The 72089-nt window shown below is 39.6% G+C and overlaps 1 protein-coding gene across 1 annotated transcript; it reads left to right on the top strand.

The window, feature by feature from the left end:
• The first annotated feature begins 21905 nt into the window (after nucleotides 1-21905).
• atp1a3a (ATPase Na+/K+ transporting subunit alpha 3a) lies at nucleotides 21906-49160 on the top strand. The gene is made up of 23 exons (XM_063899100.1): nucleotides 21906-22287; nucleotides 31691-31804; nucleotides 32491-32550; nucleotides 32885-33088; nucleotides 33916-34029; nucleotides 34206-34340; nucleotides 35170-35287; nucleotides 36148-36236; nucleotides 36543-36722; nucleotides 40586-40784; nucleotides 41099-41343; nucleotides 41438-41630; nucleotides 41739-41914; nucleotides 42173-42309; nucleotides 42482-42632; nucleotides 43056-43224; nucleotides 44071-44225; nucleotides 44913-45036; nucleotides 46068-46213; nucleotides 46394-46524; nucleotides 47131-47232; nucleotides 47482-47573; nucleotides 47938-49160. The coding sequence occupies exons 1-23, from the start codon at nucleotides 22282-22284 to the stop codon at nucleotides 47964-47966; spliced, it is 3069 nt and encodes a 1022-aa protein (XP_063755170.1). The 5' UTR covers nucleotides 21906-22281; the 3' UTR covers nucleotides 47967-49160.
• Nucleotides 49161-72089: the final 22929 nt, after the last annotated feature.

The raw sequence follows: 72089 nt of genomic DNA, 5'->3' as shown, positions 1-72089 counted from the left end.
TAGAGCTTGCGAAAATGGATGCCGATTTGGTAGCAAGGTGACAATTGTGTATGAGTCGTATAAGACCAGGTGATTCCCTACGTTTATTAGTCTCTCCTCTCACGAAATGACCCGCTTTATGGCTCTCCCAGCATATTTACATACACGCAGTTTGATTGGCTAGCGCTTGTACTGGCATATTTGCATAAACGGGATTTGATTTGCTGGCGCTTCCATCGACGCTTGAGAAGTTGAACCTTTCTCAAGTTTCACCACGAGCAACGCAGGCAAAGCGAAACAACGGAACCACAATTCAGTTCGGCAAAGCCGGACGTCACCCCATTCAAAGTGAATGGGAAGCATCTCTGTTGAAGCTTACAACGGAAGCGTGTGGACGGGCTGTAAGCCTTCATGCTGTGACGAGTTTTTAATGAGAATGTCCATACTGAAATTTTAAACGGCTGATGATATTTAATAAAGCAAATCACACAATCACTTATTAGGACTAAAAGGTCAACAGAAAAATTCATCATAATTCATAATAATCATCATAAACTCAGGATAAATAGCATTTAGGCTCTTACTGATTTTATAAGTTGGCATTTTATATTTCGTAAAAGTAAAAGCCTTTGATGACCAATGACAAGGACTGAAAGGTAATGTAAACATCTGTTAATGTGTCAGAATTGTACAGATTTTCTACTCATATCTGTAACATGGAAATTATTGTTTATTGACAAGAGTATAACTGATCTACAACCATGCAAGCAGATTTGTGTAGGCCTACCTTCAAATGCTTTAAATGTTAATTCTGACATCAGCATAATGAAGCCAATGCCTGCTAATGTGATATTTAGCACAAATCAAAGAGCCGCCCAGGCTGATGGGAAAGATAAGTATGCCTTTAGCCACAAAACAAAGCAAACCAACCAAATTGGAATTTAGGCCTTATGATTACGATAGCGGAAGAAATGGGAGAGCACAAGGATCACAAAAGTCAGTCGGGTGTACCCTCTGTGGAGCGTGAACTTCTGCACAAAATGTCATGGCATTTCAACCAATAGTTGTTGAGATAATTCAGTCCCAAAGTGGAGGACGGACCAATGCACCCCAGAGCCTTGCTGCTATCATGGCAGATTAGCCTCGCAGACAACTCTGTCATTGATGGATTTATTGTAAATTCAATTTAGGGAAGGCAGTAGACTGAGATAAGATCCGCTTTTATGCTTGTTTTCTGCATTTCTAGCTCTGGGGAGAAATCCCAGGGTGCCAACTTTTCAATTTAGTTTGGAAAGATAGTAAAATAACTTCGAATTTGACATGGTCACTTGTGAAGAGAAAAACATGTATTAATTGAATTTATTAATAAAAAAAATATAGGACATTTTCTATGTTATTTTGCTGACATTCCATGTAGTAAAATCAGTCAAACTTTTTATGGTCATTGTCAGAGACATTTTGAACAGAAACCCATTACGTACATGGTATCAATTTACCACTTCCTGGCTGAAATTATTGCTGTGTTTTTTACTTTACGTGAGAAGATTGACGTCTGGCGTGAGTGCATGAGTCAATTACAATATGTGCACAGTCAATGCAGGACAGTTGTCAGAGTTGGATCTTATTTTTGACTACTTTCAGATTTGAGTTTGAGAAGTTTTTAATCAACAAAACCAGTCAGTAGTTTCAGGTTTGTGTAAGGTGTTCTATGCAACACTATTAAGGGTTGGAGTCTTAATGGAGCATGTCTCTAGGAGGGACAAAGACTCCAAATATTTGGAGTATGGTTCTCAATTTTTTTGCATTGTTTTTTGCCTCTCAGATGCCAATTACATTGATTCAAATTGCTGATATGTATTGAACGTTCCAAATTGACCTTCCCAACACTGTACTGTTGGTCTGCAAGGCCTTGTCCTAAAAGCCTGGCAGGTCATTTGTCATTTAAAAAGATCATCATAGAAAACAGTTTATTGTGAATTCTGCCCACACAGGCTGTAGAAACTGTTAGAAATGGTATTAACGTTGACTTTTGCTGTCTCTCGACCCTGACAAGAGGAATGAAAAGTGCTGCGGTCAGAACAACAGCAGCTCCTCAGCAGTGATGCTATCGCTGCAGGCTGCAGCGGAGGAGTCCCCAGGCAGAGGAGGACGCAGGCTTTATCTGGAAGTTTAAAAGTCCTTTAAAGCTGTCGCTTTCCAACTTCACATCTTCACTTCCTGATTTAACCGGTAAAATCGACGGTGGATTGTGGACTCAGGAGTTTAGTCTCTCGATTGTGTTTGTGTGTGGGGGATTGGCAGTTAGTTCCAGTAGTTGGTGCAGTGAGTCTTTTTTTTTTTTCAAACACAGCACGTCCAACATGTACTGACGCCTCTCAGGTGTGTGTCGAATTTTTCTGTGAATGTCACTCAATTACAGCACTCTAGATACAGAGCTACCACGTCTTACATCTTCTGTGTGTGTGTGTGTGTGTGTGTGTGTGTGTGTGTGTGTGTGTGTGTGTGTGTGTGTGTGTGTGTGTGTGTGTGTGTGTGTGTGTGTGTGTGTGTGTGTGTGTGTGTGTGTGTGTGTGTGTGTGTGTGTGTGCACATAGTAATAACCACAGGAGGGGATGCTGTTGTACTCTTACAAATCCAGGTAGATTAGTCTCAGCATGAACAACTGTGAAAATGACACAGAAACTCATATTCTATTACATTCCACACACACACACACACACACACACACACACACACACACACACACACACACACACACACACACACACACACACACACACACATATACACATACACACATGCACGTTCATTTTCACACTCACACATTTGTTCACACTCTCACACACTTAAAAGCATTTACTCACACACAAGTATACTTTAACACAAACACACTACACCTACCCACACAAACAGCAGTCACATACACATAAAGCACACTTATTCACAATGTGAAAACCAATCCAGGCACATACAAACACCCACATACACCCACACGGACAATCACAGCTTTGATAATCTCTTTCTCTTCTGCAGGAGCAATTTGAGTAAAGAAAGGAGGACAAGGGTGACGCACTGTCAGGGACTATAATGGACCCACACACAACATTATCGACCGTATATGTTATAACGTGTGTGTAATTGCCATTCAATCCTCTCAGCAACCATCTGAGGTTACACTGCCTCCCTGTGTCAAAGTTTAGGAAGTGCAGTTGACAGCAGCCGCCACCCAGGGGTTTCACATCATGTAATTATGCTGTCGAATCAAATTTGTTTAAAGTTTTTATTGCACCAAAGTGTCATTATGTACTAACAGTGGGAGCAATAAAGAAAACAAACACGGAGATTAAAGAGTACAGTGATCATAAATCATTCCGGGAGAAATTAAAAATAGGATCAAAACAGTCGGCAGCAATAATAAACAGTGATGATGCTTTAAAGGTCACAACTAACAAATATAAATGATCAAAACTCTTTGTGCATAAACCTGAAAATGTAATCCAATCTACATTAGAGTGTTGAAAGTCTGGATACAGATTATTTTTTGGTTAGTTTGCTTTTGTGAACAAGTTCTACTGTTTCTATATTTCATCACTCAAGTCCCAGAAAATGGTGTCAAGACCACAGTGTGGCAGTGACAGGCCTGAATAGTGTATTTCTTAATACACTTATTTTATGATGTGGTTTATCTATCTATTTTTAGGCTTGGGTACAGTACATTCCCCATGGTTGTTTTGCTTGCTATGGTTTCACTGTAATGTGCAGTGCTCCACCTGTTTTGGAGGCTTATATAAAGGATAATTTGTGAACTATGTTCTTCACTTTCATCAGGACTAGTTCCCGTATAAGCACTGTGTCATAAAGAAAGCGAGTTTTAGCAACGTTAGTCTGCCTTTTGATCAGTCAGAACACATTTGGTCCCGACTAAACTATGTAAGCAATTGTGGATCGAAAATAAATCCTACTAACTTTCAAGATCCTTTAGAATTTTTCCTTGAGCATAACCAGAAGATTTATATTTATAGTTAAAAAATATTGCAAGGTTTGCCAATGGATTGGGTACAAACACTCATGTTCCCCATAAAATGCAAACTCTAAACTAGTGACCATTTTGCAATGAGATCCCACCAACCGAGATTCTTAATCAGGACACTGGCATAAAGTAGGGGGTCCAAACCACCCATGTCTCACTTCCTAACCCCTTTTCTGGCGCCATGCTGGTAAAAACACCCATCTTTGATCTCTGAATGAAGTTTTTTCTCAAAAACACACCTGTGTAGTTTTGTTATACATCAGGTTTCAATGTTATTTTAAGGGAAAAAACAGCAATATAAACATCCGATAAATTACCCCAAAAAATGAAATTATACTTGTTGGTGCTACATTCGAAGAGTTGATTATAAAACAGCTGGAAACAATACAGTCACTGTTGCAGCTGTTAAATATGGATCATCAAATATTTGCTATTGAAATGCTAAATAAGTAATGAGAGTTTGCTTGATGAGGCACAATTTGAGGATGTGTGTTAAAATGAGTTGTCCTCAGATTCCCAAATGTTGAAGTTTCACCAGCAAATGAATCCACATATATGATGCCCTAATTAATTCTACAAACATTTATTTCCTGAAGATCCAGTAACAATCAAATGAAAAAAACGGAAATCTGATTATCATATCAAAAACCCCCAAACATTTAGCAGTAATTCCCTCCTTAAATGAATTTTCTGGCTGGTGTGTATTAGTTTCGACAGATCAAACAGCAGGCCTTCATGCTAGCACTGACAAACAGGTTTTGAAGTTGGGGGTTTTCTGATGGCTCTCTCATCTTCGAGGCTTTACTGCGCAGTCATTTGTGCCATCTAAGAACCAGTACAGTGTCTTGATGCCTCCACGTTTGCTAATTTCCCCGGGTTAATTGCTCTCTCTGCTTCTTCTTCCTCATAGCTCAAAGTTTGAGTCATTAACATGAACACAGTAATTCACATTCTGTATGCTTCCTTGAGCAGTTGCTCAGCTGTGAACCAATCAGTAAGCTGTATTAAAATAATAAGGAAAATGATTGTAGATTTCATGAATCACATTTTCTGCCTGAAACAGTTTCTTGAATCACTCTCTTGGGTAAGAGGTTGTGAAAGGAATAACTCAAAATCTGTGTCAGGGAGGATCATTAATATTGGTTAATCCAGCCTTGAATGTAATAATTAAATTGTGAAAAAGTAATTTAAATTGCAGCTTTAATATATGCAAAAAGTTTCGTAGTAACAGCACGTAGTACGAGGAGACACACTCTGAATATACATTTTCTAATTGTCTTTGCATTAACATATCGTTGCGTTGCTAAGCTAACAGACAGGAAACTGGCTATTGTAAAAAAAAATAATAATCTTTTAACTAAACAAAGAAGCCACTTTCTCCTTTTTCAATGTAGCACATATCTATTTTTGTAGCATTACAAGACATTTAAAAGTTGAGAATGTATGAGTTTATTTCCATCTTTACTACAGTATGAACATTTATGGAAATGTTTAAAGTTGTTGTACATTCAATGATTTGTTGCTCATCCTAATGCAGAAACAAGTACAAGAAGATTGCTTCCCTGCATCAATAGCAGCATGGCTAACTCTGGTATCCTAGCTAACATTACTGTCAACAGCAAGAAACACAAATAATCATAACCATACCATAATTTCAGTGATTTGATAAAAGAAGTATGAAAAAAACGGTATTAATAAGTAGGCAGGTTTTGTTTATTTTACTGATAAAGCGTTGTAGAAAAATTGTTTGGCTTCTTAGCCTCCGTCAGCAAAGATGGTTTCCCGGGTAGAGTTTCCAAAGTGAGCATTACTCCGGTTGTGTGCAGAGCATGGCTAGCTTATTCCGGTCTTTTTGCTAAACTAAGCTATCTGGCTTCCCTTCATCTATTTATTTTACTTCCTCTATTCCTCTCACTTTTCATTTTGGCCTCTTCTTCTTTTATTCCTTTTTCAAATATAGTTCATTTTCTTTTTCTTTTTATCACATTGTCTAGTATGTCTAAATTGCTAATATGAATATGCACATAATTGTGAAACCTACATTTTGAAATATCAGACCTGTATTGGTGATCATCAAACTTTCTGCAAGAAAGCAAATAAATGTGTTTCCCACAGTTGTTGAGAACTTTTTACTCTTCATATTTGAATTTAATCTGCCCTGACCTAGTCAATATTTAGAAACCCAAAGAAATGTTAGTTACACATTATTTTTACTCAAAATGTAATCTTTTTCAAGATTTGACTCCAGTCCCTTTGTCCCTTTCACCTTACCAGCTGTTAAAGATGTTTTTCTAACATTCGTCCAGCAGAGAGAGCAGTTAGTTCCAGAGTGCATGCTGCATATCAGTCTGAAAAGACAGAGTATTGTGAAACAGACAGACAAGTGTCACACAGAGAAAGACAGAGAGAGACAGAGGGGGTGGGGTAAAGGTCAAGGGGAAGAAACGAGGGAAAGCTCGTTTACACCTGAACTGCCTCTTCCGCAATCTTGAAGGTCGCAAACAGGATTCCACCTTCTCCTCCTCTCCTGGCTGTCTATCATTTCCCAGCCGCACGCTTTTTGTGTTACCTTCACGCAGGTGAAGTCATCTCAGTCTCAGTGAGTAATGGAGCTGTGTGCAGAATGAGAAGACTTCCTGCAGCCAGACATCTTTCTGCAGAGCAGCAAATTGATGGCGAAACCTTGTGATGTAGGACCTTATGCAACACAGCTATCTCTCTTACTGTTGCAAGCAAAAGGTACATTTTGGAATTCATGTTCTCACGCTTATTTAGGCAAACTGTGAATTGCTTTTAAGTGTCTCTCAGGAGGTCTCCAAAAATGCCCATCATATTGATAAATCAGAGAATTTAATTGACGCCACTGTATGAAGAATCATTTTATTCACATGCATCCTCTGGGAAAGACATGAAAACGAGGTTAGTGTTTGAACGGCTCAGTAACACACAGCTGTGCACAGCCTTTGTTTTTTTTAGACAAAAAAAACTCAACTGAAATAGTTGAGTTTGATAGGCGAACTTGTAGTCCTAAATACAACATTTGGCCAAATCCCATTCCCCCTTTTAGCAATCAACAGACAGAAAAGAAACAACACATATTTGTATTTTGTGTGCATTATGTCGAACAAAATAATACAAGTATTCAGTTCAATGTGCGTTAGTAGGACTGAAGGCGTTTCTTTAACAATTGACCCTAAATCAGATTCCAGTATGGACACTTCCTCCTCTCTGTCACATCATCAGTGTCTCTCACCTTTCTGTAGTTTACCATCCATCAATGCCGTCTGCATTCTACGCATCCATTTATCCAAAGGTCCCGTCCTTATCCCTACCTCTTTTTTACCTTTCAAATTTATTGGAGCATCTTTGCCAGTGGACTTTATTACGTACTATTTTGGTCCTGCCAAAATAGCTGTTGCCCTCCTCAGACTGTGCCGCAGTGTGGGTTCAGATGAATCACAGCAGTCTTTCTAAAATACTTCAATACAATCACTTGGTGAGGCAGGCACTGCAAAAAGCTCTATTGAAAGCTCATTAAGGTAAAATCTACATGATGCCTTGCAAAATAAAGAGCTCAATATGAGAATTCTTCAAGATTTCTCAGTTTTAAGTACAAACTTCCCCCATTTCTTACTGAAAGAGTATCTGAGGGCACATTTTTTTTCCTATATTGAGACAGTTTTATGTTCTGGCAAATCGATGCGTGGGCTTGGCTCCTCCATCGTCTCATATTAGTAAATTCAACACCCATTCATCTGATTTATGTGTGTGTTAAAGAGATAAAGTCATGTCTTGGGGAAAATATGTATCCATGGCTGATTCAACATTTAGTTATGTTCTTGCAGAGCAGAAGTAATGGGATATAGGACACTTCGCTACAGCCTTTGAATCCTAAAGAATCTTCTTCAGTGCTCTGCTGCACACATCTGAGCACTCTGATTTCCAGGATTAAGAAATTAATATGTATCAGCAAGAGGAGAATTAGAATGCAGGGAAAGAGACATCATCTGAGAAAAGAGCGCCATCTTAACTGTTGCAATCCCAATTACTCCTCCTCATTTAATCGCTCAGTTTCCCCCTCCCCTGCTCTATCCCTAACATCCCCTTACTGCTCCACCGTCCACATTCTGACACACAAACATCACTTATATTAAGCCCTCATTCCCCGATCTAATCTTTCTCTCCAGTCGTTGTCATCATTTGTCTCTTCATTCCATCCGTCTCTCCCTTCCTGTCACTCTGAGGCGAGAAAACGTTGATAGTGATCTCCATGGAAACACCCTAGCAACAGGCTGATTCCAGGCGTCCAATCAGGGCCTGGCCTGTGTCTGCACTTCATCCAATGGCAGAGGCAGAGGCAGAGGAGGGGGGCGTTTAGGGGGCTAGTGGGCCCGTCAAGGTGAATGCTCATGGAGACGTGATCAGAAACCCTTACTTCCTGGTTGGATGAAAATCTCATACTTTTCGTGTACAAGATCCAAACTAAAACATCAAAGGAGCAGTGCGTAGGATTTAGGGGGATAGATGATGGGCAGAAATGGAATTCAATATAACTATGCCTTCATTAGTATAAAATCACCTCAAACTAAGAATAGTTTTTGAGATGAGTAATTCATATCTATATAGGGAGACAAATCAGTTGTTTGACATGTTTGTTTGATACAGGATCCAAGCAAAAATCATCCACCTTGAACATTTCAATGTCTTTCAATGTTTAAAGATCACTGCCACACTCAAATTAGGTTTTTTCAATCAGCAAAGTTTTGGGCAGATGACTTCTTCTATGCAAGGAATATGTTTTTCAATGAAAATTATATAAACTAAAATTTCGTCTTATATCACAAATCATATCACAATTACAATATCAGCCTAAATAATCTCAATAGGACATATTTTCTGCAACTCTTTCATTCCAATTTATCTTTGTCAAGAGTCCGAGTAGCTGTCACATATGCCACTGGGCGGTTGTTCATTTATCAATAATATGATTGGAAAACAACATTAATGATCAGCAGAATGACACACTACGTGAGAAAGAGTGTCATAATAATGTACAGCACTGTGACTGTATTTAAAAACCACCGTTATTAAGAATTGCTCAGAACAATTTAATAAGGAACACTCAGATTATTTTAACTGGCTCACCAAGTTACTTTATTTTTGCATCACCAAATCAAACGTATTTACTTTTTTGTATTAATTGCAAATAAATACATAGCAAAATTAAGGTACAGCTAAAAATACCGTTCAACAAAGAAGATTACTGCCCAAACATGACACTAAAACTGATTCATGCCTTTATTTTAAGGACATAGAAAAGACAAACACTTGCTTTCTAATGGTCTTTTCTAGTGTATTCCTAGAAATGGTTTAAGTCAAACATACGTTATCGAGAACAATGCTTTAGCACTTATGTGCAAGCTGTGAGTTCTCTGCTCTCATTTGAAGTTGCTACAGCTCATAAGTCATTCAGTGGTTTAAGGGGAAAACACTTTACTTCTCTGATTTTCTTGTACAATATTAAACACCCTCTGGAGGTCCCTGGAACTGTCTTGTTAAATGTTTCTGGAGTCACAGCGCAACACTATAAATAATAATTTACTCACTGAGCGACGCATTGCTGGAACTCATTGCCAAACATATATTGCTATGCATGGCTATCAGTTTATCCAGTAACAAAGCAACAAGCTTTCAGACTGTGACATTTTCCCAAAAATGTTTTAACCCATGCTTTATCTTACTTGTTTGTTCTTTTCTTCTTTGAACAAATCCCAGAGTATATCCCAATACAAATCTGAATTTTTCAAAATTCAATTCTAAATCAGAAATCATAGATAAGATTGATTATACAATTCATTTTACATAAATGCAATTCCCATGTAAAGCTTTTTTTTTTTGATAAATGTACCCCATGATATACATAATGTGTTAGTGTTGGGTTCCCATTTTCTGTCACTTTATCATTTCTGGGCTTCTTTAGTCATCAGAGAATCTGCTTTTGAATTAAATTCCTCTTAAAGTTAAGTGACGTCATCTGTTCTCTCAGTCCTCCATTTGAGAAATAACACATCCATTACCCCTCTTCAAAAAATGAATCTTGAGTCCCCCCGCCCCCCCCCCCCCCCCCCCCCCCCCCCACCTCAAATTACATAACAATGCAGTAGGCCAGACACTGGAAGCATGAGGCAGTCCCATGCAAAGGAGACTTCTCCCCAACAGTAACACGTCATTCTGATGCTGTTTCACTGAATTCTCAGTGATTAAAAACTGTGAAGCACATCTTAGTTACTTGTGTGCGTGCGTGCGTGCGTGCGTGCGTGCATTACTACCACATTCCTCGCCAGTCATCTCACGATCACATGTCTTGCCGAGTCAGGGTATGGTTGCTAAGCAACATCCTCCCTTTCCTCCCTCCCTGTTTCTGGTAGTCGCTTAAATCGTGATTGCGGGGGAGGAGGTGGGTTGAGACAGAGAGGGAAGTTTATTTATAGAAGCGACGTCAAAAGAGGGGGAAATACCGTGTTGGGTCTAAAATTAAACTTGCCAAATCCCCTTCTCTCCTATCACTCTGTTTCCCTTTGCTCATTCGCTTCCCCTGGCAGATTCATTCATAGATGCAGCGAGGAGAAGGCTGGGATAAAATGACAAGGACGCATGAGGAGCGTGGGAGTGAGAAGCAAGAAGATCCAGTTATGAGATATTATCAAATCTATACAGATGATTCCTTTTATATCAAAGATATGTAAATGTTCATTTCATCCATACAGCTTCATAGAATATGTACATTTCAGTGCTATGTGAATTAACAGTTTGCAAGTTGAACAGCAGCAGCAGAGACAAAGTTTCTAAAACACAAACTCTGAAGCAATAATTCATTCCCTTTTCCTCCTTAACTTTCCTGTCATAGCAAAAGTTATATCAGCCTGCAGCGGCCATGAAGCGGAACCATTTTAGAGGGTGCTGTGCAGGAAGTGGTGTTAAAATGGAGCACCTATCGGACTGTATCCACAGCTGTCCCTGTAATGGATGGATGGGATGACAGGATGACAGGGTGGTCACTGGAGTAAAAGATGTGCAGAGACAGCAGTGTGAATAGGTGCTGAAGAATGGGATGGAGAAAGATATTCAGATAAAACAAATTGAGGCAGACAGGCAAAGACAGCAGAAACTGTAAGTATATCCTTTATTTAGCTATCAATCCATATAATGAAAAGTAAGACATTTTTAATGACACTTACACTGTTCCTTGTAAGATTTCTATGGTGGCCGAACCTGTGCAACAGCGCTGCAAAGGCACAAATGTACCAAAACACGTGCAAATTAAGAAACATCTTCACCAATTTGAAAACACACGCTGCATAAAAGAAATGCTGGAAGAAGCTCAAGACACAACAGAAACTGGGGTCACTAAAAGGTAACCGGAGCACTTGTTGACAATCAGGGGTTATAAAGCCAACTGTCAATGAGTAAGCCTGTTTCATAATTATTAGTGTTTTGTTAGTATATTTGAAAGGATTAAAATTGTCCTTATGGAAGTATTTTTCGGCCATTGTAACGTGTTGGCTCCTGTCAGCACCGTAAAATCCTCAAAAATTGAAAAGTTTTACATTTTGGGAAATACGCTTATTTGCTGGGCATTAGATAAGATCAATACAACATATGTCATATGCCAATTAGCTATGGCATCAAGACTCAGAACTGGGGCGAAATAACTTGCATGACTCTGTCCAAAGGAGGTGAAGATATTGCTTAATAGCGCATCTGAAGCTCAAAATTGTGCATCTTATGTTGATCAGCTAAGAAAATTATTTGTGGTGTGAAATCAACACGTTGCAGTTTTGCGCTTGGTTTGTCATGGACCATTTCATTGAAGTCTTGTCAGCCAGCAAAGATTATAGAGAGGAAAATAAAAAGGCAAACTTCCAAAAAGGGATACAGTCTATATTGCTACATTAAATCAAAAAGTGTCCCCATTTTTTAAAATAAAAATATTAAAGCATTGTAAAAGAAAATATGATACATTTGTTTTTAATTTATTCTAATTCATACACTTTAAACTAAGGGGTGATGGGTAATACACTGACACTACAAAGGCTACATGTTTATAATGAATGAACTGAAGTGTGAAGAAGTTGTCGTGGTTTGAGGTGACAAACATTTGACATCACTGTTTGCATTGATTCACAGTTGACTTCATTCCAGGCTGATTACAGAAGCTTTTCAACGGGTCGGAGCGTTCGCTCTCATTTTGTAAATGAGTTTCAGCATTTGCATCAACACACAGGTTGCTTATCTCGCTTTCTGTCCTCTAATGTCAGACTCATTCAACCATTTGACAAAAAAACCCCGATATAATATGTACAGCACGGCCTGCTGTTATCAGTATTTTCTGATGGTGTTTCACTGGATTACATTATTGTTAGTGTGTCCTCTGTGTATGTATTTACAGAACGTGTCACAAAAGATAAATGTGCAGACATTACATAACACGTCCCTGTGCTGCTTCTCCTCATTACTCAGGAAGAAAGGTCCAGAAACCCCATCAGAGTGAGCTGTTGTTGAGCGGGGCCTCTCAAGGCTAAACCGAGGCTTGTCCCTCTTGTCTCTGCCTGCACAGCTGCAGCACATACTTGCTGCTGAAATGTTAAACTGCCTCTATAACCCAATCAACTGCTCCGTTTCAGACATTTAACGTACAAAAAGGTTATTATTCTTTCAGAATAGCAGAAACAAACAACTAAAACACCTATTCAGGTGTTTATTTCACTAACTTTGTCAAAGTTTTCCTCTACATTTTTCATGAATTCACCAACAGTTGGCTTGAAATATTGCCTCATATTTAAACATAACATTTCATAATTACCAATTAATGTGGGTAATCTACTGGCAAAGTAACATGGTGATGACTGCATATTTAATAAACCCTGTGTGCATTAAATTGTAAAATACCCTGCACATCCTAAAAGGCAATTTTCTCAAAATGTTTTTTTTTAATCTTCTAATATTTTGAAAATCTCCACTGAAATACTCCAAACTTTCCAGTTGCTATCCTTTTTTTATCTTTTCTGAAGGTTTTGCTGCGGGTTTGTAGCCTAACAGGATATTCTTTCTTAAAGTATGCTTAAAATAGATTTTATTATGGCCTGCTAATTTGCATAATCTAACATGTTTCAGAAAACCTACAAAAAGTGATTTTCTTGTTAGACAGCCTTTTGTGACTGTACTTACAATTTCTATCCTTTTCACTTATAGGCTCTGCCCCGTCTAAAATGCAACTTATATCAGACCAGTAAGAAATCATTGAAAAACAAATGGTGTATAGCTTTTCAACACAAAATCTAAAACACAATTCTGCATATACAATTCCAGGAGATTATACTGTATGTGAAAGCACAGCTCCATTAAAGTTCACTGAATCGCAGTAATAAATGGCAAGAAGTTTGTGGCTCAAATATAAAACCGTTACAAAATGCTGATAATCACTGACTGCAGGACCCTCATAAATCTTGAATGACTAAATCATTACTGTAAAATATGCGTGGAAATATATTATGTATTATACTGTATATAATGAGTTCTGAATACCCAATGACTGCATCCATCATATAACATTAGCAGTTTAAGTCTATATTTACATATTTGTATTGCAATCCACAAGCCGCTTTGCGACCAGTCAATCAACTGATTTCTGCACAAAGTGGGTGTTCACACTATTTTTTCCATTCAAAATGGATAGCTGTCTTTCCCTCTCTTTCCTGTATGTTAAATCCTACATTATTTAGTTTTTGCAGTGCATTTGTGTCACATCAACTGGTAGCAGTGAATAGCAAAATGCACACAGCACTAACATAATGAATGATGAGGAAATGTAATAGATACTATACTGTAACTGCTTCAGTTTTTAAGCTTGGTCTTCACTCTTTTAAGCCTTGTGACGCTCTGCAGTGGAAAATGGACTCAGTTTATCTCAAGGTCTGATCAAATCTCCTGTTACTCGCACCGCTGGAGCGGTAACATGATGAACAGTCAGTGATTTCCTCTACAAGGTCACCCTGACACCTCCTAACATCTGTGTGTGTTTGTGCCATGTGTGTGCCTGTGTTTGTTCCCAGGGAAGCAGAGATGGGTGTATGTTTGCAGGCCAAATTAAACATCAACATTATGGAAGATAAGGAGAAAGAGAGACACCATTTCTCAGGTGAGTAGCTGAACAATGCTGAAGAGCCGTTCTCCAAAAAGTACTGAAAAAAGAACATTTAAAATATGTTTCTTAACGAGATAAACGGATTTGATTTTGGCCAAGTATTTAGGCATAAAGAAAATGATTTTGTTTTTGTTTCTGTGGTATACTGTATAGCGCTAATGGTCAAGTGGCTACTTCATCCTTTAGCGTCACATTCTTTCTTGTCATTTTTCAAACAAAATAATCCACTCAAAGTCGATCCAAATCACAAAAAAAGGTCAGTTTTTTCCAGTTGGTCTTGAGTGTTATTGCAATGCTAATAATATTATTTAGAATAATCAGAAAATATCTCACCTCAAAATTACAAGAACATGCATCGGGCACATAATACTGTGTGCAACGCAGACACAGCCCCCAATGCAAAATATCAAGTTTTGAGGTTGCAAAAGCCTCATTTGTATCTCCAATCCCTAAAACAGATGCTCAAAATATGTAGGGTAAGCCCAAATTTGACATTTACATTTTTGGAGTTATTATTACATGTGATACATTCCTCTATCCATCCACTCATGTCAACCATTATGTTAACATTTTAAGATTTAAAATGATTATCCAACATCATAGATATAACTGGAATTTAAACACTTCCTTATTGTTTTGGCCCTGTAACCACAAACTTCACTTGCCTCTGAAGTTTTTAGATTAAAAGCAGTCAGTCACTCATACACTGACCTCAAGTAATGTTTGGTGCAATCATGTGAGGATAATGTGGTTTCACAGCAGACATCTCATCTCTTATTCATGATCCATGATAGCCTCATCTCTATTGAGAAAATGATCTTCACTCCTACTTAGATTTACGCCATTGACCAAACGAGCTCGCACCTCTTTAAAATTCTAGCAGAACTCAGAGCGTAATTAGTGCAAATACGTTCATACCAAATCCAAGAACCAGCAATAAAGACACAGATGATGTCATGGTTTGAAGTTGCAGGTTCGTTAATAAATCAAACATGCAGGCCTTGTGGCGATCAAGAGTTTAGATGATTGAGTGTGGATACGTGTTGCATCGTGAGTCATTCTCCCTTCTCACCTCCCCCTCCATAGTATCCTCAATCCCCCACGCTGAGAATTATGCAACACTGTGCAGGGCTGTCAGTACAGAGCAATGAAGGGAGGACTGTGTGTATATGAATATAGTGTGTTTGGATTGGATGGATGGAGTAAGAAAGAGATATCAGAGTATACTGTATGAGCAAAAGCAGGGAGAGACTTTTTAATCCTCTCCCTTCTTCCTCCTTCTTAAACAGTTTTTTCATTACTCTCCATCAAGGTCGTCGACAAGGACAATAACCACATTTTCATTTCTGTTATTGGCTGTCTAGAATAGAGCCTTTAAGAGACGACAACTTTTTTTCTTTTCAACGTTTTTTGCAACCTCCTCCAGCTCTGAGAGGCCTGACTGTGGTGGAGAACACTTATCTCACACTCACAGATTTCCCCCATTGCTTTACCCCTTCCTGAAATATTTATCGTGAGCGGTTATAATAGCGATAGGGGTTGGCACTGGATGCTGTTTCTGTGCTGTCTAGGCCTCCGAGGCAAGGTCACAGTGACGTCCCGCTCTACACTACTTATTGATCAATTCTGGTCAGCCACCCCGTATTATTAGATACAACACTTCAACACATAACCCCACACTCTCTGATGCAAGTGGGGTCCTTTTATCTGTAGGCTCGAGGTTGAAGTGTTTCAAATATAGTATTTGAGTGCAGAGTAGCTGAAGTAGTGCTTAAAATTACTTCAGACCCTCTTTTTAGAGATTCAAGTGTTTTGGTGCATGTAAATGGTCTGCAAAGGCTTAAATCTCAGAGTTCCCTCCAGAGGGAGTTTCTCTCTTCACAAATCCCCTCCCTGCCTGAAACGCCCCCATTAGAGATGGTTAACTTCTGCAAAATAGTGACATCACACGCTTTTATTGGGTAGCACTCCAACATATTGCAGCTGGCGTTCTAACCAATCAGAGCAGACTGGGCTCTGGTTTCAGACAGAGGGTGAAAAGAGGTGCTGCAGCATAGGCAGTATGAGAAAAACCTTTATGAACATTTAAGTATGCAAACATCAGAGTAGAGGCACAAAATACAAATGTGAACCTGAAAATTAGCATAATACGGCTACTTTAAAATTCCCATTTTTAACAGAGAGCATGTGAAATAGTAACATAAAAATTATACCTGACAGCTATTGGGAAGAATGATTGATATTTCATTCTACATTTTTCTGCAAATTTTTTCTTCAACTTGACATTTTGCCTATAATGCTTCTGATGTTTGTGTCTGTGTCACTCTTATTTTCTGTATAACTGCACAATTGTATCTTTAAGCATTTAAGGAAACCTTTAACAAACCTCTGCTTTGGAAATAGAACAGTATATGGTACACACCTTGTTAGTTTTACATATTTCTTTTCCAGTTTTTTAAGCTTTAAAATCTAATTTCCTGGATCACAACCAGTACTTCACACACATTTTTACCTTCCTTTCCCACTGCATATAACAAACCTCCCTGTAAGTTCACCCATTGTTGTAGCTATAGTGCATCTATTATAAGATCAGAGCCCTGACTGGAGCAGGAAGTGCTCATAGAGCGAGGCACACAAAACTACATGCACACAGAAATAGAAACGTTTAGGTGGTGTGAATTATTTATTTAGCTGTTTCATTTCCCGGAAATACTACTTGGAGATACGTGTAATTTGGTGCTGTGGCTTATCCTTTGCGGTCAAGTTTAAAATTCAAATGGAGTTAAAATATTGCTTAAATCAAATTTTATGTAATGATTTTAACTTTAATAAGAGCTTTAAAGTCATGTTGATTCTACATTAACTGTAATAGGTAGGATGGTGCCAAATATTATGACGACGAAAATTCCAGTTGCCCCTATGATGTCCTATGGCTGCTTCGCCTCAACTTATTACAAAACAAATAAAGCACGAATATGTTCCTCTGAAGAACTAAGGGCCGTTACCTGCACATTGGAAATCATTTGTCAGCTACTCATATAGTTTTCTCAGTGATTTTTATGTTTCCGATCATACTTGCTGGATTGTGTTGTCCTCACAACCAGCTTACAGTGGTAGCATCCAGGAATAACTGAACAGTTAGTTTCTTTGAGTCAAAGGTCTGCTGTTTTAATTGTTTTATATTAGGATACATATAAAACTGTTTTAGCTAACTGTTCATTTCCCAAAAGTGTGCCAGATCTTAAATTGTCCCCAGCTGATGAAGCACATTGTTTGTAGTAGCTGACAATGGTGGTTCAGAGTGAAATAACTTGATAGTGGATGCATTACATGGTAATTTGTTATGAATTTTCATGATCACAGGAGGATAAATTACATTGGTTTTTGATATTGTTATATCTCCACAGCCATTTAATGTGTTATGACATTTGGTTGGCCTACTGTACTGACATTCCTTTTCACCATTCAGAGGAGTGGACTTTGGTTTGTAGAACAAATAACATTCCCAAAATCCCAAACTTTTTGCCGAGTAATAATACTGAATTCTTACTATTTTGTGCTGTATATCTTTTAAGGATAATTATACATTTTAAGAATTCAAAGACCCGAACCTTGTATGGCAGCCCTGCCATCAGTGTATAAATGTGTGTGTTGATTGGAAAAAAGAGTTGTCTTGAACATCAGGCAACACTTACTCTTTTGTGTTATCAGTCTCATTACACCTTAACCATGTTAAACACCTGTCATATTAGTGTGTCTGTCTGTTTGCTTATTTAACAACTTTGATGTTTGTGTGTGTGTCCACGTTCATATCTGCAAGACATGTCTGTGCTCGGTGATGCAGCTATAATGTCCATCAGAGCACGCATGGCATCCTGCACATTTCAAAGTAGTTCCAGACACACACACAAACACAGAAACAGAGACACTCAGAATTCCTGGTTCTTGCTTTAGACTCAGCCCCCGAGCATTTCAGTGTACACTATTAAGTTATCTGAAGTCAAGTTAAAGAGCTAGGGTTTGTTTTTCTCTGGGTAACAAACTTCCCATAGCGCCGTTAAACTAAACTTGGTGATCCAACACAATTGCCACTGGACATATAAGTAGGACATTTACACTGTGGCATCTACGGAGACTGTGAGCTAAAGGTTAGCGCTTGTGACCTCGATCCCCAGACACACTGGGGAGGTCTTGGCAAGAGAAATGAGCCAGTAACACCCTCCACTGCATCAGTGAATAACCCAGAGGTCCTCATAGCAAGGCAGTTAACCCACAGCTTCTCTGTGGAGCTGCTCAGAGGACCGAGTATTGAGAGAGCCTTGGATCTGAGTGCTTATAACTGAATGTCAAAAAGCTACATAATGTTGTGAAAGAGCCTCTACAGCTTTAAATTATATTAATAGCAAAAAGTGACATCAGAAGAAAGCAAGTTCCTGTCTAGCCACAATGCGTGTGTGTGTGTGTGTGTGTGTGTGTGTGTGTGTGTGTGTGTGTGTGTGTGTGTGTGTGTGTGTGTGTGTGTGTGTGTGTGTGTGTGTGTGTGTGTGTGTGTGTGTGTGTGTGTGTGTGTGTGTGTGTGTGTGTGTGCGTGTGCGTGCGTGTGTGTGTGTGTGTGAGATGCTGTGTGACAGACCGGACTCAGCTCTGCTAAGTAATAAATCCCAAGATCTTCTGCAATTACAAGTGAAGCGAGCTGCCATTTGTTTCCAATAAAAAGCAGTGACAAAGCATTTTCCCATCACCACATTGTTTGAGGTCAATTTCAAAATCATTCTGTTGAAGCTAATTGAACAGTTATCAGGATTAATAAGGTTCTACAAAAACTGTAGACTACCTGACTACTTTTATTCAATACATCTTTGAATCTGCTTTTTCTCTCCCTCCAAACACGCACTTTACAATTTCCTCAATTTTCTTTTGTGTCAGCTAGATGACAAGGGAGCCACAGTTACCTGACAGCTGTTGCCATGGTGACCAGGTCTCGAAATGTGTTCCTTCTGTTCTTTGACTCTCCCATGCCTCTCTGCTTTTTCGCTCTGACCTTAAAATATACACTTTGTTGTTCAACTCTTTATGTAAAGATGTTGTTTCTTATTCCACATCGCCTGCTTAAACTCTGCTGTGCACACATAGGAGCTAACCAGACCAGCCAACTGAGGAAGAAGAAGAGAGAAGAAGAGTCACAAAACTGGAAAGATGGGTGGATGCATGCAGTACACTAAACTGGTATCTTTTTTTATCAGGAAAAATATACACTTTGAAGCAGGGAACTTAATACTTCTTTGTCAATAGGCCTCCCAGTTGCAGTGGCTCTCAACAAGTTTGAAAAAGTATGATTGCATTAAGGATCCAACCTACCTTAAACCATTCTTAAGTTTAGAAATACAGTTTTATGATTACAAAACAGAAAGACCCAACCCAAACCTTATGCATGTAATCATCGTGTAAATAAAGGTTTACAGCCACTCTAAAAGGTATTCATATAGATATATGTGTATTGTGTAGATACCAAAACATGCAATTCCTTCAGAAATGTCCAAGTTTTTGATTCCAAATCACAGCATTCATATACTGTAGGATCTCCCTCAGAGACTTGGTGGCCTAATGTTGTATTTTAGGGGTACTTTTGATATTGTTTAGCAACTGTTGGGTAGTCAAAAAGGGTTCAATTTGACTCCAAATGTGTGTTGCAAATGATATTCAACCCCAAAATTGGTTTTCCAAAATCCAACAGCAATGGATTAGAGGATGAAACCGTCTTTAATCGTACATTCAAACAGAACACACATTGGATGGCTGCATTTAACCCATCCTAGTACTAGGAGCAGTGGTCAGCTATTGTTCGGGCCGTTGTAGCGCGTTTTGCACATATTGGCCACCGTTATTAATATATGCTTGTACGTATATAATGCATATTTACGTGCTTCCTGTTTAGATGTATTTTATGCAAACACACAAGTGGTCCATGTGGTTGCTGCATCACACTGTAACATTTTGAAGCAGGATGTGTGAGTATTGATGCAAATGTTTCCAATTTGGTCAAAAACAATTGATGGTGCATGCTTGAGGGATGACAAAGCAGTGCAGAAACCAGGCCACACTCCAATTATGAGAGAGGGGAGTATTGATCCCATCTGAACACGGTGGCTGCCTCAAAGCAGAGTCATGCACTCTCACTCACACAGATGTGCCGGCACGGAGTCTCACTGGCATTCACAGACAAACATTTGCAAAGCAACACACAGACACAGACACACACAGACACACACACACACACACACACACACACACACACACACACACACACACACACACACACACACACACACACACACACACACACACACACTCCCAGACATTTACACACTTAATCACTGTCTCATTTGCTCATTTGTTATGCAGTATCGTATGCTTGCCCCTTCGCTCATTTGCTCTCTGTTTAAGGTTGAATGACCTCAGGCGGTATGCAAGTGTGTGTGCATATGGCAGCTGCACAATATTCATAGCTTCAAGCTCATTTGGGAGGCCCTAAAAACAGCAGTATAATTCTTCCACAGCAGGTGTTTTATACAGAAACAAAAGCTAGTAAAGCTGCAGCTTTGCTCTGACCAACCATAATCATTGCAATCTTTCGATGTGATGTCTGCTTTCTGTTTGTGTACCATGGCTAGGGTTTTCATTCCCCATGTTAGCACTGTGTAAGGCATCTTTATTCCAGAGTAAAGCCAGTGAAATAAGGGGCTTAGGTCTTATTTTCTGTCAGTGAATTCTCTTTTTTGGTGTCCACTGTTATCTGTTTTTACATCCTTTTCTATGTTTTGTCTTTGATTATTTTGCTTACTATAATCTGTTCTTTTGCCCTGCTTTTGTCTCTTTTTAACTCTTTAATTGTCAGCATGATCTTAAAAAAAACTCCTCTTGTTTTTCTCTCATCTGTTTGACAAATATTTCCATTCTAAAGCAGACTGTATTATGTCTCTGGGGAGAAGTTTGGATGTGCCAGTCTTTTCCCCTGATGCCATGGATGATGCAGATGTGCGCTTTGTCTGTGTATTTTTCACAGGAACAGAAATGCTGCAGTACGAACAGCTGCTGCCGACTAAATGACAATTCCAGGAGGAAGATGATTCATCTGATTGAGGAGTTATGATCTTCCAAATTCTCATATGATAGAAATACTTACAACACCCTCAAATGAAATATGAAACTGCTTTAGGCTTAGACAAAGTAACTTTTACATCCTAATAATGATAATTCCATGACCATAACTACAAGAATGTTGTGTTTCATTCAAATACCAAACACGTTATTTCTCTCTGGGCTATATGAGTATTTTGGTGCAAAAACATGGCCAAACTTTTAAAAAATGAATTCATTCATCTTACAATGTTTATGCCTTGGACTACAAATTAAAAAGGGGTTTCTTGTATTACTTTCCCTTTAGATAAGTTATTCAACTGAAGAAGGGCTTCCACACAAATCCTCCTTTTCTTTAAAGTGTGTATCATTTAAAAGCTATAATGCAGAAATGTACAAGCTTACTTTATCATTGAATTGAGTATCAGCACTATTCTGCGAGAAGATGTCGCGTTAGTTTCATCCGCGGAGTGACAAGCAGGGAACCCTGAGTGATGCGGCAGTCTGAGCACAGCCGCGAAGTGAGACAGCATCCGAAGAGCGGAGCCAGCCAGCTCTCCGGGTCTACTTTCCACGGACATCAGTAGGGAGAAGGCTGGTGAAGTATCACCAAAGGCTGGATTTTAACAATTTCTGCGAATAAAAATAAACCTTTTGAATTTAAAAGAGGTACAGCTTGCCAAACGTTGCCTTGCCACGTATGGCTGGATGCCCTTTCCTCTTTTTAAAAAAAAGAAGCTATTTTAGGATATTATGATAGCAAGTTAATTGATTCGTGTCAAAAGAGCTATCAACTGTAGGACATTTTTTTCTCATCTCGTTGTCAGACGACTGTTTTCCCGCACTGTCCCCGCCTTAAAGCCAGTTATTCTGGTCGAAATCAGCCGATTAGCGTTTCATCTTCTGAGGAGACCCGACTGACGGCACCGAAATGGGGGTAAGAGCACAAATCTCTTGACATTTTCTCCACTTAATTGTCGATTCTGTGAAAGTTAGCTGGACAGTATTTGTGAAACCGTTTACGGCCATTCAGTAAGTCAATTAAGGCGAGCGAAGTGTATGAAGTGATGTTAAATGACATTAACACGGTGGGATATATGGTTTGTTTAATCTAGCTCCATAACTGTTAACGATACGTCAAACTGCCAACTGCATTGTTGCATGAATTACACTCACCAACGGGTCTAATTGCTTTCTCCGCGTGTAATTACAGGAGGTGTCCGTCATTAACGTCATTTGTCACATCACTTCAATGCGTTGCGATTTATAACATTAACAGACATTTTCGGGACTTTTTGTTGCCTGAAAACGGTGTATTTTTCGGAGGAATATGCAGCCGCACACGGAGTCCATTTGGTGAGACAGAACCGGTGCAGGGTGGTTACCCGTTAGAATAACGTTCCTCGGTATCTGTCTAATTACAGCTCTAGACCAAGTTAGAATTATGTTACTGTTTCTACCACCATGGGTTGACATTAGAGCGAAGTTTCAATATCCATTTCCCACCTTTAAATCTAATGTCTTCCTCAGTAGAGGGGTAGAAGGGAAAGGTACTTTCCTAAGGCAGCGATACAATAACAGCTTCAATTTTAATAGAGGAGACACATTTGACATCCATATTGCATGGTTTTATGCTCGTTCACAGCAATCACCACATGATATCTTTATTTTTAAACTGGCTGTTTTGTCGCTGTAACGCCAAAGTAATGCAACAAGCAGGTGTAACAAGTCTGAAAACAGGCCCAGTACGCTGCCCAGCGTCATTTATTTCAACTAGAAATAATGTATTAATGGCTTACAAGCATGTTGTGGCGAAAAGATGTGCTGTGTAATTCATTAACCTGTTCCAAAAAGCGAGATTTGGATCACCAAGAGCTGGACCCGTTGCAGACGATTGAGGGAGGGATTCAGCTCCCGAATACACGATTAGCCAGACTGCAAAATGACACGGGCGAGTCCGTTCAGAAAGGAAATCGTTTGTGAATAATATGTAGTTGAAAAGCACAATTATGCGTCTGAATATGTAGGCCTATACATATTCAGACGCATAATTGTGCTGATATGATCCATAGGTGATCACGGAAACCCTGATTTCGGAGTAAGTAATAATGTCATTCCTCCAAGTCTGACTGCAGTAACTATTAATCCTAAAATGTGTATTGTATTGGCAGTCATTAAGGAAGGAGAGCTTTTTTTACTAACCATTAGCGGCATTTTCATAACATTCGTGTGGCTTCACTGTCATTCACCACTGGTGATGAAGTAAAGGCAATGAAGAGTGTGGGTACCAAATGGGCAGACAAGTGCGTCAAAATGGTTCCTCAGTGTTGGACCCCACCTCTCAGCCTCCTGTCCTAAAATATTTTGATGGTGGGTCCCAAAGGAGATGCTCTCCATAAAGGGGGAGACACAGCCAACATCCTCTTCTAGCCAATACATTTTTAGACTCCATGATGTCATTCCTACTAACAAGTCCCTGTTAAATCCCTGCATTGTTGGTACACAGCATTATCCCATGTATGTACACAGTAGTGAGGTACCTTGTATTGCTCTATGGGATTTCATTATCTCCTGCAGCACGCTGTGTTGTCACTTAGAGTAAATGCATTATAGTTTAAAGTTGTGTTATGGCCTGTAAAATGATGTGTATATGCACTGCAGGGCTTTAACTCCATTTCCTCAGTGTTAATGGTTGGTCCATCCCTTCTAATGAAGCATGATGGGCATTGGAGTCTACTCTGCTCCACATTCGGGTGTAGGGGAATGGGATGAGTGAGCATTCAGGCTGAGTGGTGGAAATAGTGTCACTCCATCACGTCACGGTTTGTGATGCTGTCCACTAGATCGCCGGAGGGGAAGACCCCGCACAACCCATTGAAAAGAGCACGAGGAAAGCGTGTTTGTGTGTGTGTACATAATAGTGAAGTGGAAACTACTATTTTCAGGCTGGGATTTGCCATCAACAAGGGTGGAGTGAGAGGAATAAAAAGTGTGGGGGAGACAGCTGGAAGCTTCCGTTGACTAGGCAACTGTGCCATTTGAGCCGTGCCAATCAATTGGCAGGAGGCAACAATGGGGTACAGTGGGTGAGAGAATGAATGGCAGAGGTGAAACAAAGGTCAGCCAATGTAGGGGATCAGTAGAGATAAACTCGCCAAGATCCTGTGATTGACTGGAAGGTAGACAGAGAGAGAGACAGGAAGTGACGCATAGTGGTGAGTCACCTTGAGAAGGGTGACCACTGGGAGAGTTGGAGGAGTAGAGAAGTGCCACAATGCGGTGTTGCACAGTGATGACACAGAATGAGGAGCGGTGGTGAAGGTTCAGGAAAAAAATGGAGGGATGGACACTGAGATAAAGATCCCATAATGCCCTTGGTATGGAAGTCTCAGTAAAAGAGTCAAAGAGAAGGGATATTGTGGGATATGGGTGTGTATGTGTGATATCTATAGTACTTTCTCCGTTACTGTCCCGATAATAATTGTCCTTACTACATCTTATAAGTTGGTAGACAAAATGATACGTTATTCCGTGTGTGACTTCATGCACTTGAACTACATCTAAATGTTAAAGATGTACTAGGGTTAATCATGCCTATTCTATTTTCATTATCCATAAGGAAAAACAAAGGCCATCAATAGAGTTGTAGCAACGCATCCAGTATATTAGCCAGTGAAAAATATCTGCTGTGGCCATCAACAGAAAACCAACATGAATGGATTGCATGATGTCTCATTAAGTTGTTCCATTAGTGAAACCAGTTGTTAGTTTATAAGGATGTTGTTTTTGTTTCAAATATGTAACTGGACCATGGCCACACATATCAAATCATATATCTAACTGCCTTTGCACCAACATCTAGATCCATTAGCATCTCTAGATGTATTTGTTACACTACAGGCAAGTCAGTACATAACAATTTATCAAGTTCAACAATGAATTAGAGAGCAAAAAAGACGAAGAAGATTTTTTAAAACTGAGTCACTGGGATTTTAAGTAAATGGTGCCCTCATTTAACCTGTATTAATGTGAGCGGTATTGGAGAACTGTTAGGCTTCTGGGTACCAAGGCGGTTCGATGTGTATCACAAATTAATTAACATACAATCATTAAGGCACAGTGCAATTAATCTTGATGCTATGTGATTCTAGTGAGTAGTGCTGCTTTTCGAAGATGAGGTATAGAAACAGGATTAATAGCATACTAAACTTATAGTTAAGAGTGTAGTCCACTGGCTCAGAAATGATTATCGATATCGCCTTGTAACTGCCACCGTAGTTTGAATGCATTGCATACAGTTCAATATTGTGTTTTTAGTTGTAGTAACACCATGTACAGTATGCTCTCCTGGTCATGGACTCTGTTGCATCATTGTTTCAATCAATATTTCATCAATATTGACGCTCAACCTCAGACTGGCCTTTAGTTTCCATCTGTGTGTAACAGCGTGGATCCATACTGCACATCACCCATCATGTTTTCCAATGCGTCTGATTATGTCTGATGTTCAGTACATTTGCTAGACTGAGGTCACTGACATCACTTCCTTTTGCGAGGTGATTTAAGAGTCAAGTGTAACCAGTAGTTTTTCCATTCCTTCTCCAACAGCACCCTACAGAAGGGACAGGGAGGTTGACACTGCACACTGAACATAAGAGCAGGATTACATAACACACCTTCACATTAAGAACATCATTAAAAAAAATCCAATACCCACCTCCTCCCCCTCCCCTCATGGTTGATTTCAATTATTAAGCAGATTGGATGTTGCTAGGGGACCTCACATTCCCCATCTATCAAGCCATTGGAAGTAGACACTGTCAATTTGATTCTGTCACTAACTGCCATTTTCTATCCAATCTCAGCCGCTGCGGGAGGTGACACACTGCTAACTGGTGGGGACCTGCACAAAGTCTGTTATTATTTCTTAGAAACGTACTCAGGCAGCCATCTGAGCTTTCCCCTTCCAAATATATTTGTAAAATCGAATCCAAAATCAATCAAACTGATGGCTTATCCCGCTGTGGATCTTATCAGACACTGCATACACATGCACTGAGTTAGAACAGCAGCATTTTGAGTGTCAGACTTTTTCCTCTTGATTAAACCTTGGCGCAGTAGATCAGAGTAGAGGACAGCAGAGAACAGATGGGCAGCTCGGAGGGAAGAGAATGTAAACAAAGTGAGACGGAGAAGAGAGGGATAGCTGATGGAAGACCCCCCTTACTGCAAGTGTGTATGTGCTTGCCAGTCCATCAGTATTTTCTAGGTCGGTCTGTCCACTGATCTGTGCGATAATCCATTTCTTTGTGTGTGGTTACGATGACCTACGGTGGCTCTACCAACAAAACATACACTGGCGATATTTTCTAGTCAAAAAATCAGAACTTAAATTGTGATATTCAGCTCACTGAACCATTATTAAATGTAGTTAGGAGACTGTAAATACCAGAGTCTGAACATAGCTAAGTACAGCATGATTCAGTGAGAGTGGGTCAATGAGGTCTTATGCTACGGAGCTGCTGTTTACATTTGATTGGTTGTGAATAATCATGGGCAGAAACCAGCTCTGCAAACAGGCAACAACACAGCTCTCTGCCACTCTCATGTTAAATAGCTGATAACATTACAAACTAAATTAAAATTATGGAAATCTTAGAGATACTGATCTTCGTAATTAATGCCCCTTTTTCCCTCTTATTAACGCACTTTGCCTTAACTAAGGATAGGATCACCATCAAACTTAATTAATGTCAGGTTTATGAGCCACTGTGGTTCATTTTGAAACCATTGATTTATTTATTCATGTCCAACTAGGGTGCACCGATGTCTAAGATTTAACCAGTGGTTTCAGCAGATTAAAATATGGTTTATCCAACCTTCCCAAGACATGCTGGATACAGAACACCAGTAGATAGAGCAGACTACAAATGTTCAGCTGGAACAATCTTTCCTGTAGCTCAGCACTGAACATGTGCAAGGTGATGATAACTCTTCAGGTTTACAGACTGTAACTGGACACAGGACAGGCACTATGTCTATGAGCAACAAAGGGGATATATATATAAAATAAATCCCTTAGCTAACTCAGTTTGATCAACACTGAATAACACTGAAAGTAATATACATTTATGCACGGCATATTTATATAATAGTATCCAATGCATCAACATGAACCATGAAAATGTAACAGCCTTACCCAAAAATATGGTGTAGCTTCCTTGAATTTATGTACTTGCCCTGGTTCGGTACAGTAATGACCTTAAAAGTCATACTATGTCTGTAAAATATAAATTGGTGGATAAAGACATTGCAAGTAGCTCAGATCAGTACAAACTTGTCTCTGTTGCCAACACTATAAGGAAGACAAAGAAATATCTAATATGATGCTTCTGTGACTTCCTACTCTTAGGATGCTGCTGCGCTGAAGGGTCTGATTACGTGCTCGAGTAGTTGGCTTTGTCTTGTCTCTGCAGTCATCATCCTGAATGAATTTGTGCACACTTGAGGATGAGGTCAGAGGATGAACTGAAGTAGCAAATGTACAACAAAATAAGAGCTGCAGGAAGAAGCTTTGTTAATGTGATGCCAAACTGAGTTAATGGTATTGATGTTTTGCTTTCACAAGCTTTGTATGGACATATGCTTGTAATTTTGCTTTGAGGTGCAGTCCCTGACTTTTTAATAGTCAAACTGGGCTTTTCCTTTACCTAATGTCGATTAATTGCCAGGGTTGCTATAATAACAGCAATTTGGTTTTCTTTGTCAAAGATCACAGTGAGTCTTTATGTTTGTAATCTTTTAAAGTAAACATTTATACTTAAAGAGTTCATTACATATTGTATAATTTCAGCAGTTGGAGGTATATGACAATAAGGACAGATATCAGTTTTCAGCAGCCGATGAGTCATTTAGTTAAATTGAGAGAGGAGGAACTAGATTTGATGCCAAAAAAAAACACAAATAAATAATGTATTCTAAAAGTAAGGCTTTTTGTGGGTCTCATACACGTTATGACAATAGTGATATTCTAAAAATAACTAGGAATTTATTAAATTTGGAGGTAGATTTTCTTGCTATTAGATTAAAATGAATAAATGAAGATGTTAAGAGGAAGTCTGGAAGATGGCCAACTTTATTTGGGGATCATTTCACTCGACTTGGTCAATGCCCTTTATTTAAACATAGTAAAATATATTCTGCCAAATATATGTCAAAGATGTTTCCACATTGTTATTAACTGAATGAGTCAGGCTGAAGGAGAAATTGAAAAGATGGAAGAGAGAGGGAGGGAGTCAGGGAGAGGGATTATCTTTGTTCACTGGGTTAATCTGTCGGTGTAGTAAACAGTAGTAATCTGATGGCCGACTGGACGCCACTGCCAGGGGAAACCTCCTGCACGTTCTAACAGATGGCATACACACACACACACACACACACACACACACACACACACACACACACACACACACACACACACACACACACACACACACACACACACACAGTGCACGCAGATTCACACCTGCACACAAAAAACACCACAAAGAATACGGAAGGCTAGATAAAGTGGTCGAGTAACAACATGAAAACAAGACAACAATTTTGTTTGGTGGGTCATGATATAGAAATGTTGTTATTTGGTTTTGCCCTATATGCATCTACCTAAAACCGGAACCATCCCCAAAGCAAACAGCTAATGCTAACCTGCTCTGCTCCTGCCCAATTCAATACAGATGAATTGTCAGGGTAAAAGTAGGGTTATTCCACTGGATTTATCAGTAGTGAATTACTCAGTCCCAAACACATTTACAAAACTTAAGAAGATTTTAAGTTTGACAGCAGCAACGTTGTTGACTGTTGGAGATTCTGCATAACTGTTTGGTAAACTAAAAGAGTGGACGCCCCTTATCAGCTGATAAAAAGCAGCAAGAGGAGAGAGCTGTCTCCACTCTGTTGCTCATCAGCTTTAATTTCATTTGATTACAATCCTCAATGACACAATCAATATGTATTTTCCACACAGAATAAAGTTGTGTGCTTTTTTTACGTCACCTGTCATCCATTTCAAATGAGTCAGTGGTACAATGTTGGACAAAAAAGACGGAAGGTTACAGCGTTCACTAAAATGACAAAATGCAGAGGATGCTTGGGTAGATTATTGTGTTGGAAACATTATTTGTTTGCTTTTTTTTCCTCTTTCTTATTTGATTACATCACTGAAAAGCAGTTTTTCAAAAGCTCCATGTTCTTGTTTATCAACCCATGGAGAACATTGTGTATTTCTGACTAACCCCGGGACATACAGTACCTTCGCAGTTTAGCCTCGTTGTGTGGGCAGGAAGTGTTAGTGATGTTCTGCCAATAATTAGCATTCAAAGCGAGCAAGAACAAGACAATCCTTTTGAGTAAATTCTTTTTGACTCATATCCTGGTTAGATTGGGAATGTGACAATATAAATGTTAAGTGTAAAATAGAATTTAGACAATATGATATTCAAACTTGAAATATGTATAGCTCTCTATGGTAGCTGTAGCAAAAAACTGGAGTAAATCAGGGTTCCCCACACATAGACTTTACTTGGGCGGGCCGCCCAGGTATATTAACAGCCGCCCAAAGTATATTTCGCGACCCATTTAGGTTTTTTTTGGTTCCGTCGGCGAGCACGACGCTATCCGCGATCGATTAACTAGTGGACAATGATCTCCTCGCTCTATGCCTCCTGTACCTGTTCACTCTGCTATCGTGTGTAGGGTCTACTAACAAGCAACAAAACAGAAAGGGAGACCTTACGAGAATCCATAAGGTCTCGGTTGGAATTACCTCAGAAGACGCGGACCCACAGATAAAAATAAATTGCAGTAGATTCCACTTTATTTAACATATCTGTATAACACACTAGTTCCCAATATTTTTTGTAAGGAAACTTGGCCATTTTTCAATTTTTATGATGGGTGTTCGGTGTATAGTGCAGACCCTTGCTGAGCTCCAGGTGCCAGTAACACAAAGGAAAGCCAAACAAGGCCCACACAGCACCCACAATGCAACAATCCAAAACTTTTTACAGATGATTATTTTGGACCTTACATGTGTTACACATGGCGGACTCGTTGTCTCTTCACTGCAACCATGAAACCATCATGCTTTTAAAAATGTCTGTCTGTGGCCATCAGTGGTTTAGTGGCTGAATCATGAGTGGCATACAGTGAGAATATTACATTACTTTCTATCTATTTATTCTTCAGTCTGGCTGTAAAAAATAAAAATGATTAGCACTATTTCTTTCACTAGAATTGAATCCCCAATTAGAGAAATATCAGATTCCACCGACAAATGATGCTATTTTTCTGTATTCAGTGAGAGATGCATCTTCAAGCCGAGACACTTGATGACATTTGCATTCTTTACCTGAATCCCTCAGGGTGGTCATCCTCAATGTTGCATGCTAGGTAACAGTGATTTAAGAAATAGGCACTTATCCCACAGGAGCATGTGAGCAAGGGGCTACACAAAAAACTAAATAAGTTCATGTGGAAATATTTAGGCTAGCGTGTTTTTATTCACCCATAGTGGTAATAAAGTCAAAGGATAAATCAAGCCTGTTCATGTAACCTTTACCTTCATTGTTCTATCTCAGTTCATGTTCATGAAATAGAAAGGGCTCATACACAAACGTCTTCACACGCAACTGTTGGATGCTGGGAATATCCCATGATGCACTTTGCAGACATGTAATCCGCTATTGTGAATCTACCTTCTGGCCCTGAATTTTCCCTTCATCTCTCTCTCTCTCTCTCTCTCTCTCTCTCTCTCTCTCTCTCTCTCTCTCTCTCTCTCTCTCTCTCTCTCTCTCTCTCTCTCTCTCTCTCCTGGCTGCTGTTATGTTCCTCCTCCTTTCAGACCCAGCAGCAGCCTCTGCAGTCTGAATGGTGTTAGCCTAAATAGTGATGGTGGTGTAAATTGCAGTTTAAGTGGAGCCCTTGAGAAAAGCTTGTTCTCTAATGATGGCAGAGCTAATCAGGAAGTGTCCAATTCTACATCACCCTAGAGGGATTTGAATCTAAGTTTGGACTTCAATCTAGATGTTTTGACTGAGTCTTAATGTGTAAGAAAATTAGGAGCTGGCAGTCAAGCAAAATTATTCTCAAAAAGTATTTGTTGTATAATCAGTAGGACAATCAAGGTGACCTTAAGCTGTTTGCTTGGACTTTAGATGGGTTAAAGTAGTGTTGAGTAACCGTTGAATATGCCTTCTTGCGATGCAGTGAGAATAAGGGGTGGCAGCTGATGAAATTAAACAACAGCACCAAACTTACTGATCCTCCTCTGTGTTTCACAGTATGGACGGTCGGACAGCTACCGTGTGGCCACCACGCAGGACAAGGATGAGAAGGAGTCGCCCAAAAAGAAGGGAGGCAAGGATCTGGATGATCTCAAAAAGGAAGTTCCCATAGTAAGTGCAAGGCTTCCTACTTCCTGTGACCTCACTCGCTGTAACATGCAGATTTTGGACTGTTTGTAGTGGCTCACAAACTCAAACCATGTTATTAAAAAATTAATACAGACATGGAAAAGCCTTGAAAACCCATCTGTACTGAGGAATTAAGAAAATAAATAGCATCCTGGCCTAAGTCCAGAGCGCTGCAATCAAACTGTAATTTAATCTCCCTGTTTGAAAAGGAGATAACATGACATCCTGTAGCGGCTGGTGTTACAGTAGTGCTAGTTTGAGGTAATATGCCAGGATATGTAATCCTGTTGTGGAGGGATTTTCTCTTTTATGGTGCAGGAAGCCCAACCCTCAGGATATCCCTTGTTATAAAACCTAATAAGCTGGGTCAGATACAAGTCTTTATTTATAAAACCTGAAATGTTTTGGGGAAAATGTTTATGTTTTTTTATCAGTATGTTTGTTATCTTCATTTTACATTCTGAAGTACAGTATGAATTTAGTCACGTGAACCAATTATAAACCCAATAGTTTCCAAATGACTTACTCACACAACACCAACATGATTGCCTCTAAAATATGTGTACTTTGAACATTCTTCCATTGCTTGTTAGTTTGTTGAGTGCTTTCATAATTTATATATTTGTATTTGTATTTATTCAATAACTTTCCATTTGAATTGTTTGTAGACGGAACACAAAATGTCTGTTGAGGAAGTTTGCCGGAAATACGCCACTGATATCGTCCAGGTAAGTCATCAGAAATCACGTCATTCAGCTTGATAAGGACGTTTGTGTCTTGATTTAACGGTGCTGATGAATCTGATGAAAGGTTGTTCATTTTAAACAGACATCCCTGTCTGAACACACATATAAAATTCATTTGGATTTCCTTAGTGGTTATTTTACATATGTATCTCTGTTGACACCTTTGTCCTCTTCTTCTCTACACACTCATCCTTTATCCTATTTTACCTCTGTCCACCCTTGATCCTTCGTTTCCTGCCTCCCGCCTCTGCTGATCCATATTTCCTTTAATCCATTTTCCTTCTTTTCTTTTTCTTTCCTCCTCTGCGCCTCTCAGGGTTTGACCAATGCCAAGGCAATAGAGTACCTGGCCAGGGACGGCCCCAACGCCCTGACTCCTCCCCCCACCACCCCAGAGTGGGTCAAGTTCTGTCGCCAGCTTTTTGGGGGCTTCTCCATCCTGCTGTGGATCGGGGCCCTCCTCTGCTTCCTGGCCTACGCCATCCAGGCTGCCACGGAGGACGAGCCTGCTGGGGATAACGTAAGTGGACAGTTGTGCAGCACTGTGAGAATTCAGATATCAAAAACCACCAGAGGCGGTAAACAAATAGAGAACTACTAGCTGCTGTCAGTGTGTGTGCTACTTAACCTCCAGGACATCACTCAAAAAGCGATTTGCTGACTCACTACTCTTCAGGGGGGGCTGTCTGTGTCACTGATAAAGGTTGTGTCAACCGTTGTGTCTGAATCATTTGAACCCGTCCTCCGTCTGACACACACCATCCTGTTGGCATCCATTCCTGGGCCCGCCCCAGGGAGAGTGAGACTCATGGCCACATGAGAGTAATGACAGTTCATGGGTCAGCATGTCTTATGTCGGGTCAGAGCGCAGAGTTGAGCTGGGACTGAGGCTAAGCGGCACTGACACACAGCATGAGAGGACAAAATACTTAGATCAGACCACAGGGAAGCACTGGGGGCGAAACAACAACAGTGACGAGTCAGCATCACACACCCAGGATGTAATTCACTCCATGATCAGCACATGCAGTTATGTCGGACCGGAGGACCATTTAAAGCTGGAATTTGGACCTAATGACAATTGTCATGAAATCATTGACAATTTTTTTTTTAAACTGATGATTGCGTCCAAATCAAACCACAGCATGCTGTCAGCTAAAGGATGAAACCTCTGATAAAAGACAGTTTTTTTACTAAGTCACTGTCTCTGTCTTTCCACTGGTCTGTTTTTTGTCTTCCTTTCCTTTTACTTGATACATTTTTAGGTTAAGGTGATCTAAAAATCTATTTATGTTGTATTAAATGCAATAAATGAAGCATCTTTCATGTCTTATCTTCTCTCTGAAGCTGTACCTGGGTATCGTGCTATCAGCTGTCGTCATCATCACCGGCTGCTTCTCCTACTTCCAAGAAGCCAAGAGCTCCAAGATCATGGAGTCCTTTAAGAACATGGTCCCTCAGGTACTAGACGCTCAATAGCGTTCTTATTTTTATTTTTTTTCTCCAATCTCTGATGGACCTTACAATTGTAAAACTTTTTTGCTTTTCACCTTTTCTTACATTTCTCTCTGAATCCAGATCTTTAAGGAGATTTCAGTTGGTTTTGGAATTTTATATTTACTCTCTTCTTTTTGCAGCAAGCCCTGGTGATCCGTGAGGGTGAGAAGATGCAGATTAATGCTGAGCAGGTGGTGGCAGGAGACCTGGTGGAGGTGAAAGGAGGAGACAGGATCCCTGCTGACCTCCGCATCATCTCCTCCCACGGCTGCAAGGTGGGTTACAGCCAAAGATACACTACTGTATTTATTAAGGAAATCCAACCCTTACTGTAAAGCTCAGTGAGGTGTTCCCAGAGAATCAGGCCTCAGTTGCTTACAAAGTCATTTGAGTCACAAGAAAACCCATTCACATTCAGTGGAGGTAAAGATGTGATTGCACAGCAGAAATCAGTGCAAGTGTGAGTGTGAGTGTGACATCACCAGGGAGCTTCTGTCCAACCTGTTTGGAATCTGCCTGATGTGCTGGGTGAATAATTATTAACTACAATTAGCACAGCATCCTCACAATGCAAGAATAAATCTCTTTGAATTCATAATTTAACAGCTGTGTTAACTGTTGATCATCATGCTAAATTCACACAGATGCTTATGTGGCTGTAAAGAACTTTAAATTACAATGCTTTGATGTGAAGTTATATCTTTAATAAACACAAACCGTCTTCATTAGAATAACTGCTCTACTGACTGTCATTTACTTTCCACATTCAAAGCTTGTATTGTGGTTTTAGAATAAAGCTTTGAATGTATGTTTTTAAATTCTGGTTATACAAATGGAGCGGAAAGCGGACCAGTGCAAACAATGATTTTGTTTGTATGTTATAATAAATCATATAAATAAGGCTTCAAAGCTTTGAAAAAAAAGGACATCTGCATAGCAACACTAAAAATCGACACAGGTACAGCAAGCATGAACAAAGAAAATCAAAACACAGGAAATGCACACAAGCTGTCTCTATCTGGCCTTGTGACTAATGTTAGGAGGAATGCACTTAAGAGCCTATCGACCCCCTTTTTTCTCCTCTCCTGCTTTTCACACTTTCAGGTTGACAACTCATCCCTGACCGGTGAATCCGAGCCTCAGACCAGGTCACCTGACTGCACCCATGACAACCCCCTGGAAACCCGTAACATCGCCTTCTTCTCCACCAACTGTGTCGAGGGTACTGCCGCCATCACTTCTATGATCATGCATTTACCACAGACTGTACCTATACAGTATATACGTTTCCATGTTGACATGAAAAGTGTTCATTGTATTTGAACATGCTTTTATAAATGCATAAACTAAACAATTTAATGCTATTATTATTTTAAAAAATAACGGATTATGACCCAAACAAGAATCAAAAGCAACGGCTGTATGGAACTTCAAAATCTCCTCAATTAGTAGATTATAGTACAGCAAAGTAAATAGATTTTGTTTAAAGGATCGGCACCTGCAAAATTGTTTCTCTAAACATTGGCATCCACTTAAAAGTTTGACATCGATGCATCCCTACTTCTATCCAAAATCGTATTATTACCATCGTGTATTTCACAAAGAATGTTCAAACGTTACACTGTTAGCCACTCTCATGTGTTTTCAAAGTTTCTATATGCATGTTTGGCTTCATGTGTAGTTTGTTCTGTCTTGTTAACCAAAAAGCAACACAATAGCATTCACTGTAGATCACAGCCAAAGTGTTAGGAGTGCTGAAGGATGAGGGTCTAGTAGTGACATCACTGGTCTGGAAATATGACCCCATTTAACCTCATACCTGTTCCGTCCCATCATATTACTGGGAGGCCCTGCAACTCTCACTGAGCTCCTCACCTGGATGAATAGTGAAAAGCTGATGTATGGTGCGCTCCTGTGGACGTATTAGTACATTGCATTTTTCCAGCACCACCCAGTCTGTTCAGGCAGTTGTCCAAGCCTGTCTACACTTGTTCTTTCTGACATGTCCGTTTGTGTTTTGCTATTTCTTCAGCTTGCCATAAGTTAAGAATTTAAAAATATAAACTTCTCCCGTCTCTTAAGGAACGGCACGCGGCATCGTTGTGTGCACTGGAGATCGTACAGTGATGGGCCGCATCGCCACCCTCACCTCAGGCCTGGAGACTGGCAAGGTACCATATTCATTATGTCATATTATGTTTCTATGCCATAAAATAAATGGAGGTTTCTTTTTTTTTTAAGTGGCTTTTTGTTATTAAATAACAGTAAAGGTCAGCACCAATATTTGTCATAGTATTAGTTTTGTGACAGTGTCAATTCTCCTTAGTCTTTAATGAAGTTTAAGTTTGAATTAAAATAATAAAATATGCTATATTGAAAAGCTAGTCTATAATATGCTGTCCCCTTTTTAAATTCCAGTGAAAGCCAATCATCTTCGTCAATCAGTCCAAACACATTCTTCTTCCTCTACTGTTTAGACACCCATCGCTAAGGAGATCGAGCACTTCATCCAAATCATCACAGGCGTGGCCGTCTTCCTCGGCGTGTCTTTCTTCATCCTGTCAATCGTCCTGGGTTACTCCTGGCTGGAGGCCGTCATCTTCCTCATCGGTATCATTGTTGCTAATGTGCCAGAGGGACTGCTGGCCACCGTCACTGTGAGTAGGCAGAGACCTCTCTCATTGTTTGATGGTTAGGTAGGGAAAGTATAGAGTCTGTTTAATAGTCATTGTGTTTTTTGAGGGACAGGAACTATTATGTATGTTTACAAGGTTGATGTCCGGATGTGTACCGTAATTTCCGGACTATAAGCCGCTACTTTTTTCCCACGCTTTGAACCTCGCGGTTTATACAATGACGCGGCTAATTTATGGATTTTTCCCGCTTTCACAAGCTTCATGCCGCCAAAATGGGATTTTTAAAAAAAATAGACAAAAAACTGAGCACCGTCACATAATGTGACGTAAATCGAGCGTGCTCAAACTTCCCATCATTCTGATAACGGTAGTCATTTTGTCACCCTCATCATGGCAAAGACACGGAGAAATGCATATGATGCAGCTTTCAAGTTGAAGCGAATCATCAGTCACGCTGAAAACAACTGGGCATGAAAAAACGCACTTCACCTGTGTTCTGAGCTGCACGGCATCGGGAGAAAAGCTTCCACCGGTGTTGATTTTTAAACGCATGACAATGCCAAAAGAAAAATTCTCGAGAGGAATTGTTGTGAAAGTCAACAAGAAAGGATGGATGACGGAAGGCCTAATGCATGAATGTCATACGGAGTGTTACGGCAAGCGACCGGGAGGATTCTTTCACAAGAACAAGGCTTTGCTCGTGCTGGACAGCATGAGGGCCCACATAACAGATTCTGTGAAAGAAGCCATCAAGAAGACAAACTCAATTCCAGCTGTGATTCCTGGGGGCACAACAAAGTATTTGCAGCCACTCGACATCAGTATAAATCGTGCATTTAAGGTGGCGCTCCGTGTTCAGTGGGAGGCTTGGATGACAAGTGGGGAGAAATCCTTCACTAAAACGGGCCGCATGCGAAGAGCAACTTATGGTCAAGTCTGCCAGTGTGGGTCCTGACAGCGTGGAGCATTATCAAAAAATCCACTATCATCAACGGGTTTCGAAAGGCTGGACTGCTGCGTGTTGAAGAGGGCAGCATGAGCTCAGCGGGGAATTTGCCTCCGGATGAAAGTGACAAGAGCGACAATGAAGACGATCCAACATCGGATGAAACAATTCTGAGGCTATTCAACTCCGACACCGAAGGAGATGACTTCCGTGGTTTCAGTGCACAGGAGGAGGAAGATAGGGACCAATGACTTTCTTGGTAGGCTACTGTTTACTGCCATTTATTTTATTTTTGTTACAAGCCATGTTTCGTTAAAGCCTATTTATTTTTGTTCCAAGCCGTGTTTCGTTAAAGCCTGTGTAAAGTTCATTTGTTTCAATGTACCGGTAGGCACCTGCGGCTTATAGACATGTGCGGCTTATTTATGTACAAAATACATATTTTTTTAAAATTCAGTTGGTGCGGCTTATATTCAGGTGCGCTTAATAGTCCGGAAATTACGGTAATTCCTTCAGTTCCTCTAGTTTTCTCTTGAGTCTGTAAGTCTTCATGGTCCGTGTGTGTTTGGATTCCTCCTCAGTTCTCAGTGTTTTGCAAAGACTTGTAACAGTATTTTCATTTACTTTATATATTTCATATACACAAAAAATCAGGAAAAACAGCTTTTACTGTTTACATGTCATGTCTCTGTTCTGAACCACTAGATGGCCCATTCTTTTTCCCCAAAAGAACCCTACTCACTATCGTCGACATTTTAACTAGGCCAAACGCAGTGGCGGCTGATGATAATAATTTTAGGTTGGGCGCAAAAAAAACCCAACTAAAACACCACTGTAATGTTGAAGGAAATTGATTGTGATTCATGGGACACTAGTACTACTTGAATATAGGCCTACCGTACAAAACACAATTTTCTGCAGCCACACTTAAATTTGCCATGAAGGTATCATCAAGAAAACTAATGGCGGGTGTAAACATGTAAGACAGGGTCATGGTCCCATCACATGATGTCCAAGATCATGAAAACAATACCAATTGGCTGCCAATAAAAATGGAAGGGTCCGGGGCGCAGAGAGCTGCGTCCCGTGGAAAAGCATGAAGCTGCCGATCAGCGGGCAGCTTTTGGTTACCTGCTTACCAAAAGTTTAACGACTTCCATTCACTCTCATTTGGCCGGTGTCCCTCAACCCGGAAGTAATGTAATCTTGAAATGCACAACCATTTTTTACGGAATGCAGACTACCATGCAGGTGCATAGTACAAGCAAATACGTTTATTTCATATTATTTTATATGTAATAATTTATGTCTATCATGTTTAAGTAGACTTTCTTCTCGAAATATTATGAGAGTGGGCGGTACCCCAGCGCCCTGCATTGTCCAGCCGCCACTGGCCAAACGTCTGGTTGCTTTAAGTACATAGGTGCGTCATTAATGGGTGATGCAGTAATGAGTTCTAAATCCTGGAAATGAGTTAACCTTTTACAATTTCAAGTTATCTCTCAACATTTCGACATTTTTTTCAATGTGTTTTTTTTTTAGATACCTTAAGTGAGGTGATATCCACCTTTTGTTCTACGACATTATATATGTCTGTAATAACCCACTCTTTATTGTCCTGAGCTTCAATGTGTCTGGCGGTTTCTAACAAAAACTAAATGAGACCACTAAATGTCATCACACTGACTTTAGCTTAGCAGTGGTGACAGGCAGGCATGCAACATTTATATAGTTATAAAGTTATATAATTATATAGTTATATATAGTTTATAGCATAACGTTAGCTTTTCACTTTTGCTGATTGCATTTGCTCTTCAGAAAGTGTTCATATGTGAGGATTATCCTGTCGAACCAAACATATATATATCATAAAAGTGTTTTTGCCACGGATTAAATTGTCAACAAAATTCCAATGGAAAAGTTGCATAGCTTTTTGTCAAGGGAGCCCTTCTGTTGCTAGCTTATGAGTCTACAAAAACAAATCGTCACAGCATCACTCTATGTAGATATGAGAAAATGACTTTTTTTTTATACTTACTAGATTTCCAAAGCAGGTCAAAGCTTATCTGATTGTGTGTAAATTGTTCAGGAAGATGTTGTTTTGTGGTGTCTGCTGTTGGATTTGGTCCCTTCTGCTTCCTGTGTCTCTGTGCTTGTGTTTACGATGTGTTGTCATGTCTCTGTGCATCTCTGTTTGTACCTTTGTATTATATGTGCTTTAACATTGTGTCAGTACCTGTTTCTGTGTTGACGGTGGTGGTGTACTGTCTCTGTCTGTGTATCTCTCCTCCCATCTCCTCTCTTCTCTCCTTCTCCCGAAGCAGCTCTACATGTGTTTGTGTGGTTGTGTTCTCTCTCTCCATCTTCCTCTGTGTATGCCTCTCTCTCTCTTCCAGGCCAGTCGTGGTGCTGTCTGCAATGACAACGGCTAGCTAATGTAAAGATATTAGGCTAATGACTAGTCAGCTTCATAGACTGAATTTGGCCTCCTGTGCTTTGCTAGTTCTGTTTGGCCCCGGTGTCTTGCCTTACTTGGCATGATGGCATAATGCACCGCCGCTCTGCTTCACGGCCTCACTCATTCATGCCTTGTTTTTCCATTGCATCGCTGTTTGGGCTGATTTTTGTATTATTTTATCAAGGATGTTATGTTTTTTAGTGCATTATGCTGTAAAACATAGCTCAGAGCATGCTGAACATCTTCAGGTTTCAGGGGCGGTTTGATTCATGGCTGTGGTGATTTGTTTCATGCACAGTATGGCCCTAATGTGGCTGGAGATGTTCATCTGTGCTGTTACTTTAACACAGATACTAATTATCTCTTTCTCTCTTCTCTCTCCACAAAATCTTTCCTACTGCCTTCCTTCTCTCCTTGCTTTTATTTCCTCTCTCTTTTTCCTCTGTTTCCTTCTTTTCTTTTGTCTCCCTCGTGTCTCAGGTGTGCCTGACGCTGACCGCTAAGCGTATGGCTCGTAAGAACTGCCTGGTAAAGAACCTGGAGGCTGTGGAGACCCTAGGCTCCACCTCAACCATCTGCTCCGACAAGACAGGCACCCTGACTCAGAACAGGATGACGGTGGCCCACATGTGGTTCGACAACACCATCCACGAGGCTGACACCACCGAGGACCAATCTGGTGAGATTTCCCTCACCCTAACGTCTTCAGGCAGCATGCATCAAAACATCCTACAGATATTGAGAAACTTCAGCATCAAAAATACAAATCTAGCATGAAACAAAGTCTTTGAAAATGGTATGTTGGCTAGAAACCCTTACCCATCCACCAATGAAATCATCAAGTTAAATGTTGCCTTTTAAACCAAAAAGTAGAATAACAAAGATTTCTGGTCGAAACAAAAATAACAAACAGCAGGGTGTAGCTGAGGTAGCTTAAGTGAATGCGATATGCTTCTGCACCTGTCTATATTTGTCATTTTTGTCATTCTCTAGGCTGCTCCTTCGACAAAAGCTCCACCACATGGGTTTCTTTGGCCCGTGTAGCCGCTCTGTGCAACCGTGCTGTGTTCAAGGCTGCCCAGGACACTCTTCCCATCCTGAAGCGCGACGTAGCCGGCGATGCCTCTGAGTCCGCCCTGCTCAAGTGTATCGAGCTGTCCTGCGGCTCCGTCAAAGCCATGAGGGAGAAGAACAAGAAGGTGGCCGAGATCCCCTTCAACTCCACCAACAAGTACCAGGTTGGTCCCCTTTTTCAACGAACAAACAATGCAGATCTACAAAGATTTGTAGTGAAAAGGTTAAAACATGGAATTTTTCTGATGCTCATACCAGCTCTCAATCCATGAAACTGAAGAGGGAAACGAGAACAGTTACCTGTTGGTGATGAAGGGAGCACCAGAGAGGATACTCGACCGCAGCTCTCATATCATGGTGCAGGGCAAGGAGCAGCCCATGGACGAGGAGATGAAAGAGGCTTTCCAGAATGCCTACCTGGAACTGGGAGGACTGGGAGAGAGAGTACTGGGTAAGATGATAGAAGATTATCATAAGGTCATAATTTAGAACTCAGTAACTCCTGTATTTTAGTCCATGGTATCGTCCTGTTTGTACAATTCTTGTGTTTGTACTTCAGGTTTCTGCCACGTGTTCCTGCCAGAGGACAAGTATCCAAAAGGTTTCGCCTTTGACACGGATGACGTCAACTTCGAGACGGACAACCTCTGCTTCGTCGGCCTCATGTCCATGATCGACCCTCCCCGTGCAGCTGTGCCTGACGCCGTGGGCAAATGCCGCTCGGCTGGCATCAAGGTGGGTACATTTATGTGGCATTTAAAGGCCCAGACAAAAGAACCAAGCACCCACCTGTGTGTGAAGGCTGGGGATGGCTGTCACCCACATTTTTGTAGGGATTTCATAAAATGTTGCATCAATAGTATTCTTTTACATCCTATCCTCATTCCATTTCCTCTATTTTACATTTCATCTCTTACTTGTTCGTAACTGTTGCTAGTTCTCCCTCCCTATCATCGCCTGCCTCTTTATCTTCTTCTTCCTGCTTTATTTCAGGTGATCATGGTGACTGGTGACCACCCAATCACAGCTAAGGCCATTGCTAAGGGCGTAGGCATCATCTCGGAGGGCAATGAGACCGTGGAAGACATTGCAGCACGCCTCAACATCCCTGTCAGCCAGGTCAACCCACGGTAAGACAAATAAATGTAAGATAGCTTCCCATGCATTGCCATATCCAGCATGAAATGGGGTATTCACAATCATTTTTAAACAGTAAATGCTCAGTGAAGGCTCTTAAATTGCAGCAATTTTATGTCAGTAGCTTGTTGTTACACAAGTGTTTTCTTTACCTGTGTCGTGTAGGGATGCCAAGGCCTGTGTGATCCACGGCACAGATCTGAAAGACCTCAGTCAGGACCAGATGGACGATATTTTGAGGAACCACACAGAGATCGTGTTTGCCAGAACCTCCCCACAGCAGAAACTCATCATTGTAGAAGGCTGCCAGAGACTGGTAAGTTTATTTTATGTACACACACACACACACACACACACACACACACACACACACACACACACACACACACACACACACACACACACACACACACACACACACACACACACACACTCATATACATGTACACAGGGGGTAAAAGTGCCCCTGCAAACAGATGCATGTAATTAAAAGAATGACAGCACGGTTATTTTGCATCCTAAATGGGAAGGAAACCCCTACATCCTGTGTCCTCCTCCTCTGTCAGGGTCAGTGGTGGAAAGTAACTAAGTAGCTTACTTGAGTATTTCAATTTGTTGCTACTTTGTGATTCTACTCCACTACAACTCAGAGAGAAACTTGTAACAGAGTATAACTACACTCTGTTAGTTCTACTTTTACTTAAATACAAGACTTAAGTACTTCCCTCACCTCTGTCAGGGTGCCATCGTGGCTGTGACAGGTGACGGTGTGAACGACTCTCCTGCCCTGAAGAAGGCTGACATTGGTGTTGCAATGGGAATCTCCGGCTCCGATGTGTCCAAACAGGCAGCCGACATGATCCTGCTGGATGACAACTTTGCCTCCATCGTCACTGGAGTGGAAGAAGGTGAGGGAGGATGTCTGGGGCGGCAGTGGGAGCAAGAAGGGGGGAAAAAACTGCAGAGAAGGAATTAGAATGGAGGTAGAGCTGCAGGGATTAGATTTGAGTTTTTTGTTGAACGACTTTACGATAAGTCGCCAACTATTTATAATTTATTAAATGTTAGAAGGTGCTTTTTTAAACCAAATATGTAAAGTTTTTTCTCTTCTTTATATCGTATTAAAGTGAATATCTTTATGCAAGACTATTAAAGCTATCTACTTGAGCATTTAGAAGCTGGGATGAATATTTTTCACTAATTTCTGACATTTAATAGACCCGTGATTAATTAAAAGAAAATGTGTCAAGTGTCATTGCCAAATGTAAGCTAAAACGTGTTTAGCATCAGGCCTCAGAAGAGTAAACCAAAGATTTCGTGGTTCCAATCAGGTTGCACAGACTTGTGTGAACAGACAGTACATTTACAGTTAATGGGTGAGAAAATAAATACATTTTGAAGTACTTTTGGCAAAAAAGGATTTAGTATCTTCTTAATATATTTTAGTTGTTGAGTCTATTTTAGTCTGGTTGGTTTTTACCATGATAACAATATGTCATAATAATTAGGTAGTGGTGCAATGAAAAAAATAGACATTACATATGATGGAATTACAAAGAGACATGAGTTTGGAGCATTAATTACTAGCTTTCTGCTGCAAAGCAATGATAGTGAGGTACTGAGGTGTTTTCTGTATTTAAAGAGACACCAGTGTTGCGTCAGTAGTGAGGCCTATTTCACATCAAGTAGTCTTTCCCTTGCGTTTATTATTTTTGAGATGCACCTGCTTTGGTTCACCATCTTCTTCCTTACAGGTCGTCTGATCTTTGACAACCTGAAGAAGTCCATCGCGTACACCCTGACCAGCAACATCCCAGAGATCACCCCCTTCCTCTTCTTCATCTTGGTCAACATCCCCCTGCCTCTGGGCACCATCACCATCCTCTGCATCGACCTGGGTACTGACATGGTAAGAGACACGGACAAACAAATATAACTGGTCAGGGCACACTGTACACACACACACACTGTACACACACACACACACACACACACACACACACTGCAGCATAATGTCCTTATGTCCAGTCAGGCATTAAACATGCAGAACATTCATGCTTGATCACTGAACCAATGCATGCACGGTGAACCAGTAACGCTCAGCTATAAACAAACAGGTGGCACATTATATACAGTAAGGCCTGGTTATTATCCTCAGGGCAACAACAAAGTTCAACATTCTTCCTGGTCAGCAAAGAAGATTCATATTTCTTTGTTCTGTAGCAGTAGCCAACCATACACATTTTCATCTACATGCACTCCACACTATGAACCAGTCAAATACACTAGAAAGACATAAACTGTAACATTCATCACATTTGTTACCTGGCACCTGCATCATAAATAAACATCCATCTTGAAACCGGCGAGCATCTCAATGAATTAAACAAAGCCCTGATATTGAGTTCAAGGTTATGCCTAAAGCATATGTACACAAAACGGGCACTAGGTGGCAGTGTGGGACTAGACCAGTTGGTCATGATTTGAAAGTTAAGAATGTTAAGGGGGAAAAAAACATCACGAAGATGCATTCAGTGTAAACCATCCTCTTCTGACACACGATATAAAAGCACTCAATGAATGTTTGCTCCGTCAGGTACCAGCCATCTCTCTGGCCTATGAGGCAGCAGAGAGTGACATCATGAAACGCCAGCCCAGAAACCCACTGAGGGACAAACTGGTCAATGAGAGACTCATCAGCATCGCCTACGGACAGATCGGTAGGTGCTATGTGTTCTTGTGAAATGATAAGTAAGGTATAATGAGTTGAGAGGCGGTCATTATTGAAAAAAGTACCCCCGATAAGTTGATCATGGAACCCGATGCAACATACTAATACAAACTAACAACTTGAATCCCAATATTAATTGAAATCACAATGAATGATTAATTGTATGTAAATTAATGGCAAATCGAGGTTTTCTGTAACTCCAAGTCTGCTCACAGTTTTTTTTCCACTAACAAGTCCTGAAACAATGCCAGAGCCCACACCGTGTTCCTGTTACTGTTTACCTCCCCTCTGCCTTCTTCTGTGGATTTATCTGACGTCAAACGCTCTGTCTTTCAACCTCTTTCCTTCTGTCCCTTGATCCTCCTTAGCAGCAGTGATGTTATGCTTAGCAGCGATGTGTTATCTGAATTAAGAACCTCTGAAATGTCCAAATTGACCAATCAGAACTAAGTACTGTAATAACAAAAATATATGGTCTCTCTGAACGCATCTTGATACCAACAACGATCCAACTGCAGCCACCTTCAAAAGTATTTTTACCGTGTAATGAACTGCTGTAGTTTGATGACCGATTCAGCACATTTTAATCCAATTAATTGTATTAAAGGTCTTGCCGTTTTCTTAAAAAGTATATCATCTGATCCTAATATTCAGTGCTTTGTAAGGGATTGTAGACAGCATAACATTACAACAGAATATTATCTAGATTTTGTGTACAAAAGAAATAAACTCACATATACTACATCAGTGATAATCAGACTCCAGCTTACTGAATATACTCAACTGTACCACAATGCATTGGGTCTTTTCAGAGAACTTGAGCCAGGCATAGGGGTTACTTTATTGTGTTTGAATAGAAAGTAAGCATTTTGATTTCCAATATGTGGTCAGTTTAAATGTTTGCTGCAACATTTTGGAGATCAAAGAGCAGCCAACCGTGCCATCAGTCATGTGATGCCGTCTCGTCATGAGTTTGTATGTTTTGATTTGGGGTATAAACTAGAAACTCTGTCTCTGCAGGTATGATCCAAGCTCTTGGCGGCTTCTTCGCATATTTTGTCATCATGGCAGAAAATGGTTTCCGGCCGTACGATCTTGTCGGCATCCGGCTCAACTGGGACGATCGCTCCAACAACGACCTGGAGGACAGCTATGGGCAGCAATGGGTAAGAGTGATCTGACACAGGATCAGTGTCCTGCTGCTTCAGGGGCTCTGTGTGAGTGACCTGACAGAATAAAAGAAAACATTAATACAAATAAAAAAGCAACAACATCCTCAGCGACTTGTGCTGCCAACCATTTCATATCACAAGTCACATACATTGTCTCTTTCTTCCTCTGTGTAGACCTATGAACAGCGTAAGATAGTGGAGTTTACTTGCCACACAGCCTTTTTCGTCAGTATCGTGGTGGTGCAGTGGGCGGACGTCATCATCTGCAAGACCAGACGCAACTCTGTGTTCCAGCAGGGCATGAGGTAAGTCAAACCGTTCTAAGGTTTATTCACATTGTGTGGATATGTGTTGTTACCACATGCAGATACTGTGGATGTTCCTGTTGAAAAGGAACTCATTTGCATTTACTCAAATACTGCTACCTTTGCTCCACTTCATTTCAAAGGGAAACATTGTTATTTGCATTTCATTGTACACTTTTGTTAATGATCTGAGAATTTGATACAGTTGATAGCGCTCAGGGAACGTACTTTTACTCAAGTATTAGAATATTATACACCCAACACTCAACATTACAATTTTTGGGTTTAATTTCAAGACAAATGGGGAAGAGTTGACATCTCTTTGTTTGTTGCAGTTTCATACTGCTGTCACCAAGTGTCACTCAAGAGCCGGGTTAACCTGACACACCTTACCCAGTTTATCCGCTTTTCTGTTCTGCAGGCAACACAAACCCAGAATCTGATGCTGCCATAGCCGGCAGGATATCAATTCTGAAGTCATTTGATCTAAATAAGATTTAAATTCTTACTGATGTAGTCCTTTGTTTACGGAAGTGTGCAGAGACAACCCATGGCATTCCTTGATTGACATTGACTCCTCCTCTTTCTGCACTTATTGTCTTGCAGGAACAAGATTCTGATCTTCGGCCTGTTTGAGGAGACGGCCCTGGCTGCTCTCCTGTCTTACTGCCCAGGCATGGACGTGGCACTACGGATGTACCCGCTCAAGTAAGATACACATCAGTTTAACTCACATTTTTATATTCAGGGGTAATAAATTACAAAAGATTGTGTTAATGTCATGTAAGTCAAGTTTGTATTCTATATATTAATTCTTAGAGGTCCTAACAGGCCAACAGCAGTAAATACCACAACCATTATTGGACACGCATAAATCCTTTAACTTTTAAGGTGTAGGAGTAGTGTGTTCTTCATTACATTGAAGACACTCTCATCCTTCCCTCTGTTCTCCCCCAGGCCCAGCTGGTGGTTCTGTGCGTTCCCGTACAGTTTCCTCATCTTTGTTTACGATGAGATCCGAAAACTCATCCTTCGCCGAAACCCGGGAGGTAGGATAACACACACATACACACTCATCATGAAAGCTGCACACTTTTAATATTTGACAACACAAATGATTAAATACAACATAGAGTTTTATTCAGCGTAGCACTTAAATACAGTACACACATATATATATTTCTCTGTTATTATTGTGATTAATATTACACATTTCAATGACACTCCAGTTGATGTTTACTGTGTGCAAATAAGTTATACATTTCAAAGATCACAGAATAATAATTTATCTTCTTAGGACTAATTTTAAATCATATTTTTGCCTTAATGCTAATAACTTAATCAAATCCGTTGATGGGTAACTCTTCTCTCTTTCTTGTTCCCCTCTTTTCTCTCTCCTCTTCGTCTCTACAGGCTGGGTGGAAAAAGAGACATACTACTAAATTATCAAAACATCATTTACTTCTCCCCTTGCTCCGACCCTTCTTCTCGTTCTCCCTCTCTTCCCTCCTTCCCTCTCTTCCCTCCTTCCCTTCCCTTCCCCTGTCAACAACTGTTCAAGAAAATAACCTTTACTCTTCCTCCTCTCCATCATCATCCCTTAAAGTTTGAAAAGAATGGACCAACATCGGAGGAGAAGAGGGTTAGGGTCCGTCCCTGTCCTCTCTGTCCTCCTTTTTTATCCAAAGTCTAAGCAGCACACGTCTGCCAGTAACACTGTTGTGCCAATCTTTACTGTGAGCTGCAGCCCCTCTGCATCATGTCCTTTAACTGAATAAAAAATATGACACAACTGGAGATTAGAGCAGGTGGGTGGTGTCTCTTTTGTTTTTCTGCCAGAGAGAAACCACCCAGATCCCGCTCCTAAATCACTGCCATTGGCCCTCCTCTCCTCTCTTTCTATTTCTACGTACGCACTGCCAATCTACTACTGCCGTTCTCCCTCCTCCTCATCCTCCTGCCCATCAATAAAGAATCAACCTCACTATAAACCTTCACTCAACCCCTCAACAAGGTGGAAAAAAAGGTATTTTCCTCTGCCCCCCTTCTCTGTCTCTCCCCCCCTCCCCCCATGTGTTATTTGTTGTTGTTTCTATTAGAGCACTGGGTGTTTTTTAAGAAATTGTTTGTGAATGTTTTTATTTTTATTTTGGGGTTGGGTCTGACAGCTGCTTGTTTTCATTCAGACATGACAAAGCACACTGTCTCTCCCTCTCTTCTCCCCCCCCCCCCCCCTCCTCTCCCTGCCTGTTTATCTGTCCCTGTTTCTCTGTCTGTTGGTGAACATCGTGCAAACCCTCCGGTCCTTGTCAACCTCCACCCACTTTGAATACCTGCCTCCTCTTATTCTCCCGCCTTTCCTCGCCCCTGCCCGCACCCCCTCTCTTTCCCCAAACCCCACCCAACCTCACCCCTGTTAAAAATTACAATCTTACTGTGTCCTCGGAAAAAGAGATTTCTCTCAGATTTCATTATTTAAATCAGTGGAAATATGGAATAATGTAACTTAACTTGCGATACAGCAGCAAAAACTAAACAAATATAATGAAATCAAATAGAAGGATCTCTCTTTTTCAGCTTGGTCTCAAGTTTGTTTTTGTGTGGAGTTTTGTCAGAAAATGGAAATAAATGCTGTGACCAACTCTTATTTATGGCAGCCGTGTCAAGTCATATGTTTCCTCAAACCTTTCATGTCTACAAATATGCCGTTAATTTAGTTAAATCATTTGGTAAAAATGGTGTTGCTCTGATTACTGGAAGTATAAAGTATGAAGCAGGATTGAAACATTTTTTTCCAGATGCTTTTCAATCTGTAATGGGCAACAGGCTCATTGATTACATTGACATACTGCAGCATCGGTTCAACACTCACATGACAACTTCATATTTTCAGCTTTATAGGTAAGAAAAAACATTCTCACCAAAAGAAACAAAACAACAAATCATTAACAAAGGGTCCAGTTTCATATTGCATGATCACTCTCAGCAAATACAGTTTGCTCAGCTGTTGTGGAAATGTAGATGTTCAAATGTTCTTTGTAGTACCTAAAACCTAGCTGATTTCTTTGGCCACTTGGTGGCAACAGAAACAAGCTGTGAACACAACACTGTGTTCACAGCTTGTTTTGATCAAGCTCACCATTTCCTGATAAGATGAAAGGAAATTATGAGCTTGAATGCTAAATCAAGTAAAATCATAATGTATTATATCCCCAAATCACAAAAAAGGCCTCAAAGGGCTGTACAAATCAAACAAAAGCAAATAAATCACAAAAAATATAAATACATTATGAACAGCTAACAGTTGCTTATGCACACATGTTGCTGTTATAAAGCAATATGATCATAAATTCATCATGTTTGTGCCCACCTGAAGTCCAATATTCAATCTTTTGTATCTCGGTTTTCTGAAGAAAAAAGGCTTTTAGTTGCTAAGGCCTACATCCGCCTACTAAGTTTCCTTACTGTGTCTGACTGCTGTTTGATGCTGAACAGGTAGGTACAGTGGGTTAAGACATTGCTATTTAAATACAATTATTATACAAATATCAATAAAGGACTTCAAGTCTATGTTGAAGTTACATGTTATGATAAAAAGTTTATTCTTGACATGCCTTAAGCTAGTAAATGTGACACGATCAAAGTCTCCAGAGTAGTGACGTGAAACGTTAGACAAAGCACAAGGTAGAACTTATCATTTAAAACGTTTAAACTGACATGGACAAGAAGTCCTGGAAGTAAAAACAACAGAAAATGATGCAAGTCTGCTGAAGGAGAGCATGCAGTATAATCCAAAGCACCAAGAAAACGTAATGCGTGGATCTTGTGGTGAAATAGTTGCCAAAGTCAAGAATAAACGCTTTATGGATCAAATGAGGAGCGTTGTTAAAGTACTACCATGTAAACATTGCTTTATGGTGGCCTTTTCACTACCTTATTATGAACAGTATTGACACTATTAACGGTATGTCAAGGAAATGTTTGCCTTTCTCTTTAGAGAGAAACGTCCTGTTTTTTGTTGCTATGAGAAAGCTTTCTTCTTGCACATGAACAGGGCAGACCTACGTGATTTCTCCAGAGGAATTAAACCAACAACCCTTTGGAGGAAACATTTAGGGACTTGTTCAAACTAACTTCGTCTATAACCATCATGCAGTACCACAGAGTAATGTAACCTCACCCTGTATTACAGATCCTCTTTACAACTATTAACAGGTGTGTCAGTGTCATCTTCCTACTTGACTTCAAAATGTGTGGCTTAAAGGGTTTGGAACCCGCAATTTACCTGAACGTCGTTCCATATCAAGTAAGTTTACTACACAGTGTTTACTGTAACTCATTTCATAACATACCATCACACAACAGGCAAAATAAAATGATACTCCTCCAATGTTGTAATAAGATGAGACCTTTATTAAAGGGTTCTTCTTTGAGGATAGTTCTAGGTAGATATCTTTATAAGTTTTACTTAGGGCTGTCATGTGTCTAGTTAGCCTGTTATATGGTTCTAGTTAGCACCATTTATGGTTCAAGTTAGAACCTTGTATGATTCTTGTTAGCATCCTTTATGGTTCCAGTTAGAATCTTATAAGGACCTAGTTTGCAGCTTTTATGGTTCAAGCAAGCACCCTCTATGGTCCTAGTTAGCATCATTATTTTGTTGTAGTTAGCACCTTTAATGCTGCAAGTTAGCAGCTTTATGGTTCTAGTAAGGACCTATGGTTCTATTTAGCACCTTTTATGGTTATAGTTAGAACCCATTATGGTTCCAGTCTTAGTAGACACCCTTTTGTGGTTCTAGTTAGAACCTAATATTGTTCTAGTTAGTACCTTTCATGGTTCTAGTAAGTCCCTTTTATGATAATAGTTAGCACTCTTTGGTTCTATCAAACACCTTTTATGGTTTAATTCAGGGTCTTCAAGCTTTTTCAGTTATGACTTCAATCTAAACAAATGAAGTTGCATATTGAACTAAGCTAACAACATACCTTTGATGCTGCAATGAATAGCCTACTAATCTATTAAATCATATATAGTATAATCGTCACTGACAGATTCATATATTTGTAAAATGTTGTTAAACCTACATGTTGATGGCCAAAAGGTGCAGATTTCTCTGGCATGGTGTACATTGAGACATTAGCATGTTTTATTTGGCAGCCCCCTGCAGTAATACAGTCACTGCTGTAACTGTAAATAAATAAATAAAACTGCTTTAATGTAATTGGCAGGACCCTGTGTACCACGGTTTTAGGCCATAACGCTTCTAAATGTGTGCAATTTAAATGTAACTGAAACAAACTGGCAGCAGTAGCTTCCATTCAGCACAAGTAACATGCAGTCTGACCAATACGAACACATTCCACAACAAGCTTTAAAATCAGCTCCACAAATCATTTTCTAATATACCGTTAACTACCCGACAGGGACATCTATTGTGCTGCTGCACTTGAAGTGCCAAACACACAATTATGCTCTACCACAGAATACTGTCATACACCTTGAACCTTTTCTGCTCTCTGTATTTATATTTTCACAATTACCTGATTTGGCATAAAAACCTGTTTAGTTTAATTGCTTTGTAACCTAAGTTGACATCAATTTCACCTCACAATAAAGTGAATAACACAAGCAAAAACACTTAATGTACAAAGGATGATGAATGTTAATACTTTAATTTACAATTCTGTAACACGATAAAAAACTGTAGTTTAAAGAGTATTACATGCCATACCTGCAAGGGTTATAAAACCATATTGAGTTTTTTATTTTATTAGTGTAAATAATTTAAACAACTGAACAAATTATTTATACAGTTTATAAACAGTTTCTTTATACATAAACAGCCTGTGACTCTGTTTGATAGTTTCACGCCTCTACTCGTGAACGGATGAGTCAATTCAGTCTTCAGTATGTGTGTGTGTGTGTGTGTGTGTGTGTGTGCGCGCGTGCATGTGTGTGTGTGAGAGAGAGAGAGAGACAGCAGACAAACTCTGTGTCCATGTTTCATGAATACTATTACAAGGCTCACAGAGCAAATGAGTGCTCCTGCCCACTTGACACACACACATCACACACACATACACACCCTTCTAACCCAGGGATATAGGTCATCTCCTTCGTGTGTTCATTGTTTTTCTCTCTCATATTTCCTATCTGGAGTGCTGTGCAAGTTTTTTATCATTTCTTCCTGTTGTTCATTAACAACTTTACCCATACACACAGACACATTTTGTTATGTTTGATTACCACCAATGAATTCATATTTCTATGTAGTTCAGATCAGTGTGTCATACAAAATATTTGCTTTAGGTACAATAAAACAATTACAAATAATCATGTTAGAGAAACAAATATGGAAAGTCGAACAATGCAACATAACGAAATTGCACTATAAATGGCCGAGTACATATAATGTAATCACAAGGTACGAACAGGCTTCACACACACACACACACACACACACACACACACACACACACACACACACACACACATACACACACACACACACACACACACACACACACACACACACACACACACATTTACACAGCGGTTATGTCGTGAAAAGGAGCCAAACTACACATGGCACTTTTGAAACATTTGAAAACGTATCGATACACTTTTGTATTCTCCGTGACTGTAACTGCTGTGAAATGGGGGTCGACGAAATACCAATTCATTTTACAGCCTGGGATCTGATCATCATTTTTTGTTTCAATCATAAAACATACCTCTAAATACTAAAAATGGTATAATATTAAAGTGAAAGCCTTTGTTTAGAACAACAACGTTAAAGTTATATTTAAAGCAAATGATAATATAAATAATTTAATAGGCTACCAACACTGTTAACCCATCGTTCCTGTCTTGATTCCCCCTACTAACACCACTTTACCCTGTCATTATTAAACACAAATCCACCTATTAAAAATAACTTTATTTATAGGTGCCTCTTGAACGAAAGAGTAGTTACCCTTTTTATTCCCTTACCCCAAGTAATGTATTGATACCCTGTAGACAGTGAAGAATAATTTATATTTGCAGTCATTTAAAGCCTTTTCCATAGTGCGGCTAATCTTAAGGACTTGACTTCTAATGCAGTATTATTACATGTGTTATTTATACTTTTACTACAGCCAGTAAAAGATCAATCTAAATACGTCAATACATTTAAAAATAAATATATCTTTCATAGTGTTTTGACATCAACGTTTCCCATCAATGTGAATATTGCATGTTTAATGTGATACACCTACAGATACAATAGTGTGTGTGCGGCTGGCCTCCCTTTGTGCTCTCTTCTCTATGTATGTAATGTGAGTTACAAGCGCCCCATGTGACACTATAATAAAAGGTATTTAATTCTTAAAGACCCCCACACACAAACCCACAGCCATATATCCACTAACAAACATCTGTTAGAATAACAAATATAGGAGATGCCTTATAGCGCTGCAGCTCCCCTCTGCTCATTATGATGCTCACACACACGCACACACACACACACACACACACACACACACACACACACACACACCTTCCTTTCTTATCCACCATAACAACCACACTAAACCACCTTTCCTCCGACACACACACACACACACACACTCACATTTTCTCTCAATCTTCTACCCACTTACACTCTCAGCCCCCTCCTTCCACCACCTCTTCTCAAAATCACACACACACACACACATCTTCTCTCAATCTCCTACCCGATTACACCCGCACGCTAAAACCCGTTTTTGCACACCTCCCCAGCACACACATCCCCTACCTTCCCTAAAACCCTTTTTCGTTTCCTCTGACTATAACACACACACACATACACACACACTCACTGGCTTTCTTTTTGTCAACCACTAACCCCCCCCCCCCCTCCTCCTCCCAGTAATCTGGCTGGCCCGTGGCCTCCTCTCTCTCGCTCCACTGTTCTGTGTGATAGAATATCGATCGGTTTTCCTCGGCTCGGCGTGGAGCAGGAGGGGGGGGGCGTCTGTAGGGCTGCAGGGAGAGTGTGTGTGTGTGTGTGTGTGTGTGTGTGTGTGTGTGTGTGTGTGTGTGTGTGTGTGTGTGTGTGTGATAGAGGGGGGGGCAGTGGTCAGACATGCTCCAAGGTTGTTACCACAGCAACAACGGGATGGGCCAGAGGGTTGCCATGGTCCCTAGGTCGCAGGGTCAGGGGGAGGGTCTTCCAGGGCTGTCTTCCTCTTCATATGTGTGTGTGTGTGTGTGTGTGTGTGTGTGTGTTAATAGGAAGGGAGGCGAGTGGAGGAGAGAGCGCTGTCCGGTCCTGCTATATTGGGTGTGTTAATAATGAATGGTGTTGTATTCGGTCGCTGTCTCTTTCTCTCTCACTCCATCTGTGTCTCACTCTTCCTCTGTGCGTGTCGCAATAATATATGAAGCAGTAGAACATCGCCTTGATTTAAGGCCAGATTTACACTTTATTAAAGCAGGCTTTTGAAACTGCTTTAAAAGCAGTGATGGTTGTAAAAAAAAGGGCATGCATCCTGAACTTAAAAAAAATAAATCCGTAATTTCCATGTTTCAGCATACAAAACATTTTCGACAGAGTATGAGTTGAAAGTTAAAAGCAATTTCCAATAACAGTGAGGCATTGTTTCCTGTGGAAACATTCACTCGAAAAGATATACGGGCTTTCTGTGAATTTTTTTTAGGAAATAAAAAGCCTTTGACTTTATTATACAATCCTTTTGTTTTACTTTTTTTTTGTCATACATGTAATGCTTCTGTACCTCACACAGAAATAGATTTTCCAAACCTATACCAAAGTCTACAGTTTTTGTGTCACTAGCTTTGTAAAACATCTCAAAATGTTAACTTTTTCTAAAAATACAACATTTATTTTTAGTTATCAAACTTAAATACCCTTTACTGGAATAGAGTCTTCTTTGTTTTTCTTAAAGTTTGTTTTCAATTCTGTTAACATCTTTACAATAGATCACTTCTTTAGCAGAATTAACACAAAAAATGCTGTCTTTTTGTCTTTCATGTGTCCGAACAATGTTGATTTAGTACTTTGATTTAATATTTTGAAGTGAAATCAGATGAATTGAGGTGAGATTATTAATGTAAAACCATCATGAAATGTGTACAAATATCACATTAAGTGCAAATTCCACAAATTTAAACACATTTGTGCCGACCTATAATGACTTTTGAGTTCCGTTATGTGTTGCTTAGTCGAAGAGTGTGAACACAACAGAGTGATCCTCTGGTGTGTACAGTTACATTGTGTTTAATTAAACCTGCTGGACGAGAGCTGAGAGTGTTTGCACTTGTTCTTTCCTCGGCGGAGCTGAACCTGTGCTCTTCCTCTTCTTCTTCTCCAATAAACCGACCGCAACGAGAGCAGCTACAGGACACAGAGAGGAGAGGCTACTGAGAATTACATAGATTGCTGTAACAAAAATAAATTTAAAACTAGGATCAACAAATCTGAATCCAGCCACGTTTTTTGTGTGTTTACAAGCTCTGTCAAAATGGGTTATTATTCAAATATATGAGATAAATCCCCTTCTTTAACTTTGGTAAATGTGCCAAAATATTCATTCTTGTTGAGATAAAAGAGATGTGTTTAGGAAATATTAAGGTGTTCAATGTAAGGTGTTTTTTGCCACACTCCATTTATGTACTGTCAAAATGATTTTAAAAAACCACTAAGTTCTGAACCTGTTTGAACACAAAATGCACTTTAAAAATCCCAAAAAGTCAAATTAATTTCAGGACTGTTGTAATTATTGGAAGTGTTTATGATAATGTGTCTACTTTCCATTTTTCAACCTGAGCTCAATTGTGTTAAATTTAACAGGAGAACGCTTCAGTGTTTAGAGAAGTGAAAAATGTTGCCGGGCTGCGGTTCAGAATACAAATTCACATCCAGCTCGACTTATCTGGTCAAAAGCACCTTAGTCCCAAGATTTCCTTTTTTTAGATTTTAAGCCAGTGGACCAAATAGGATCTTAAAGTCACAAGGCGTCCGTGCAAAGCCAATCTCTCAGCGCCGCAGACCCCCAGCCCCTTCCCCTCTCCGATATCCTGCTTTACTACTGCAGGGTTATCAAACAGTGCCTGTGCATCTGTGTGACTGATGTCAGACACATTTCTGTGGTACTCTCTGTGGGTTTCAGGAATATAAATATAAATCCATGTTTAAAAAGCATTAAACAAAGGCTCACCAAACATGCCAAGAAGTAGGTTTCCTTTCAGCTCGAAGTAAAAATGCTTGAATATCCATGTGTTAGTGGATATGTACACTTGGAAGTGTTCTGCAGGATCAAAAGTAGACAAGCAGCAATAATTATTTTTAAATATAGCAGATTTTAAAACTGAAAGGTTGTGTTTCCCATCCTACACTAAATACTCACCATACCTAGTTGTTGTCAGAATCACTATTAATATTATTAAACTGTTGACAATAAGAAACAGAGTTATTAATAAGCGATGTAACACAGGGTAAAAGCACAGGTCCATTTTGAGAGTTTTGCTGCCATATATGTCCTGTTCAGTAAGATAACAAATCCTAAATACACTCCCCCCCCCTATTTTTTCTCCTAAATTCATCAAAAGTAAGCATTAAATGATATTTTCATATTTAAGTATAACAATTTAGAAATGTTATAACACAAAAATAGCGCATCCGTGTTAAAAACCAACTGGGTAAGTCACATGGTGATAACTATCAGTTTAAAAATGTCAATGTATTCAACACTTCATTGTAGGGAGAATAAAATGTGTTTGCTACCTGAATAGATTAATGGTCTAGACACCTCAAATATGGATAACTTCACAAGCTGAAACAGTAAGTAAAAATATTTATTATTCACATTTTTTAAATGACTTAATAATCTAATGCCTTTTTATAATGTGTTTATGCTGCACTTTTTCTTAATGCTCTTAATGTCTTTCATTTTTGTCAAGCACTTTGAATTGCCTTGTGTTGAAAGGTGCTTTATAAATAGCCTTGCCTTGCCTAGAAGGCTTTTTATTGTAGTTTCTGCACTTCTTTTCTTTCTAGAATGATAAAATGACAAATGTCTTTTAGTTGTTTTATTCTTGGCTGGACAAAATAATTATTTTATAACAACTTATCTTAAAATGAATTGATTAAATAAAATAAAAAGTCAGATTCATTTGTCAAGTAATTGTTTGTTGCCATTAAGGTGATACAAAGTGTTTTAATGGTCTTAATCTCCAAAACCATTAACATATTTTCCTTTGTTATAGTTCCTTTACTTTATAAGGATGATGTAACTGAACATAAAATAATGTGTTTACTTGACTACAGCCCATGTGAGCAAGAGGATGAAGAAGAACTTCAGGCCCCGTTTGAATTTGGCCTCCTCCACGGAGAACAGACAGCCGCAGTTCGGACATTGGACCACAAGGTGACGCTGCAAGCCCTGCGGCCGCATCTGTTGCAGCGACAACCTGCAGGAACACACCCGGACACATTTTTATTTTAGTGCACTAAAAACAAATAGATGTATCTATGGAGCCTGGGTTATCTTGGCTTTTTAGTTTAGCTACAAGGAAGTGCACTTTATTTTAAATAGTATTCCACGATGGCCTATAGCCTATTCTGAACAGAATAGCGATACTTATATCAGAGGTAAAGTCTCCAAGCAGTTTTAAACAAAATATCTAACCCCAAACTGCACCTGTAGGCAAGTCCACTGTATCTAAGTGTATTCATAAAAGTCACTTTGGATAAATGCATCAGCTAAATAACATATAATGTAATAAAGCTTCGCCAGACTGTTGCGTTCACGTACCTGAGGTCATCATGCTGCAGCTCTGGAGCGCCTTTTTCCAGCACAGACACCTCCACTTCACCCATGTGGTCATACAGATTATAATCTCTTTACTAATTTGTTTTGTTACACTAAGTACTTTACCGCCAACTGCTGCTCTGCTTTGGTTTTCACATGTTCAGTTTCAGCATTGTTGCTACGGGAGCAGGAGGAGGGGACAGTGAGCTGTTCTCTGCCGGGAAACACTGCACTATGCCGGCCTTTTCCTCCCTCAGACAACCATATTTGGATTTGTACCGGTAGACATTCCACACTTATCCGTCTTTTAGTAACCATATTTGGATTTGTACCGGTAGACATTACACACTTATCCGTCTTTTAGTAACCATATTTGGATTTGTACCGGTAGACATTACACACTTATCCTTCTTTTAGTTTAAACATCTTTATAGTTGTAGTTGTCTCGCTGTTTTGATTGTGAAAGAGGAAAAGCGTTATGATCACAGATATAAAGGGTCATTTGATTTACCCTGTAATCCACTCATTGATGTTCATTTCTGATGTACAATATAATTCAACGTGTATAAAGTGGCATTTTCATATATCTCCATGGGGGAAATATTCAAATGCATCTCAGTAAAAAGCATCAAACTAAAACAAAGTTTTTCATTACTGATAAAAATAATCAAATTCGCTGTTTTAATTGGTCTAAAATATGTCACATGTTAATATATTATGTTTGCCTTAAATTCATAATGAATTTACTCTCAAGTAAATGTATTATCATATTAGATTATAGCATTTGGTTATGATCAATTGTTTTGCAATGGAGTTCATATCAGGTAAGTAGTAGAAATATTAAAAACCAATATAAATACAGTATTTTTCTCATTCTCTTTAGAATAAACACTATTTCATGAAACTCAAGTGCTGTGATTTGACAGAATGTCCAACCATGTGTCAAATACTTTATATGGCAGTCATTTGATACTAAAGCTGCAAAAAAAAAAGGAATGCTGTTACTAAATGTTTTGCATTTAAATAATTAGTATTTTTTAACAGAGAAGGTTTTGTCTACTTTGACTCTTAGTTGCCTTTAAACCTTCAAAAAGTAAAGAGCAATTGACAGGAAATGTATGTTAACCATAGGCCTTTTAAACTGAGAATATTTGTACATGTCACAGCACAAATTAGATTTTAAATAATAAAATGAATGATGGCTGTAATCCATTTAGCTGCTTGAGTTTCAGCATCCTCATATTGTGCATGCTGGCTCACTGCACTGACTTACACTTGATTGCAACACAGCCATTGCTCATGTTATTTGAAACACCTGTGCATTTTCTAGTATAGTGAAGATATAAAATTCCTCCAAAAAAATTAAACAAGCAGAAAGTCATTTGATTCAAGATTTTAATAATCATTTTACCTTTCAACAATACGCTCAAACAACTAAGAGTAGACCATCGCTCGGCACTCACACTATCGATGTACTGGAGGTGTGTGCCCTTCATTTAACCACCACATTGTGGCATGAAGCCTTCATCAGGTCACTCAAATATCCAATATGTGTCAGGGGGCTTTACCAGATGCAACACTATCTGTCATAACATCCTCAAATAGAAATTAAGGATCTATAATATATAGTGAATCTCTCAAAATATAACATGCAAATGAAATTACATTCAGAAGCTGTCCCACATTTTAAGAATTCTACAGGACGAAAGCAAATATGTGAAAACATTTTCCTCTTTTGCTAACTTTCCTTTAGTCCTTACACATGTCCAGTTGATTTTTTGTTGCCCGCTGAGGTCTATTTTCTCCTTTAATGATGGATACAATGTCTGTTTCTGTTTTCTTCTTCTTCTATGACCTTAATATAACTTTCATTAGATGGGAAAGAAATCACTTTCCGAGATGCTGAGGCACTGTCTGCCACGGGCTGAGCCTCATCACCTGCTGCTGTACACACTCACACAAACACACACACACACACACACACTCACACAAACACACACACACACACACACACACACACACACACACACACACACACACGCACACACACACACACCTTTTTCTGGTTGCGGTCTTTACTCCGTTTCCATGGAAACAGCTAAGATGCTGAGCACAGGAGAGCTGTGTGTGTGTGTGTGTGTGTGTGTGTGTGTGTGTGTGTGTGTGTGTGTGTGTGTGTGTGTGTGTGTGTGTGTGTGTGTGTGTGTTTGTGACTGTAAAGGTATAGAAATCTGACGGCCACATAAGACTAAAGGTGTGTTTGATTTATTGACCCTGATTACCACATTGGATTTTTTTTCACACACATACAAAAATATTTTCTTCTTGATTTCAAATAATTTTCTCCTTCATCCTCTTCCTCTCTTTTCTTGTGTTTTCTGTCCTTCGCTCTGACACTAACCCCCCAACCCTTTCAGAGCACATGCTCCCTCAAAAGCACCTCACATTACAATGAGAGCGTATATATTTTTTTACTATCGGGGACCCCCAGAGGGAATCAAGCGCCCTAAACGCCTGGCTGTGCTAATACCACACTCTCTCCATTGAGCAACTCGGGACCCCTCTCTCTTTTTTTTCTCCCCTTTCTCTCTATGTCTCCCGGCCTCCCTCTCCCCCTTTTCTTCCTGCCTCTAAAAAGCCAGATGGGCCGTAGCTCCTTTTATTCTTGAGGCCCCGTGCACGTGCCGAGGACACGGGGCCTCACAGCGTTTAATTCACAAGCTTTAAACGCCTCCTTCTTTTAACCCCCCGTGACCAACACCGTCACCTCCCTCCCTCCCTCTCTTTCCGCTTTCTTTCCTTGCTGGACCCCTCTATTTTACTCTATTATCTTTTCTTCACTTATCCTCTTCTATTCTATTTGTTCTATTCTCTGTTTTTGTCAAGTTTCATGTAATCTGTCCTTTTTCTCCTTTTTCTATTCACGTTCCACTCCAATGGACCCTTCTTGGTCTTATACTTGCTACATTCTAATTTACACTGTGACTCTTTTCATACAACCACAAAAACCTTTCTTTTTACATAGAATTTGCTCTGCAAGACCAGTGTAAGCTACATGCTCTCCATTATCCCAATTGTCACTCCACTAAGTGTTAATATTTTTATTCTCTAAATAGAACAATAGTGTTAATTAAACTATGTGAAATCCATTCAACCCTCAGTAAGATTTTGCGATGGAGGACAGCTTTATAGAAGTTCTCCTGAAAAAATTGTTCCGCCTGTTGGTTCCAAGGTTATGAATTACTTTACTTTATTCATTTATTTTTATATTCCTTACTTTGTTCTTTTATTCATCCTGGACATTACACATGTGCATTCCTCTCAAATTTGTATCTAATACAAAACATTTGAGATCCATAGAAATTAAATTAGAAATAAGTTACAAAATATTCAAGAAATGTAGGGTTTTAGTTAAGGAAGTATTTTTGTTTTGAAGTTCAGCAAAGAAATGTTAAAATGCATTTTATTTTCAACCAATTCCATTTACATTCTAACCATATTTCTAAATAAATAATGAAACTGAGCTAATGATGCTAGTAGATGAAAGCAGAAATTTTATTTCAGTGCAGCCTGGTCCTGAGGCCAGGCCACCTGAAGGAAACAGCTCTATTTAGTGCTGTCGCAGTCTAATTGTTATTGAATGCGGTCAGTATTTATTCAGGATTATTCGGGTTAACGTGGAAATAATGAGGTTGCCGATCTTGAGGCGATGTTGGGGGGTCGCAGGGAAATCGATGAACACACTGAGTTAATTATGAAAAATCAATTAAAAGGAGGGAGGGGGCATTGAGAGGGACAACCTGCGGCCACAGAGGTAAAGATAATGCCATCTCTCATTTTTCTCTTCCTTTTAAAAACTCAAAATAGGAAGAAAGAAGAAGAAATGTTTTTCATGATACAGTTTTTCTTTATCTTTTTAAAACACACCACCATACTTTACAGTCATTTATACTAAACAAAATCCCCCCCTTTTTTTTACTAAGACCCATCCTGCAAAGAGAGATGCATCCTTGACATATGTTTGGTTTTTCTCCCAAAACTCTGAAGTTGCAGGTAAATTAATGGAAAACCTATCGGTCAGGGAGGCAAACGCACCCCCCACCCCCCGCCCCCCCCCCCCCCCACCCCCCCAATCAATGGGTCAATGGGATTTTCACCCTCATCTTAAGTTGCAGGGTCAACACACATGCTGTCCATCTGAACCCTGCATGGAGACAGACACGTATGTGAGCCAATGATCCCTATAATACACCTAATTCCCGATCAATGCATTGAACAAGCTGTAATCAGCTCATTGTCACACACATTTTTGCACACTTCTTAAGCCACTGATGTGATTGTTTCAAACTCAAGGTATATTTAAATTGAGCGTCAAATATAGCATCAGTTGCTTCAATGTCAGAATGTTTGGATTTGGTCAATTTCTGCTGTTTATCCTAACTGCAACACTTATTATCAACAAGGTGACATATTTGTTTATGAAGGAGCATTACAACTTGACTTACCTAGATTATTTTTTTATTTAGGTCTATTTAATTTAATCATATCATCACACACTTTTCATATAATCCTGTTGACGTGGAATCAGCTGGTAATTGAAGAAACCAGCAGCAGGTACTCTTTACTGTTTCCTATTTGAATAAGGTTTGTCTTAGTAGAAATTACAAACTGCATATTAATTCTTCATTCATCTCCTGAGTAATTTTATGAATGAAATAGAACTAATATCCAGGTATTTCCCTCTCTAAAATGTGATGCCCATGTAATTTCCCTTTTGTTTTAAAATGTACGTTTGCTATGACGTTTATAAAGTGTTCTTTTATTTTTCGTTTTGGATATAAATATGATGTCTACTGTTGTCATATTTGAACAAAAATATCAAAAGCTTCATATTTATTTCATGATTTGAATATTTTGCTTATATGCAAATAAGCCCATGTCCATGAAAACGTGTTATTTCTGCTGTCAGTTGTACTGATAAATACAAAATACCAGTACTAACTACAGAAAGGATCACTCTGCAAATATTTGTATTTGATTTAGGAAAGTTTGGATTTATGCATTACATGTAAATGGCCTTTTGCTGAAGTGCCAGAAGAAAGGTGGAGAATTGAATTATTTGTCAATAAAAAATGCTAAAATTAAAGAGAAAAATGTTTCAATAAAATTATAAGAGTAAAGGTAAACGAAATTAAATGTATGAATAAATTATATGAAAGAATTAAAAAGATATCACTGTTTCATAACTTGCCGAAGAGGAAAATCTTGTTTCATTTGCATTTTATTATAGCCTATTTGGTTTATTTATTCTTCTTGCATACATGAACATATATCTAGGTAATATGCATTAGGCCTTAGGATTTTCACAGGATTTTGTGAATAAAGTTAAAGACTTCTGGGGAAGAAAAATGTTGTTATTGTGCTGAAATAGATCAAAAAGGCTTTCAAATGTCCATTTTTCCTTGATCGATTTTCCGTCCATAGCCAAACAGTTACACTTGCATTTTAATTGATGAATAATAACCACAATTTCATATTTGGAGGGCCACCTGTCCCCTGATGCTTACAACAGTTTTCCTATCTTCCTGTCCAGAATTATAAATATTTTGCTGTCCTTTTATCAAAGCTATTATCGAAATTAATATTTAAACATGGCCTTAAATAACTGAAACTATGAATCAAAAAGTCAGTTATGGGTTGCAAAATGTTCTCTGGAGGAAAAACTAAAAGACAAAAACATGCAGCTACGGTGAATTGTTTATGAGATATATAAAAACAGAGCAAAACACAATTACTGCACCTGAGACATAACCTGCTCACAAATTTGCTGGTTTAATTGGAAACATATATTCTCCAGTAAACAGTTGGTCTGTAACGGCATAGCCTACACATGAAACCTGTAAAACAAAACATCATTATTGTCACTGAAGCCATTATGTGATTATTTGGTGACGACAGCTGCCTGGTTTTATTACAGACTCTATTGCCTTTTTCATTAATTTGTGGGGAGCGTCTGTCGCTGCGGCACCGCGAGACAGACCCCGCCGCCCTGACCCCTGGGTCAAAGGTGAGCCGGCCACTCTGCCATTACCGCAACTCATCAGCCCTGTGCAGACACCAGGCGGACCCGGCTCATTTTATTATGGGTAAGTAGCCTGTAGGCCCAATAATAACCCCTTTCTCCCCCTTTTTAACCTCCATAAAACAGGGAGGTTCCACGCGTTGTGCTGTAAACAAACGACAATACATTGTATCAGAGCAATGGTTTGTTTTTAGATGTTGGCTATTAATTAGCTTTCTTCGTCACTGCAGTTGTTCTATCACACTGTCGTTGCTTAGCGACACACACGTATGAGAGGTGAGTTTTAGCCGTAAGCTTACAACAGAAACAAGTTTTCATTGCTAGGCTTTCAGTTCGTGAGCCGGACATTACATTCCTCAACTAAATACTATCCAATTTCATACTGCTGGGGTATATTAGCTTCAATTTGCTTTTTAAACCTGTTTGAGTCGTGTGTGCGATAGAGCTAACTGCAATGCTAGCTGAATAGCTAATTCCCCTAATTTGCGATGCAGTTAGCATAAAGGTTCTTCAGGTCCCTGTGTAGCCTATATGCTACCTGAATGTAAACACAACAGCAGAGCAAGTCACATTGGAAGATGAATTCAGTAACTTTTGCTAAACTAAACAATGAAGAACATATTGTTTTAATTTTGTTTAGCTTAGCTACAAAATAAAAGCACTTAACTTTAACATTATTTTAAAAAGTATTCAATTCTTTCACAATTATTGGAGGTAGGTTACATGTCCTCCTAAGTTAACTTTCCTCAGCTGAAATATTTAAATGTGTTTGTAAGAAAAAAATGTCATCAACCCATTATTATGAAAGACTTGTGTAATGATCAATATACTGTTGCAGTGAAGACGTGTAGCTAAGCTCAAACTGTAGGCTGTTAAATAATATTTCCTCCATCGCTCCGTGGAGAAGAGGATCAGGACTGTCCAGTGACTGATAAGAAAGAAAAGCCCCTCACATATAGACCCACCCCTACCCCCTGTGGTTCGCTGTCATCTCTGTTACTCAGGAGTATAAAATGAATTAATTCCAAATTAACTGATAACATCTATGAGTATATATTTTTAATTTCTGCTTGACATTTTACTGTATCGAAAAAGGTGCATTCAGCAAAAGAGATATAATAACCTCAGGTAGAAAAATAATACATCTAAAATCTTTTAAATCCATGTAACAAACTACGTTTTCTGACATCAAATAGCTTCCAGCTAACACCTGATTTACGAACCTCCAAATGATAAACCATGATCATGATACTCATTGCATACTGACTCCTGTCGTTGCATGTATTGACATCTGTGTAAACCTTACAATAGTCGACATTTGACCAGTGTTCCTCGATAAATAGTGGAAATGAAGCTTGGGAGGTGAGGGAAACAGTAACTCCCCTCGGATTGATTTCCAATAAACTGGTCATTGCTCCGTCTGATCCGTAGGATGCTATAGCTACGGGGAATTGGCAGCACTTGTCCGCCGGCTGTATAAGCGCTGGTGACCGGTTTGCAGATAATGGCAGTTAATGAGATATTAACCCTGAATTAGGAAGAAGACAGGAAGCGATGAGCATCTGCAGGATAGACTAAAGCTGGGACTTGTCAATGGATGACCCCGGCCTGATCAATATTGTTCTGTGATTCAGTGTCTGTAACAAGCATACCCGACGACAGCCTGAGACTGAGCAGGCACATTTTTCAAATACACACTAACGTACATTAAAACATGCATTTAGATAAATTAAATCACATGTACAAAAAAATATAGGTTGACACAATGCAAAAATATACTCAAATCGCAAAAAAAAAAAAAATGGTTGGACGTCTGCCTCATTGTCCAGCTGGTTAGGATGCAAGCAGGCGATCATGGCCTCAAGGTCAAAGGTCAACTTCATCCCAGACACCTGACCTCATCCACCAAAGATTGACCTCTTGGGGTTAGGGGTGAGTGTGCTGTTCTGTTTGGGTGTGAGGGGGTAGAGAGAGGGGGGAGAAATATGCTGGACATGTGAGATGTAGTATAGTGTTAATTGTTTCATATAGAAAAACTGGTGTGGGATTGAGTGCTCGAGGCACAGCAGAAGCGAAGGGTAGAGGATGGAGAGGGAGGATTTTAGGATATTGATGATTGAGGGCGAAAAGACAATTTGAATGTGTTTTTTTTTTCACAAAATGTAACAAAAAGCGTTTGATTGTAAAGATGACGTATGGGAAGCTGAGGTAAAAAATTGACAAAATTAAAAACATTTGAGACAAAACCAAATAAATATTCAAGGAAACTAGCCGACAGGGAACAATGACACATTTGTGGAAGGTTTCAGTTGCAAGTTTTCCTATTTCTCTTTTACTTCTTCTCTCCTCGTCTGCTCCACTGTTCCTCCATCTCTCCATCTCTCCACGGCTTTTCTAGCAAATTATCACCTGACCTTGACTCATGACCCCTCTGTAACACCCCAAATGCACTCGCAGAAATACACATTCAGGCTTACGATACACACTATCAGTAGCTCACACACCCCGGCTTGCAGTACAGCAGCCATCAACACACTCATACTATTAAGGTCTTTTGCAGAAAGTTCCTTGAGACGCATCAGCTATTTGAGGTATGCTTATTGTCCTACTGATAAGATTCCCTGAAGGTAATTTAACATTTTAATTGGCACAACTTTAAAATGATATTTTTTTTATCATCTGAGATGAATTATCTTTAAAAAAAAGTTTGGAGTTTTGTGTGTTAAGTTGCATTCTGTAATTCAAACACTGAATAGAGCATGGAATTTGTTTGATTTTAGTCCTGAAAAAATAAAAACAATTAGGTTTGCATGATATGTTTGATTATTTTGCACTCAAGTCTGGCAGGACCTGGTGTAGACTAAAGGAAACCAAAGTGAAAAAATGGGAATCAGAATCAGAAATACTTATTTATCACAAACTGGGAAATGTTTTCATTGCAGCAGCGAAATACAAAAAGAAGCAAAACAAATAATTAGAACTAAAAATAAATATAAAATAAAAAAGATAAATATACAGAGGTACAAATAGTGGAATGAAATGGAATATTAAATGAGTATAATGTAAATGTACAGTGTTAAGTGTCAAAGTGTGCATGTTATGTCCAGTTCACAAGAAAGGCTATGGAGCAGTGAGTTATCTGCCAGCCAGGGGGGAATTATTGTAAAGTGTTATTGCAGTGGGCAGGAATGTTCTCCTGTACCTGTCCTTGTAACAAGTAGTTGTAGCAATATTAATGCACATTGTTTGAGAGTGTTCGTCTCTATTTCACCCAAAGGGAATTGCTTTGCATTGTGGGTCAATGGGGACAATGTACAGAATAAAATTATAGCAAAAACCAGAAAAAATAGTTTGAAGTAATTTAGATTTTTTGGGAGTAATCCAGGTTTCTAAATTACTTAATGATGGAACATCCCATATTTTTCTTTTAAGACAGATATCATGGTTGAGTTGGTGTTGCGTAACCACGTTGTATTGAAAAAAATCACTCCCTTTTTCTGTCTGCCATTTTATTTGAGTTCTCATTGAGAAGTTTTTGTACATATAATGCCCTGACAAAAGATCCAAAAACATGTCCATTGCATGTACTCAGCACTGATGTCGGTTTTAGTTAACTGCATAGTACTGGATAAGTATCAGACACAGCCAGAGGAACATTGACAATTTATAACAATTTGTAAAAATGCCAATGATATTTCAGGTTTTCTCTGTAATGACTTTAGGTTTTCTATCCCATTTATCTAATTATTATACCTCTTAAACTATAACTCTAGAAAATGTAAATGCTTTCCTGTTTTCTTTTTTTTCCCCTTTAAGGATAACCCTCTCAGATCATCACAGAGTCATTGGCCAAATTGTATGGGAACTAATAGGAATACATTTCAACGTTTTTTACTCATTCTACCAATTTTCCCGATGTGCTTCTTGTGTCCGCAGCAAATAACGGAAATCAAAGGATGGCGCCAGCAAGCGGCCTCTCCCTCGCCTCCCTCCGAGTCCTTGCACACCAATCTCGTCATCCGGGAGGTTCAAAGATGAAGGTGAGTGGGTGGGAGGAGGAGGAGGAGGAGGAGGAGGAGGAGGAGGAGGAGGAGGAGGAGGAGGAAGGTAGAGGAGGGGATGCAGGATGAAAGCGGGGTGGAAATACGCCTGGCCGAGCACTTGTGTTCCCCCTCCTTCACCCCTCCTCTTCTCCCCAAAAAAAAAACATTATTTTCCTTCTTCCAGCTCTCCTTCACCCCCTAATCCCTTCGCTACTCCACTGCATATGTTTCCTAATCCAGAGTTTGTGGGAGGCCCATGACCCCCCCTCCTCTTCCTCCACACCCACCTCCACCCTTCGCCTTTCTCTTGGTGTCTGTAACGCTGTAACCTGCCTCCATTCCTCTTTCTTTCAGCTCCCTCTCTGCCTTTCTCTTATCGTTACACAGCAGTATGAACTCGCCTACGCCTTTTTCTTCCCCTCGTCTTTTTTTTCTGCTTCAGGTTTTTGCACATTTTAAAGATTTTCTCAGATTTTTTGATGTCGTCTGTTTTCCCTTCCCTGATTTCTGGTTTCTTTCATCAAACTTCTAAAACCATAAAAAATTCATGATCAAAACCCTCATATAATAAATCTTATTTACCCTAATCTACCTCAGAAAGCAGACCCTATATTGAATCGTAAGAAGATGATTACATAAATGTGTAAAGGCCTTACACTTAATAAATACATTTATTTTCTCTGGATATCAAACTAGCGTCTTCTCTTTTTTCTCAGCACTTGATTAGTTTCCCCTGGTTCCTCTGCTGCTCATTCATCCTCTTTTTTTTTCCTTCCTCCCTCTAGCTGTCTTATTTTTTCTCAGGTGAATTCATTCTCTTTTCTCTCCCTCATTTTAGCCGCACACACACACACACACACACACACACACACACACACACACACACACACACACACACACACACACACACACACACACACACACACACACACACACACACAAACTCACGCACACACATAGGCTTTTTGTACTGCTTCTTCTGTTGCTTTACCCCATTACTGAATAGTATTCCTGGAGCCTTTTGTGGAGCCTTGTATAGGCACATGCCAAGTCAAGTTATTTCAGAGCGGTTTCAATGGAATTACCCCCCAAAATAATCTCCTTTCGCCTCCCCCCCTTAAAAAAAAGTAGAAAAGGAAGGAAGAATGGATGAGAATAATATAAAACGAACCGGCACCCTTGACACAGAATAAGCCTGTAGTTCCACACTAGAGGAACATGAGAATATGAAAAGATCAGAGAGTCTACGTATTAAAGAAGCACAGAGGAATCTGGATATGAATTGTGGATAAAAAGCCGGGGTTTGTAGTGCTGAGTAAAGCCATGTAAACTCAGCTTACCCTGCTTATTATGTGGAAATAAGTCACCTTTTTCAGCTGACAGAAATGTTCAGGGCTTATACTGTATGTCCGGTGTGGAACATTTCAAGTTTGAAAGTGTCTTAAAAGGAGCCATCAAAAGTAGCTTTTCATGAGCTTATTTTTCTGTTACTTCAATGCTTAAACACACGCATCCTAATACTAATGAATTATTCAGTATGCATGAAACAAGGCTTAGTCATTGTCAGCATTTACAGTGTAACTGATATATTGAGACATACAGGACTTATCAGTGGAATACCCTTTAGAGGAACTCCTTATTATGTTTTTTAGGGTTTTCCCTTTCCTGTAGTGTGTTATATAGGTTGCTGTGCATGTAAATGTTCTGTTAAGGCTAAGATCTCAAGGGAGTTTCTGTCTCACCCCCCCCCCCCCCCCCCTTGCCTAAAACGCCCCCATTGGAATCCTTTTTTACTACCGTACCATAATGACATCACTACGTAACATTCGCACTTCTATTGTGTAGTGCTCCAACACATGGTACGTGATAGGCTCAGGGGTGGGACATCTCTAAGCTGTTGACCAATCACAACAGGGCTCTGGTTTCAGACAGAGGGTTTCAAGTTTCAAGGTTTTATTGGTCATATGCACAGCATATACAACGTATATGTTGGCAATGAAAATCTTATATCCCATGCTCCTCCAACAACTCAACATACATGGTGCGAATAAGATAAATAAAATAGTGCAAAAGAGAGAGAATATTTACAATAACAACAATAAAGATTTGAGGATGTGAAATATATACATATGTGGAATACATTGAAAGTATTTAAATCAGGCCGATGACGGTCCTGTCGTCAGCAAACTTGATGATGGTGTTGGAGCTGTGTGTGGCCACGCAGTCGTGCGTGAACAGGGAGTAGAGGAGAGGGCTGAGTACACTACCGTGAGGGGCGCCGGTGTTGAGGGTCAAGGTGGAGGATGTGATGTTCCCCATCCGCACTGCCTGGGATCTGCCCGTCAGGAAGCTCAGGATCCAGTCACAGAGGGCGCTGTTGAGCCCTAGGTCCCTGAGCTTAATGATGAGCTTGGAGGGCACAATGGTGTTGAATGATGAACTGTAGTCAATGAACAGCATTCTCACATAAGTGTTCCTCTGCTCCAGGTGGGAGAGGGCAGTGTGGAGGGTGAAAAGAGGTGCTGCAGCATAGGCAGTATGAGAAGAATAAAGAGTTTTTTGAACATTAAAGCATGAGACATGTGACCGTATAGAGGAACAAAATTTAAATATGACCTAAATAATAATATGTCCACTTCAATTTCTTTTTCTCAAACTTATAAGACATTAGTGCTGTGCAGGTCAAAGGCCAAAGCAGTAGAGCCTACACACAACTTGTCATGATTCCGAATGGATGGGTGTTAATTTCAAATTATTTTTTAAATATAAGTCTGTCTATTGAATAAGGTTCAATGCACTTCTTTGTAATGTATTCCATTTAAAGCATGTCTTTATTTCTGGTTAGGACAAATATTTGTATCAAAACTTACAAGAATTGTGAGCTATATATAATTGATTGTGTATTTGTCTCTCTTCAAAAGTGTAATTTGAGCAGTTTAACACTGCATTTCCCATGCTGTCTTCTCTAAATAAGTGTTTATTGATTAGTAAGTAAATTACTGAGAAGTAAAGGCACTTTTCCAAAGGAAGGGCATTTTCCACTGTAGGAGTAATACAGATTGATTAAATAATCCAAATTAAAATAAATGAAATAAATACAAATCATATTATGTTTCTATCAGTTAATTGTGTGCGTGCAGTTGGCGAGCAAACCTGCGTGCGTGCAATAAAACGAACAGTTTGCCAAAGCCACGGTATTACTTTTGTCGTCACGCTTTGCTTTAAAGGTCTCCTGTTATGCTCTGATATGGCATAGGTCTCAAATATATTTAAAAAACATGTCTCTGACGTCTTTTGCTCAAAATACCAAACAGATCATGCATTTTAGCATGTCCGCTATCCCTCTGTTTCAGCCCCGTTTTCGAAAGTGCTGATTTTACAACTTTCCCTTTCATGCAAATGACCTGAAGCTGGAGAGAAGTTTCTAAGGGAGAAACTCAGCTAAACGCTGTCGTGATTAAACCCCATATTATGTTCCAAACCACATCAAGCATTATTTCTGAAACACTTCTCAGTGTTTACCACTAGAACAGAGACATTATATTTGTTATATACAACAACTCTAAGTCCCTCCTGCAGACATCCTGCTGAACACACAGACACACAGAGGTGCTGCGGAGGGGATTTAGCTCGCGACTG

The sequence above is a fragment of the Eleginops maclovinus genome, chromosome 13 (genome assembly GCF_036324505.1).
Source record: "Eleginops maclovinus isolate JMC-PN-2008 ecotype Puerto Natales chromosome 13, JC_Emac_rtc_rv5, whole genome shotgun sequence".
NCBI lineage: Eukaryota > Metazoa > Chordata > Actinopteri > Perciformes > Eleginopidae > Eleginops > Eleginops maclovinus.
The sequence above is the reverse complement of the archived record's forward strand: the minus strand, read 5'-3'. Positions and strand labels throughout refer to the sequence as shown.

Coding starts and splice junctions, on each gene's coding strand:
- atp1a3a (XM_063899100.1), top strand. Junction 32,551..32,884: donor ACGCCACTGATATCGTCCAG/GTAAGTCATCAG, acceptor TGCGCCTCTCAG/GGTTTGACCAATGCCAAGGC. Junction 41,631..41,738: donor ACTGGGAGAGAGAGTACTGG/GTAAGATGATAG, acceptor TTTGTACTTCAG/GTTTCTGCCACGTGTTCCTG.